Source organism: Pinus tabuliformis, chromosome 5_2 (assembly GCF_031772625.1).
Source record: "Pinus tabuliformis cultivar Carrire ecotype Pingquan chromosome 5_2, CPIR1, whole genome shotgun sequence".
Taxonomy (NCBI): domain Eukaryota; kingdom Viridiplantae; phylum Streptophyta; class Pinopsida; order Pinales; family Pinaceae; genus Pinus; species Pinus tabuliformis.
Genome location: NC_142306.1, coordinates 849,016,659 through 849,088,747, shown reverse-complemented (window position 1 = coordinate 849,088,747; position 72,089 = coordinate 849,016,659). Strand labels below are relative to the sequence as shown.

Here is a 72,089-nt window from a genome sequence, read left to right as displayed (position 1 = left end):
ATAACAACCGTTGGGTAGGATATTCTAGGTGGGACCCTGACTTAAGGTTTTAGGTTGCTCTTCTTAGCCCAGCACAATGGATAAAGGCATTTACGGAAAATTTTGGGGTAGAATTTTTAGGATGGACCCACTCCTATGTCTTGTCAAGGATACATAAGCCCAGCCTTAATCACCTGACCCTTTTTATATATACACAGCTAACACTTCTTAGAATCAAGCCTCTGGCCTGATTCTATCAAATAATTACATTCTCTGACATAATTCAATTTTTTTTAACCAAAAATGTCAAATAACGTACTTCCATTGGAACTCATAAACAACTAAGTATTGTGCCACCCCTCTATGCTCGACTCCTTTCTAGCTTTGTTCTATGACTTCCGGCTCTATGTGGCTCCACTATGTATTGCTTTAGTCCTCCATGCTTATGTTTCTCACTCTAATCCTTCTTCCGTTACGCCACTCTGGTATTTCATTGCAGCGGGATCATTGATCACTCTGTTGATCAATGATCTCTGCTTCCAACCAAATCTGGGAAAAACCAAGAGATTCTCGCCTTCTCACTTCTACAAAGAACCATCACTCCTCTTTAATATAAATATAGATCATGTTCATTATGACTATGAAATAAAGGCTCAACCCCGATTCAAAATTATTCTAACTCGCGTACATTGGTTTCGGCATATGTTCTCAAACACTCTCTCTCCTAAGCTTAACACAATAACTAAGCATAACAAGTTGACAATTAATAAATGAAGGCTCGCATTCTGGATCCACACACTCAAAAAAAAGTGTTCTCATATATTATATACAATAATTAAAAAAAGGCCCCCTTGGCTTGGCTTGGAATATATCATTCGGCCCTCTCTCGACCTTTTGACCCTACTTGGCCGTAAAACCTCTCGAATCTATTTTATGCACTTGGCAACTATTTTTTCATGAAATTGATTCCATTTATACAAAAATATCCAGAACTAAATTTTGGTTTAGATCTATTATTTTCTCACCTAAACTAGATCCTCTAGATCCATATTTCTCTCAAAAGATCTAACTAATCCCAAATCTCTCTAATTATCTCAATATTCTCAAGACTTTTCCCAAAGAATATATTTGATTACAATTGTATTTCTAAATACATATTTTTCTACAACTCTCTAAAAATATACGAAATACAATAATTGAATAATTACACTCAATGAGGGAACCAAATCCCTTGGTAAATGACAACCCCTAACTATAGTCAAAATACAATTTTGACTTGGAAGTGTGATGCTCCTACATTAGTTATGAAGGAATGTAGATAGATTGGTAGTTTGATGGCCTTTAAGCTTTGGGTTTCTCATTCCTATACTTTGTGTTATGTCATAATAATCATGGTTGTAGAGCGGGAATCAAATGCACAAATGGGAGATATTAATTTAAGACGGATTGAAAATCTTCACATTTTAGGAATAACTATTCTTTGACTAAGTGGCTTTTGTGATATCTATATAAGATAAATTATGAAGGAATGATGTGGGAAATGGATTTTCTTTTCAAAATTTTTATCAGAAAAGTCATTAATGGCATCATTAGGCTCTGGTTAGAGGAATTCAATGTGACCTATAGAGCTTTGGTTAGCAATATTGTTCAACTACTTTTTCCTTTCTAACCTTTCAATCCTAGGTATTAGTTCTGTTGGTTCTCTCTCACTCTTAGGTCAAAAATATCTCCCCCTATCCCCTATATTTTAGCTCTACTTCTCTCTTATTGGTTGTCCATTGGTTCAATTTGGAAGTTTTCATGGCCTTTGTCCATGCCCTCCTTTTCTATTTCCTCTCTACAAGTTTGTTCTTATTTGGTCATCATCCCTTTGTCCTAGTGGTTGTGGGATCGACTCTCTTTTGATATCTCCCAGTTGTTACTTCTAGAAATATCTTGGTGGGGAAATTGGGGTCAATCTTTGGAGTCTCCCATTTCTCTTTTGTCAATTAAGGCTCCCTCATCTCCCCCCTATAGATGACTCCCTTTATTATGTTTTCTCTCCTTTGGTTTTGTTGCTTTTAATGCCTTAAATTCACAAGTATTTGGGTTTCAAGGGAAACTGGTGGTCTTAGGCAACCTCTCCTCAATGTTCCCAATTTACAGTTTGATGTTATGTAGCCATGTATACTATTGTGATACCCCAAAAAATTGTAGAGCGATTAACCAAGCCAAGGATTAAGGTAGGGTAGACTGTAGGTTTATACATGATGTAGACATCTAGGAAAAACTCTAGAGTTAGATCCCAAAGACTAGTAATACACATACCCAATAAACCCAATATATGAAAAATATAAACATCTATTGGAAAATGATAACTATATTGGGTAAAATTCTTGTTGACAGGTATGAGGCTCAACAAGAATTTCTCTTTCGCATTGATGAAGTTCAAAGATAACTCAATAAGTTGGATGAAAAGGTTTCAATGTTGGCTATGAAATTAGCTGACTTTAAATTTTCAAATTCGGTTGTATATGTTGAAGCTCCTATCACCATCTAAGTGGACCCTTCACCTGCTTAATATGCTAAACTTTTTACTCTATGTTCTATGTTTTAGATGCAATTATATGTTGTTGTTAGTTGGCTAGATACGTACCAAGTCTTCTTGTTACAATTTAGACATTATCAAACTCTATATACATTTTGAATAACATATCTCATTTACTACTTTGATATGGACAAAGACATTATTTTTATGCTATTGGTTTGGTTTCCCAAGTAGTATGCCAATAGTAGTAGAAAAAACTCATATATTTATTCTTGATTTAGCAATAAAATCTATTTCCTAGCTTAATATATCTATATATCTATATATATATATATATACATACATACATACATACATACATACATACATACATACATACATACATACACACACACACCTTTTATGAATATATGAATAACAATAATTTAATAAGGTCATAGCTAAGCAATACGTCAAATTTGTGTGCAGTTATTTCATTGTTAAAGGATATGAAGGTGTACATACTCGACACTCTTTTGGATTTAAATGTGTGAATCTTTTAGGAGGAAATACATGTTCTTAACCGTTAAACCTATATAAAATGTTTTATATTATTAAAATTTTATATTTAAAAATATAAAAAAATTATTTATCCAAAAAATGGTGTATGGGAAAAAAATACTAAAATCAATTTATAGCTAAATATGAAGGATTTTTTTTTTAATGATAAGTTATTTGATTTTTTATTAATATAAAATTATTATTAAAATTAACCAGAACAACAATTCCTACAGAACCAGTAACTTCGAAAGATTCGTTGTTACTATATAACTATTTCATAAATGGCACAAACTAGCCAGTTACAACATGTCTGTGAAGACTTAAACCCACACGTTTGAGGAAACAAATTGTGCACAAAATCATTCTAACTATGATCCTTTGACTATTAATATAAAATTATTATTATCTTGCTGAGTGGCGTCTGATATGAAGGAGATGTTATTATTGTGATGAGAGTCACTCTATATGAGGGAGATGTTGTCATGTAATGTTACATTCAAAAATAATAAAATAATACTTACATTAACAAATTATAGAATAATAATAACAAAAAAAAATCAATCCCAACTCTAAATAAAATACTTCAATTTCCACATTAATTTTACATCAAACTTTATATACATAGATAAAGTAGAGAGATGTAGTAATTAAAAGTAAAAGTAGAGAGATCTCGATAGCCTCCACTGCCAAGCACAAGTGTTTTGTTATCTTTGTCGATGATTTCTCACGGAAGTGATGAATCTTCTTCATGCAGAAGAAAGATCATACATTCTCCAAGTTTGTTGAATTCAAGGCACTTGTTGAGAAAGAAACCGACAAGAAGGTGAAGGCTCTTAGGAGCAATAATGGAGGTGAGTATCTGTCAAATGAATTTAAAAAAAATTATGTAAAAGAAGGCATTCGACAGGAGTTAATGACACCCCACAACCCACAGTGGAATAGGGTGGATGAGAGAAAGAACCATAGAATTGTGGGACTTGCAAGGGATATGTTGCATGACCAAGGCCTACCACTGCACTTGTGGGCAGAGGCATGCAAAACAAAAGTCTATATGAAAAACTGGAGTCCTCATTGGATTGTGGTCATGATCACACCAAAGGAGGCTTTCTCAGGGATAAAGGCAGATGTGTCGCCCTTCAAGATTTTTGGAGCATTTGTTTACCACCATGTCTCCAAAGAGTCAAGGAAGAAGCTCGAGCCAACAACATAGTTGGGGGTATTTATAGGGTACATAGAATCTCCTTACAACTACTGTGTATACATTCAATTCCTTAGAGTGACAGTTGTATGAAGGGATGTGAAGTTTGATGAGGAGAAAGTGATGCAGTGTTGTCTTGAGAGGGAGCTTTAGATTCCACAAAAGTGAGGATATTTTAGCTCCAAAGGAGAAACCTTAGGAAGTTTTGGAGTAGCCACAAATTGAGGATGAGAGAGTGGAGACATCCACTCAAGCATAACTATCTAGAGAAGGTTGGAAGAGAACCAGGGAAGCTGAGAGATTATTGCATGATGTTAGAGATAATGTGGGAGCACCCACATCATAGCATAGGCAGAGAAGGTCACCTGATCAATACATTGGATACATGGATATAATGACTGAGCTTATAAAGACCGATCCATCATGTTTTGAGGAAGCAGTAGAGAAACATGTATGGGTTGATTCAATGGTGGACGAATATGATTCCATTGTAAAGAACAATGTTTGGAAAGTGGTCCCAAGACCAACAGATGAATCAGTGGTAGGTTCAAGATGGATCTTCAAGGTAAATCATGTAGCATACAAAAGTATAGAGAAACATACGGCCATATTTATGGCCAAAGGATTCTCTCAAGTTGAGGGAATTGACTATGAGGAGACATTTGCTCATGTAGAAATGTACTCATCGAGAAATGTATTTATTAAGGAGGAGGTGTACATCAAGCAACTGGAATGTTTTGATACATTTGATCTAGAGTCGCATGTGTGCAAACTCAAGTGAGCATTGTACATTCTCAAGCAGTCACCCCATGCATGGTGCACCAGGAATGACAGTTATATCACTGGGTTCGGCTTCACCATAAGTGAAGCAGATGCAAACCTTTATCATATCTTGGTTGAAGGTAAATTGTTTATTATTGTCTTATTTGTTGATGATTTTATTTAACCAGTCATGAGAAGTTGATCATATCTTTCAAGGAGGATATTGCAAGAGAATTTGAAATGAATGAAATGGGACTCAAGCACTACTTCATTGGATTGGAAGTATGGGAGGGATATGGGACTTTTTTGTCTCAAAAGGAAAATATGAAAATGAGATACTGAAGAAGTTTCACATGGGGAGTAGCAAACCCATGGAGACTCCTCTAACAACCATTTGGAGGAAAGAGGATTCCACTTCAGGCGAGGAAGTGGAGGCTACCATTTATTGGAATATTGTGGGTTCACTGATGTATCTTGTGAACACACAACCAGATATGTGATGTGAATCCAACTAGCTGAGTCAAGATATGGTTAGGCCAACCAAATTATTTTGGAAGGAAACTAAGCATGTTCTACGGAACCTTAGAGGAACCACTCAGTTTGGACTATGGTATAGACATACAGAGGGAGTGAAGTTATGTGGCTTCACAAATGCATATCGGGCGGCGAGTCCATCAAACTAGAAGAGTACATCCGGAGGAATTTTTAGTTTTGGGTCCCTAGTTGTTTCCTGGTACAATAGGAAGAAAATATATGCGACACTCAGCTCAGTAGAAGCATAATACATGGCTACAAGTTAAGTGGCATGTGAGGCGATCTGGATTAGAAATATTCTTGTGGAACTATTTGGTTAGATGATGGATCCTACTGTGATCTACTATGATAATGAGAGCTACATCAAACTCTCTAAAAATCCTATATTTCGTGATCTATCCAAGAATATCTATATTCAGTATCACCATCTACGGGATTTGGTGTAGAGGCAGATAATGTTGTTGGAATACATTCCTACAGAGGAACAAGATGCACATATTTTGACAAAGGATTTTTCAAGGGGGAAATTATAGTTCCATAGAGGCAGGATAAAGGTGGCTAATAATCCCTTTCTTGCTGAGAGGGATTTTTGAAAAAATGCAGCATGAAAATCTCAATTTGACTTTCCCTTGGTCAAACTAGGGAAAACTCGAATTCTATTTCAGCAAAAATCTTGGAGGTAGTTAATTGAGGTGGCATGGAACTTGTCACTCAATTAATTTAGTTAATTCAATTTGGAGAAGCTTGAGTTCATTTCACTATGATTGATTGCTAATTTGTTGCAATCTATTTCAGTTAAATTGAGTTAGTGTTAGTTAAATTAGTTCTAACTAATAGAGGAACTAGTGAAAGGTCAAGTTGTGTAGTGTGACTTCATTCACACTCAGTGATCATTCAGGTAATTGATCAATTAGCCCAACATAATTGATGCATGCAAATAAATCGAGTTCCCCAGTTGAGATAGAGATTCAAAGGTAGTGTACTATCAGTTGTAGACTATTCCAAGTTGTACAGGCGGTGCATGCAATTAGAGGATCAACCTAAAGGAATTATGTAATTCAATTGAGGGAATTTCCTAATTAATAGGGGCCTAATTCCCCAATGAACAATGCAAGTAAATAGGAGCTTGGAGGGCTTGAAAATTTTCTAGTGTTGGCTAGAGTCAGTCAGTTAGGTAAAGGGATAGACTATACACTTGTCAGTTGTGCTCATGCTTGAGCAAGCATACGTATTTGTCTTTATTCTTTGGTTAATACAATATAGATAGGTAGGGATTTTGAGCAATTTTTTTCCCCTACATAAATATTTATGTATGTGTGATGTATATTTTTGCATGTCTACGATTTGTGTTCTAGATCGTGAATTGAATTTCGCAAATGAGTAGAGTAGCTTTGAGTCTTATGATTTAGTAAATTTCATGAGTAGTTTCAAATCTACACATAATTTCTACTATATATATATATATATATATATATATATATATATATATATATATATATAAAGAGAGAGAGAGATAGTGATGATGGTGGTGGTGGTTAACATCCAAAAAGACCAATATGGTCTATCAGACCTTAAGAAGGTAAGTGATTAACGGGGGCTCTTTAATAGTTTATTTCTATGATCAAAAACAAGGGAGAGAAGTGTTCTGAGATCATTGTAGTTGTATTGACTTAACAGGTCAGGAAGGTTGGTAGTATGGAAAATGTTTTGAAAAGGAGAACAGATGCAAGGAAGGGTTGAGTAATCTAAGAGAAATTGATTTTCATCTTCAACTCTCTTAGTATCACAAAGGGGACATATTCTTTCATCGCAAGGCGTTTCGGGAATAAACCAACACCTAGTTTTTCTCCAAAGCTCATCAGAATTAGTTCTTATCTTTCCAATGTTCATTTTCTTCTAACATTGGTCAAGGAAGAAAGATAATTCTAGTTAGCAAGAGTGGGGTTGATCACCTCCTTATAATATCTTAGCTTCCTTTTTCCCTCTAACTCCTTATCATCCCACAACTTATCTTTAAATTTGGAAGTGATAGTGTTTTTAATATCATCCTTATTCTCCAATATGATCTCCTGTATTCCCTAATGGTCGAACTAGGACTAAGAATCCTTATGCCAACCTCACTTAAGCAATCCTTATCATCCCACAACTTATCCTTAAATTTGGAGTTGATAGTGTTTATAATATCATCCTTGTTATCCAAGATGATCTCCTGCTTTATTCCCAAATAGTTAAACCAAGACTGGTGATCCTTATGCCAACCTAGCTTGAGCCTCGCATCCTTATGCATGTATATTTACACTAAATTTATAATTTTACAAAAATCATTTATCATGAATATAGATTCATTTTAACTTCAAATCTACCAAGCATTGAGAGGGATCAGTTATTTCAAGATGAAAACATTGTTTTGAGTGCAAAAATTAAGGAAATGTTTTCACCTAGAGAGATTTGTTAAATATAGATACATAAATTCACAAATATATATATATATACACGTAAATTTTCATAGATGTTTATTTATTTATTTTGGTCCTTTCTCTTACTATTTATTTTAAATTAAATTCATTATTTTTATTTTTATTATATATGATCCTTCTAATAATATTTCCTATGTAAAATCTTTAATTTTTATTATATAATTTAATAATTAGTAGATTCTTAGATGTTACATTTGAATAATAAAAGATTTTAATTCAAACGGAAATATCATTAAATGATCTATTTTATTTCCATTAGGATTTAACTTTTGTAATTATTTTTCCTTCTTTGCATCTCTATATTATTAAATTGCATTCTTAGATTAGAGTCTCCATCTTAGTCTTACTAATAAACCACATTGGGTGATTTTACCGAAAGAATTGTCTAAACAGTGTGAATCACAAAATCTTGAATTCATACATTTTACTTTTATTAAGTAAAATACTTTGTATGTATAAAATCTACCCATTTCATGAATTTATTAATAAAAATGTCCAATATTATTAAAACTTTAAAATGTCATTTATTTAAATTTGTACACATTTGTATTTGAAAATATATTATATTAAAACTAATTTATATGAATATATTAGTAAAATGTTGCCTTACTAAAGTTTTAAAATTTTATTTACTTAAAATTTTATATTTAAAAGTATGAAATATTTTTAAGAAAAAATATGATATTAAAATCAAGTTATAGTTTTTTTTGTCTAAAGGTTTATCTTTCATTATGCCATCAATAATTTATAACACATTTGTCCTTGCATTATTGATCTGCCCGATGGGAAACCAAACTAATAACACAAGTTTAGAGTCTTGAGATAACTGAGGTTTTTCTTTACAAGAGAATTTGACATGGCAAATATTGTGTTATAGGTGTGCAGAGGATAGGCACACATACATTCATTCATGATGAACTTCTTGTTATCTTGGAAACTGCTATCAAAATTGAAGTTGTTGTCACCTTGAAGGTTGTTGTTTCCTTGGAAATTGTGTTTTCTTTGGAGGTTCTTGTTTCCATGGAAACTGTTGTTACCTTGGAAGCTATTGTTACCTAGGAAATTGTGGTTACCATGGAAGTCATTGTTTCCTTGGAAATTGTTGTTCCCTTGGAATCTATTGTTACTTGGGAAAATTTTGTTACATTAGAGGTTGTTGTTTCCAAGGAAACTTTAGCTACCACGGAGATTGTTGTTTCCTTGGAATTTATTGTTGCTTTGGAGACTATTGTTACCTTGGAAATTGATGTTACCATGGAAACTATGATTCCCTATCACCATATTCTCAGCTGACCAAAACAGATAGCTCAACTCCCTAAGAATAAGGTGATCTATATTATTCTCGCCTGCGCCAACCATTATGTCCCTAAACCTGTTATAAATTTTGACCCCTCTTATTATGTTGGCCCTTCATCATTGTATCAAAGTCACTCTGCTCTTCATCTGCATTAAATGGGATGCAAGGAAAGATCATTTTAATTTGTGGCAATACACCTGTCGTGTGCAACAATCCTCGACAGTCATTTCAATAGGATTAGCTCTGTTCAGTGCCCTCCATGGGGGAAAATTCCTGCCTAGAAATATCCTCACAGGTCACTTTCAGTGACATCGAGATTAGCTAGGACCAATTTAGCTCCAAATAAGTGGTGAGTATTCAGAGCATGGTTTTCCATATGATTAGCTAATTTATTGTTGACCCTTCGAACATGAGAGAGAATGGGATCATTGATCCTTATGAGAAGATCAAATACCCTTTGGAGATGGGATTCCAAGCACTAGCTCAATGAGGCCTTAGATAGTGGTGTGTCATTCTGTTCTTTTTTCATAATGGAGATGAGCAGGAGTGAATCTCCCTCTACAATCAGCTGGTGTTGATTCATTTTCAGAGTAGTAGACAGACCAAATTCTAAACCCCACAGTTCTTCTTCATTATTGGTAAGGACACCCAGCATGTCAGCATAGACCAAAATAATACCTCCCGCACTGTTGCAAAGAACACCACCATATGTAGCAGGACCAAGATTTACACTTGAGGCCCCTTCAAATTTTAGTTTGAGTAAGTCTTCTCACAAAGGAGACCAAAATAATGGACTTGAGACCAGAAGTCTGGAGAGTGTGCTGGCAGGGGGTGGAGAGCACTGATGGATATTTAATTAATGAAGAATGGCTTTCTTATTAGGGGGCAAGTCTCAATCTTAATAGTTACACTAGTGGGCTGCAATGGTTTCATCTAGATGAATAGTAATGGCCTACCAAGCTCTATCAAGGGATCCGGTCTGATTCTTGAAAAGTTGAGCATTTCTTTCTTTCCAAATGATCCAAAGAGTAAATCTAGGTGTGAGTTGTCATATCCTATTAAGGATGGGGCTCTTGTAGGATATGGTGTTCCAACATTCCATGTTAAAATGAATTGAAGAATGGCATTGATCAAGTCCTCGAAAGGCCCTGGTCAGACGCTCCCATATATTGGCCTTGAAAATGTAGTCCAAAAAGAGGTGTTGAAGAGATTCCTCATGTGATCTACATAGAGGACATGTTGAAGGACCAATGAAGCCTAACTTCGTTAGATTCTCCCAGATTAATGTTTTCTTGTTATTGATAAGCCAAAGAAAAAGGGTTACTTTTGGCCAATGCTTCAATTTCCATAAATGTCTCCAATCTAGTGTTAGAAAATTATATATTACAGAGCAACGGAACACATAAAATATATTGCAGAAATACAAACATAGAAAAGACATAAAACAAGTGAGAAAAAGATATACGTGGTTCACCCAGTTTGGGCTACGTCCACGGAGAAACAACCAATCCTTCCTTTTATATTATCTAGTAAACTGAAGAGATACAACCTACAACAAATATGTTGGAATTCCCTCTTCGCTCTCAATCTCCTCTCTCTTCCTCATTCAAAATACAGATCTGCATAGATGCAATACAATTCCCTCATATATAGCAAGGGGTTGCCTTCTAGGGAAAAAAATCCTAAATTAAACATAACTTCTACCATTAGATCTCTGCCTATTTAACGACTCATATTGACTATGAAATTACAACATTTTACAAGGCAATTTTACATCTATTTTTAGCTTCGGGGGTGCTGCCCTCAATCCCCCGCCAGGGGGGAGCTCCCAAATGTCGCAGCCACCCCCCCTAGACCCCCCTGCAGCGTAAATATTACGGGCGGCGTTGCCGCCACATTATGAACTGGGGTTCAATGCGGTGATACCTCTGAATAAAGAAGATAATCAGGCTCCACACCCAACAATCTCCCACTTGGATACTGATTATAACAACTTCACCTCTTCTTCATTTTTTGGACAATGCCTCCACTTTGGACCTGACTTATTCTCATCTTCTTCATCATACTTGAAGACCAATTGAAATTGAGAAAAATCTCAGTTTCTCCCTGGTTACAACTTTTGTTAACATATCTGCAGGATTCTGGCTAGTGTGTATCTTGTCCAGCTTCAATTGTCCATCTTCCAATGCTGATCGTATGAAATGATACTTGAGATGTATATGTTTTGTCTTGGAATGAAATGTAGAGTTCTTTTCAAGATGTATGGCACTCTGGCTGTCACTGTATAACCTACCCAACTCCTCCTTCTTACCCAATTCATCCAGAAACCTTTGTACCCAAATCATTTATCTACTAGCCTCTGTAGCAACAACATACTCTGCTTCCATTGTTGAGAGTGCAACAACACTTTGCAGTTTTGAAACCCAACTGACAGTTGTTCCACCTATAGTAAACACATACCCTGTTGTGCTCCTCCTGTTATCTCTATCACCCACCATATCTGCATCAACATATCCCTGCAGAGCAATGTTTGAGCCACCAAAGCATAATGCTTGATTTTTGGTACCTCTCAAATACCTGAGAATCCACTTCACCGCCATCCAATGTTCTTTCCCTGGATTTTTCAGGTACCTACTTACAACTCCCATTGCATGTGCAATATCAGGCCTTGTGTAGACCATTGCATAAATTAGGCTTCCAACTGTTGATGCATATGGAACTTTAGACATGTCAGCCATTTCTTCCTAAGTCTTGGGACACACCTCCTTACTTAGTTTGAAATGGCTAGCCAAAGGTATACTAACTAGTTTTTCATTCTGCATATTAAATCTTTTCATCACCTTTTCTATGTACTCACTATGAGACAATGTTAATTTTCAATTCTTCGTGTCTATAGTTATTCTCATACCAAGGATTTGTTTTTTAGCACCCAAATCCTTCATTGCAAATGAGTTCACCAATTTTGTTTTGAGCACACTTATTTCTTGCATGTTAGAACCTGCAACAAGCATGTCATCTACATACAATAACAATATAATATAGTTGCCATCATTTTTCTTTTTGAGATAAACATAATGATCAGAGTGACATCTAGTATAACCTTGTTCAGACATAAACCTGTCAAATTTTAGATACCACTTCCTTAGAGCCTGTTTTAAGCCATACAATCTCTTCTTCAATATGCACACTAGTTTCTCCTTACCTTTTACCTCATATCCTTATGGCTGCTGCATATATATCTCTTCCTCCATATCCCCATGGAGAAAGGTTTTCTTTACATCTAACTATTCAAGATGTAAACCTTCAGCTGCTACTAGACTTAAAATAGGTTTGATTGACGTCATTTTAACAATAGGAGAAAATATCTCATCAAAGTCTATACCCTTTTTCTGTGCAAACCCCTTCACCACAAGTCTAGCTTTATACCTTTTTCTACCTACATCTTCTTCCTTCATCCTGTAAACCCATTTATTCTGCAATGTTGTTTTACCCGCAGGCAACTTGACTAAGTCCCAAGTCTGGTTATGTGCTAAGGATTCCATCTCTTCTTTCATGGCTTGCTCCCACTTCTTCCTAGTTTCTACCTACACTGCTTCTTCATAACATTCTGGTTCACCAGAATCAATCAACAATACATAATATAATGAAGGAGAGTATCGTTCAGGGGGTCTACATATCCTGATAGATCTTCTAACACCACTTCCAGGTGTTTGAGGTGTTTGTTGTTGTTGTGGTAGTTGTTGATGTTCTGGCTATTGATCATTATGATTTTCATGCACCATCACTTTTTCTGTGATCTCTTCAACCACTGTGTATTATTTGTTTTCTTTTTCCTGTTTCTTTTCCTGCAGCTGATCCTTATACAAAACCTTTTCAGTGAATATGAAATCTCTGCTCCTAATGATTTTTTGTTTTTCATAATCATAAAAGTGATAACCAAATCATTAACACCATATCCAATAAAGGTACAAATTTTTTATTTTGCCTCAAGCTTTGTCCTATTTTCTTTATTAATGTGGACAAAGGCTTCACAACCAAAAGTCTTTAAAAAATAGTAGTTTACCTTTTTACCTATCCATGCGTCCTGTGGAATACCACCATCCAAGGAATTTGAAGGCCCTTTGTTTATTAGATAAACAACAGTATCTACAACATCTGCCCAAAATTGTAAAGGCAATCTTGCATGCAATATCATGCACCTTGCACGCTCCATGATTCTCCCATTCATCCTTTATAACACACCATTTTTTTGCGATGTTCCTGGAACTGTCTTCTCTCTGCGAATTCCATTTTCTGAACACTACCTATCAAACTCTTTGCTGCAATATTCACCTCCATTATCTGATATGAGACACTTCAATCTTTTTCCTGTCTCATTTTCAACCAAAACTTTCCATTTCTTGAAAGTATCAAATACATCAGATTTATTTCGAATACAATAAATCCATGTCTTTCTGGTTGCATCATCAATAAAAGTAACATAATAACAAGAGCCACAAAGAGATGATACCTGAGCAGGTCCCCATACATTTGTATGCACAAGCTCTAATTTTGTGCTCTTCTTTTCTTTCCCAACTCTGAGGAATATGACTCTATTCTGTTTTCCATAAACACAATTCTCACAGAATTTTTAATCAACATGCTTCAAACCTGGCAAGAAATTTCTTGAGTGAAGAATCTACATCCCCTTCTCACTCATGTGCCCAAGCCTATGATGCCACAATGGCGTATGTGCTCCTGTAGAGGTTAAAGCATTAACAGAATTAGAAATACCATTGCATAAATACAATGTACCATCCTTTTATCCTTTTGCTATTACTAGGGCTCCTTTAGTGACCTTCTAGGTTTTATCTGTGAAAGTGGTTACGCAACCTTCACCTCCCAACTACCCTATTGAAATAAGATTTTTCTTCAAATCTAGAACATGCCTTACCTCCTTCAGTAGCCATTGATTTCCATTCTGTTGTTTTATGAAAACTATATCCATTCTAATGATTTTACAGGGTTTATCATCACCCAATCAAACCTGTCCAAAATCTCCTTGAACATAATCATGAAAATTTTTCCTATCAGGTGTGGCATGGAATGAGGCCCCTGAATCTACCACCCAAGCATCAATAATATTTTCTAATGAAAGAATCAAAGCATCTTGCAACACATCACCTATTACATTCGCTTCATGATTATTTTCTTGTTGCGCGTCTCCTTCTTTTCCCTTCTGAGACTTGCAGTCTTTCTTCAGGTGTCCTTTCTTCCCGCATTTCCAGCACACTATCCCCGATCTAGACTTGGATCTGCCTTTTCTTGACTTACTGTGATATCCAGGGCTCTTTCCTCTTTCCATTTTTCTTCCCCTAGTCTTTGTAGTCAAAGCATTACCTGATGTCTCACCAGAGTTTTTATGTCACATTACCTCACTAAGGATTACACCGACAACATCATCAAACTTTAAAGTACTAGATCCAGAGACATAGTTACTATGGTCATAACTAAACCATTCGAACTTTCTGGCAATGAGCACAAAAATAACAAAGCCCTAACTTCATCATCAAAAGTTACCCTACAGAACTTAACTGACTGGTAACTGTATTAAATTCATTTAAATGATCAGCAACAAATCCACCTTCTGACATATTCATATTAAATAAACGCTTCACAAGAAATACCTTATTCGAGGCTGAGGGTTTTTCATGTATTTTGGCCAATGTCGACATTAAACCCTCTGTTGTCGTTTCCTTTGAAATATTAAATGCTACCAATGCCACTAGGCACACCTGTATTGTTCCAAGTGCTTTTCTGTCGAGAATATACCACTCTGTTTCTGTCATACTCGTCAGCTTCTTTTCCTGCCCTCTCAATGGTTGGTACAGATCTCTCTGGTACAAATAATCTTCTATCTGCATCTTCCACAACTAGTAGTTTTGGCCATTAAATTTTTCGACCCTAAACCTACCATCTTCTGCCATTGCTCCCACTCGAACCAGGAACCCTTTTCTCCTATGATTTTATCAGCCAAATAGACCTTTGGCTCTGATACCAGTTGTTAAAAAATTATATATTACAGAGCAAAAGAACACATAAAATATATTGCAGAAATAGAAACACATAAAACACATAAAACAAGAGAGACACAGATATACGTGGTTCACCCAGTTTGGGCTACGTCCACGGACAAACATCCAGTCGTTCCTTTTATATTATCCAGCAAACTAAAGAGATACAACCTACATCAGGTCCGTTGTAATTCCCTCTTCGCTCTCAATATCCTCTCTCTTCCTCACTCAGAATATAAATTTGCATATACGCAATACAATTCCCTCATATGTAACGAGGGGTTGCCTTTTAGGGAAAAAACCTTAAATTAAACATAACTTTTACCGTCATATCTCTGCCTAATGAACGTATTAGATTGACTAAGAAATTACAACATTTTACAAGGCAATTTTACATATATTTTTAGCTTTGGGGGCACTGCCCCCGATCCCCTACCATGGGGGGCTCCCAAAAGGTCGTAGCCCTCCCCCTGGACCCCCCCTACAGCGTAAATATTACGGGCGAGGTTGCCGCCACATTATGAACTGGGGTCCAATGCGGTGATACCTCTAAATAAAGAAGATAATTAGGCTCCACACCCAACATCTAGGTCAGCTTGCATACAATGATTTGAACTTAGGATTTTATAGGATTCCTTTATGTTGTAGTTCCTTGTCATGCCATATCCCCATCTAACTGTGTGAGGATTTTCATTGACATCAATATTCCTGGTTTCTATAATATACTCTAGAATTTGATACTCATCTTGATGATACTGTTGATGGTGCAGGGATAGAATTTTCCATGTGCACCATTTATCTTCTGAAGAACATTGATTCTCCTAGAAGTGGGCCAGAATTGATAGACCCTGTAGAGCATGATGAGTTCTAATATGAAGAGAATTGGACATAGAGGGGAGTCGAGGACACTAGTTCCGAGAATCTTCCCACAAAAGGTTGAATTACCATCCCTTATTTACTAGAAACAATGGCCTTGGATGAGATATTTATTACTACAAGGTTCTTTCCAAAGATGTGATCCTTAAGGATATGCATCCAATCTTATATGTTACATGTTTGGGACTCTTCGAGAGTATATGTTTGACCACATCTTGCTCCAAAGAGTTCATGTAAATTTAAACTATCTCCACCAACCTTTTACGCTTAATGCTTTGCTTAGAAGCGACAGATCTCTCATGTCTAAACCCCCTTGAGACCTGGGTAGGAAGAGAGTGTCCCAAGCAATCAGAGCCCACTTCATTTGAAGATAAGCCCCACCCCATTGGAAATAATGTTGGGTACTTTGGAGCTTATCTAGAATCGCTTTGGGTGCTACTAGAGCCAAGATAATATATACAGGTAAAGATTACAAAACTTACTTAAGAAGAGTGAAGTGACCTGCCAAGTTTAGAGAACGAAAAGTCCAGCTTGATAGCTTCACTTCAAATTTTAGCAGAAGATCTTCCCATACTAAACATCTAAGAGGATTGAGAGTGAGATGGGTGCCAAGGTATTTGTCGGTAGGGAGCTTCGTTGAAAACCTAGGAAGAGATAAATATTGATCTGCACTGCCAAAGGAGTGTTGAAAAAAAATATATGGGATTTCCCTTTATTGATTTCAATTCCTGAGGTAGAAGAGAAGGTTTCAAGATGTCCTTGAAGGTCCTGGATTCATTGATGGTTTGGGAACCCATTAGCAGTGTGTCATCTACAAATTGTTGATGTGCATACCTTTCATTTTGAGAGCCCAAGTCAAGGCCTTTGATTTTATGCATGGAAAGAGCTTGAGAGATGGCACGCCCAAGGTCTTTAACAGCCAAAAGGAAAATATAGGGAGAGAGAGGGTCTCCTTGCCTTATACCTCTGGATGGAGTGAAAGTAGTCGATGGGGATCCATTGACCAGGATTGAAAAGAAATATTTTGTGATGAGGGACATGACCCAAGAAATCCACATCCCATGAAAACCAAAAGCAGAAAGAGTGTGAAAGATGTATTTCCAACTGATTTTGTCAAAGGATTTTGACATGTCCAGCTTGAGGATCATACCTAGCTTTTTGGTAGTACGAAGAGAATGCAACTACTCTTGGATTGGGATAATAATTTCCATGATTTGTCTCCCTTCCACGTATCTCGTTTTCTCTGGAGAAATCAATTGTGGAAGAATGGGTTTAAGTCTGTTAGCTACAATTTTTTATATAATCTTGTATATCACATTGCATAAAGAAATTGGCCAGAAGTCTGATGGGGCAACTACTTGACTGGACTTGGGCATTAGGAAAATAAAAGTGGCATCAAAGGCTAAGAGTAGAGAGGTCGAGAATCTTCAATCTTCTATGACCTGTGATATATCGTGACCAAGAATAGGCTAATAGGCTTGATAGAATTTGACCGTATATCCATTTGGGTCAGGAGCTTTGTTCCTTGGAAGTCCCATGACTACTACTTCTACTTCCTGCAAGGAGATGGATTTTAAGAGTATCACATTTTTTTCTTCAGTAATCAACCTGGGGATGTGCTACGTAATTCTTCTGATTGCAAAGGCTCTATCTCTTGTGGGATTCGTTAAGAGATGGCTAAAGTGACCTGATAGAAGATTTTTCATGTCTAAGTGATCCTCTACCCATTGATTGTTGGGTCCTCAAAGCCTATGGATTTTGTTTTGATGTCTATAGTTGATCAAAGATCTATGTAATTAGTATTGCATTCACCTTCTTTCATCCACTTAGCTCTTTACTTATGCTTTTAGAGTATTTCTTCTTAGGCCAATCTCTCTTACAACTGTTGTTGGAGGGTGCCCTCTTTTTCTTTTAATTGAGCTATGCTACCCACCAAAATTATGCTTTGTTGAATCTTCTCCATTTGGCTTTCAAGGGCTCTTTTGTACTTGAATATATCTCCAAATTATTGCTTGTTCCATTCCTTAATATTGTGCTTAATATATTTCATCCTTTGTTAAAATATATACATGACCCTTCCTTGAATGAAGGTTGATTCTGATCACCATTTTTGCATGTTGGGGAGGAAATTAGGGTGCTTGAACAAAAAGCTTTGAAGCGAAATGGCTTATTTCTTAGGGATGATGACCAGTCCAACTGTAGAGCAATGGGCCAATGGTCAGAGCCATAACTTGGGAGAATTGAAGCATCGAGCTTAAGGCATAACATTAAGAGCTCCTCAAAATTTAGGAAGTGATTGAGTCTTGGGGCGACCTAGTGATTGCCTCCTCTTTTGTTGTTCCAGGTATGAGTACCATTTGATGTTATTACATAAATTAATTTGCAAGAATCTATGAAAGAGTTGAAGGATTTTGTTGCTTCCTCTAATTTCCTTATTCCACCCTTCTTTTCCTAAAGGGTTGTTATTAGATTGAAATTACCAGCAACAATCTAGGGGTTTTTCCTAACTAGCCCATGCATAGAATGAAGGTTTAAAATGAAGGGTTTCTTGTCATAAGGGAGGGTCGGCCCATAAATTTTTGAGAGGAAGCTAAACTGGGAAGAACCTACCAATTGGAAAAGCAATGTGAGAATCCTAGGAAGGGAGAACGATTCATAAATAGAAACTGTGGAAGGATTCCATAGAAAGGGTTAAACCTCTCGAAAATCTTATTAAACATCGTGACAGGAATTCACAGTTTCTCCATATTGAGGGAATGCTCAGCGAAAGGGAATGTTGAGAGAATTTGGTTTCTTGAAGAAAAAGAATGTTAGGATGATTCATGAAAAATACATTTTTGAGGATGCAGTGTTTATATTTCATGTTTAATCCCCTTACATTCCACGATAACATCTTGATCATTGCGAAGAAGGTTGGGAGGGAAAGAGTGTTGTCAAATTTGTCACCCTTCCCGAGTTAACTAGAAATTCTCCCAGATCTTGTAGCAGTTGACTGTTGGATTTTTGTCCTTTTTTCTTTGGTTCTTTCATGTTCGGTGGGAGTTCCTGTGTGGAATTCCTCTTTATCCCTTGCAGTGAGAAGGATGTTGAAGGGGAAGAGATAATACCTGGCTTATTGGCTTGTTGCAGGATCACATCTTGGTGCCGAAGATAAGCATGAGCTACTAGCTAGATTTGGTCCTCAGGAATCATAGCAGGGTCTTTTTGTTGCCACTCCTCAACTATCTGTTGCAAGTCCATTTCTTGTAGCTCTGGATCTTGTAGGTCCTCTTCCTTCATCAAGGACAGATACTCCCCTACGAGATCGATAGAATTTTAAGGCAAGTTTGAAGTCTCCATGGTTTCCTTTTTCTTTTCTGGCTAAACTTATTCTATGTTGCTTATAACTTGAGCCGCCTTTGGTTCCTCTTTTTCATCCAATTGCAGAACTAAGAATTTATTTTTGTTCTGCACATTTGAAGGGTTCAAAGAATCACCCTTTCTCTTAGTAGTCTGCTTCTGCCCAAATAATATTTTGAATCCCTCCCCTCCTGGCTTTGAATTCACGTTGGCTTGATTCGCCTCCTAGGTCGTTGGTTTCTTAGGGAAATCTTTGAGGAGATGGTCGTGATCATGGCAGTGCATGCATCTGAATGGAATTTTCTTGTAGTTTATCGATTGTTCCCAGATATCATCTTCACAGCTGAGTTGAATGTTGGCAGGGAGGGGTTTCGTGAGATCCATATAGATGCACAATCTTGCATAGGAAGTATATCTTCCTACCTTCATTATGTCTAAGAGCATAACAAACTCTCCCAACTTGTTTCCAATGTGGGCTAAGATTTTTGGGTCCTAGTATTCCTGAGGTAGGGAATATAATCTAATCCATACTAGAAGATTGGAGAAGTCTTCCTTCTCCAGATTGAATTTTGGAACCCATGGTTTGATGAAGAGACCGACAAAGTTCATGAAATAGGGTCCTCCCTGTAGAATATTGTCCCTATCTTCAATGTTGTTAAATATTACTGTGAAAAAACCCCGTGAGCCTAATTTCAGTTTTGCATCTCCCTTAATGGTCCAATTTCTCCTTAGCTAGTTGAGCAGAGTTTTTTTTGTTGGCCAGGGGCTGATGAATTTGCAGATCAACGCTCTTTCCTTCATCCTTTCAATGGTGGATCCTAATTTTTCCACTAGGATCTCAAGAAGAGGGACTTCCTGAGCTTGCGGCCGATAGGGACCCGAATTTTGGCTTGATTTGGCAGGTGAATCCTGCATTGGAGCGACTGTTGGTTTGTGGCTAGAGCTTGACGATGATGTTGGCTTGGCTTGCTGAGAATGCATGCGAGTGTCAATTCACAGTGGTTGTTGGCTAGAGTGATTGGCAGTCACTGAATTGTAAGAGGGGTCGTCATTGCCCCAAAGGGGTGTCATATGAGCTGACACAAAGGTTGCAGAAGCTTCATATCAGTGCAAGTTGAAGAAACCCTAATAGAAAAATCAAGTTATAGTTAAATGCAAATATGAAATTTAAATAAGTTATAGTTAAGTATGATATTAAAATCAAGTTATAACTGAATACAAAGATGGAAAATATATTACAAATATTTGATTAGTTATTAATATAAAATTGTTATTATAATAAAGAATATTTGTAATATTTTAAAATGTATGAAAATATTAATAAAAAAAATTTGGTATAGAAATTTTAGAATATTATTTATTTATAGATTATTTTTTTAAAATTTTCCATATCAATTCATTTATTATTTTAGATTTTTGTAAAACAACCATTATGATATATGTTATAGTTTTTTAAATTTGATGTAATAGATTTTATGTCACACTTTTCCTTAAGTTTGGTTCCATACACCTTAGTCTTTGAAATACTTTGTGATGAGCACCTAGCACGAGTTCAATTGTGTTGTGGTCTTTATAAACTTGGGAACAATGTGCTCCATATTTCACTTCAAAAATGCCTGGATGTGATACCTCACTCTAAATATTTTAGGTGTTATATGTCACAAAATTCACCCATTAAGTTAGTAATCTCTACACATTTCTACCTAATTCTAAACAATAATTTGAAAAATATACCCATAAAACTTCCCAAACATAAAATAATTAAACTACACCACGATTTCTCCTAAACACACCTAAACCCCACCATTTCTCCCATACACATATACCCATCTAATTTCTCCTAAACACACCTAAACCCCCACCATTTCTCCCATACACATATACCCATCTAATCTTGTAGTTGAAAAAAATTCAATGTACACAACTTTGAACATTTTCAAATGTGAACATTCAATGAATACAAACGATTTTGACCGTTGGAGAACGTTTAACATAGGATTTTCACATGTGGATTTTCGCAAGCCATGCGACAATCAATCCATCTTCGAGTAATGAAAATCATTATCAACCACAACCATTCCTCGTAGATGATAACTTTTAAATTTATGTTGACTTTTATTTGGCTCTGCAATTTCTCGTTCATGCATGAGTAAGTTATCATTTCATAATTTCTAATCTTAGGTTTAGTTGTTATTTAAATTATGGTGTTTAAATTAATTTAATATTTTTATTATTTTAAATTTTAAAAATATATAATTTTAATTAATTATAATATTTGATTTAATAAAATAAAATAAATAATTATTTTATATATATAATTTATTTATTTATTTTTTTTGAAAAGGAAAATTTCAATTCGGAGCATGTTTAGATAACGTTTATTTTCAATTAATAAAAATTATTATTAATTATTTTTATAAATATTAATTTTTAATATTTTATTTTCTTTAGGGGTGCTTTGTACATTTGAGTATTGGTAAAAAGAAAAATTGTAAAAGTGTTACAATCAGCTATGTCTGGTTGAAAGATTGCCACAAGAATAGGAAAGGGGCTTGCTGGTGGGGGATTCGTCATATTTTTCATGGCTGATACTAGAAAAATGTTTCTCCACATTTTTTTTAATGAATTTTTCTCCTGTTTTTCTAAAAAAGATTTTTGGACATCAACAAATTTTTCTGAAGTTGATTTTTCGACTTCACGTGTAAAAGAGTTGTTCAAAAATACTTAAAAATAAATGTTTCTTGAGGAAAAATAAAAAACAAATAAAAAAAACTTTTGAAGTATTTTTCAAAAAGAAAATTTCTTGGTAAAACAAAAAACCATACATAAAAAAATATATTATTTTTATTTTCATTTTTATTTAGTTTTTTTCCTTTTTTAGAGAAAGATTCTTTGGCGAAAATCACATGGAATCTCATTTGTCGACGCGTTTCGAACCAACTAGTGTGGTTCATCGTCAGGACAAGTTGAAGAAATAGATCTAGCTCATCATGCTTAAATAGTCTGAGCGTAGCCTCCAACAGCTATCTTCCCTAAAGGCTAGTTTTTTCTTTTCATCCCGTTAATAAATAGTTTTAATTTTTAAAATAAAATTTTGACGTACTATTCTTTATTGTTTTTGAGTAATTTCACTTAAAAATTTAAAACTTATTGGTTTATTTAGTAATTTCACTTAAAAGTTTAAAACTTATTGGTTTATTAGTTTAAAACTTATTGGTTTATTGTTTTTGAATAATTTCACTTAAAGATTTAAAACTTATAAGTTTAATATTAATTAAATTTTAAAATAATCAATTTAAATTAATAAATTAATATTCTAAGATTTTATTTTATTTCTATATATATATATATATAAACTTAAAGTTAAAATTTTTTTATTTTATTTATAAATTTAAATTATATATATATATAGATTTCACTTTTATATTTTAAAATTACAGATCTCTACTATATGCATTAGGTCAGGTTCCCTTAAAATTTGATCTACTCCATGACGTCGGATTCCATTAAAAATTGACCAACTCCCATGTGCAAAGTGCCCAATCTCATAATCCCACATGAATAACTCGTCTACAGAGTCGACAATTTCGCTCAGATATTATTTCTGGTCATTTTCTTTTCTTATAAAAATCTAATTGTGGTACTGTTTGAAAAAAAATTAAAGATAAAAATGGATTAGCCTTATTAAAAAACTCATGAGACTCAAAATCTTGAACTTTGAAAACTGTAATTCTTTAAAAATTTCACTACGTTTTATCGAAATCATGTCACAATTTTACGTTTTATCGAAATCATGTCACAATTTTTCATTTTTTAAGTAAGGATAGAACGTTTGGACTCTGCAAGAGTCTAACCTTTTTAAAATCGTGTGTATGTACCCTGAGGACCTTTAATGCTTTGCTGGTTGGTCATCGGTTCAACACTTTCTATGGGAAAAATTGGCGAGAGACTTAACTTGTCAGTAACAACATTAATTTTCGTTACAGTCGACAAAATTCTTCACCTGCCCTTGCCTTTCATTTTCTCTCTCTTTAACTAGGCCTACGTGGTTACTGTCATTATCAACATTACTTTTCGTTACCGTCACCTGCCCTTCCATTTCATTTCTTCTCCCCTCTCTTCAACCAGGCATATAAAGCGTACACTTGTTTTGAGTTTCCATGATGCATTGAGCCACATATCTGTGAAGTTGCTCATCTCGGAGTTGCAGGCTGCAACTTTTGGCCCAAAGCATGATATCAGATCAAACTGTAAAATATAGCTACTAACAGCCCAAAGATCATCAATACCGAATATTTCACAAACAGAACTTAATATGATCGTTTAAGATGACATACTTTGATTAACAGCGGAAGATGTAATGGCTGCCATCTTCTGTCTTCTTCTCAGAATTCGGTTTCTCTCCTCTTGCCCTCACTTCCTTTATGTGTTTCTTGATGAAGAAGAATACAACTCTTGTGTGGGAGAGAGAGGACCCAATTCTTTATATATTATTTAACTCTAATCTGGTACGTCCATCATATACCAATTCAACGCTTAAGATCTAATGCTTTAGATTAGAAACTACTTTAAGATAAGATCTAAATGCTTTAAGATTAGATCGGGTCACATTAAGATTAGAAACTGCTTTAACTTTAAAAGCATTTGCTGTTTCCAATAGCAGATTTCTAACATTCTCCCACTTGACCCGACTATTCATAATATTAAGTGTTGAACATCATACTATGATAAATTGCTGAGAGTTATGGCGGTTGTGCACTATTAATTCAATGCATTCCCTTCCATATACTACAATACCAGCAATCCATCAATTCATACTCATAATTTATATAAAACAGCATAATGGTCCACATAATGTCTTATATCATAATGATTAAACATAATATCTTTATAAGACTCTTTCTTGTTTAAAATTACATAAAATGCGTACTACTACATTAAAACAAGAGACACATAATTGTATATCAGAAACACATAAAAGAGCTCAGAATGTCACACATCAATTATTATTAATACAACCAAGACCCATTCTTTGAACATGTTCCTTAAATTGTTTTGGTTGTAACCCTTTCGTCAAAGGGTCTGCAATCATAAGTTCTGTCCTGATGTGCATGATTGACACTCTTTGTTTCTGAACCTCATCTTTCACAACAAGATACTTCAGATCTATGTGTTTGGCACCTTTAGAGTACTTGTCGTTCTTTGAGAAAAACACTGCTGCAGAGTTATCACAATAAATTTTCAACGGCTTGCTAATGGTGTCGACAACCGCAAGTCCTGAAATAAAGTTCCGCAACCATAATGCATGAATTGTGGCTTCAAAACATGCCACAAATTCTGCCTCCATAGTGGATGAAGCAACGATAGTCTGTTTCGCACTTTTCCATGATATGGCGCCTTGAGCAAACATAAACAGGTAACCAAAAGTCGATTTTCTAGTATCGATGCATCCAGCAAAATCTGAATCGCTATATCCAATCACCTCTGATTCATTGGATCTTCTATACATGAGCATGTAATCTTTCGTGCCTTGTAAGTACCTCAAAACTTTCTTTGCAGCTTGCCAATGTTCCCTTCCTGGATTACTTTGATACCTCCCTAACATACCGACCGCAAAGCTGATATCCGGTCTAGTACAGGTTTGAGCATACATTAGGCTACCAACAACAGATGCATATGGAATTGATTCAATTTCCTTTCGTTCAACATCATTCTTAGGACATTGCATGAGATTGAATTTATCACCTTTCTGTACAGGAACTATTCCAGGTGAACACTTACTCATTCCAAATCTCTCTAGAATCCTTTCGACATATCCTTTCTGAGACAATCCCAATATTCCTTGTGATCGATCACGGAATATTTCTATTCCAATCACATAGGATGCCTCTCCCATATCTTTCATTTCAAAGTTCGTTGAGAGAAATTCCTTAGTCTCATGCAATATACTTAAATTATTTGCAGCAAGCAAGATGTCATCAACATAAAGGACCAGAAAAATAAACTTGCTCCCACTGATATTTTGGTATATACAGTGATCAACCGTATTTTCCTTAAAACCAAAAGATGTAATAATGGTATTGAACTTAATATACCATTGCCGGGATGCTTGTTTAAGCCCATATATTGACTTCGTAAGTTTACACACCAATTGTTCTTTACCTTCTACAGAAAAACCCTCAGGTTGATCCATATAAACATCCTCATCAGGATCTCCATTCAGAAAGGCTTTTTTCACATCCATTTGATGTAACTCCAAATCATAATGAGCTACTAATGCCATTATTATTCTTAGTGAGTCCTTTTTCGAAACAGGAGAAAATGTCTCTTTGTAATCAACACCATCTTTCTGAGTGTAACCCTTAGCAACAGTCTAGCTTTATACCGTTCGATATTACCACTAGAGTCGTGTTTGGTTTTAAAAACCCATTTGCATCCGACTCTTTTACAGCCATGTGGTAACTCAACGAGATCCCAAACTTCATTATGTTGCATGGATTTCATTTCTTCTTTCATGGCATTAATCCATTCCTTTGACTCTTTACTTTCTACAGCATGTGAAAACGAAACTGGATCCTTATTGATTCCAATATCATAATCTGATTCTTGCATATAAACCACATAATCATCAGAAATAGCTGACCTACGATTTCTTTGAGGTCTTCTTAATGCTACTTGTTGTGGTTCATGCATATCAGTATTATGTAAGTCATTTCCTTCAGGAAGTACTTCTTCATTTATATGTTGTTCATTATCATCATGCTGTTCTACAACAGCTGGAACAACATTTGGAGTAATAGTAGATGGAGGAACTATTCTAGGCAATGTAACATTTACCCTTGTTTCCTTTATTTCTACTATTTCTCTTCTAGTACTCTCACTGACTTCACCATTCTCAATGAATCTTGCATTACCAGTTTCTATAATTCTTGGACTATGATTAGGACAGTAAAACACATACCCTTTAGATTTCTCAGGGTATCCTAAAAAATACCCACTGATCGTCCGAGAATCTAATTTCTTTTCATGTGGATTATAAATTCTCGCTTCCGCTGGACAACCCCAAACATGCAGGTGTCTTAAGCTAGGTTTCCTGTTAGTCCATAACTCAAAAGGAGTCTTTTGAACAGCTTTACTAGGAACCCTATTCAATAAATAGTTAGCGGTTTTGAGAGCATACGACCACAAATTCTTAGGTAGTGTAGAATCTGACATCATACTCCTAATCATATCCATTAACGTCCTATTGCGCCTTTCTGCTACACCATTTTGTTGTGGTGTACCTGGCATTGTGTATTGCGCACATATGCCATGACTTTCGAGGAATTTTGCAAATGGACCTGGACACTGGCCTGACTCATTATATTTACCATAATATTCACCACCTCTATCAGACCTTATGATTTTCACCTTTTTATCTAATTGCCTCTCAACCTCCTTTACAAACGTCTCAAGGACATTCACAGATTGAGATTTTTCATGAAGCAAATAGACATAACCATAACGGGAAAAATCGTCAATGAAAGTGATGAAATACTTTTCTCCATTAAAGGCTGGAGTGTCCATCGGTCTGCAAATATCAGTGTGTATTATTTCAAGAAGCTGGCTGCTTCTAGTGGCTCCTTTCTTATTATGTTTGGTTTGTTTACCTTTAATACAATCCACACATAATTCTAGATCACTAAAGTCCAAATTTGACAAAATTTCATTACTTACTAATCTCATCATTCTTTCTTTGGATATATGACCTAGTCGTTTATGCCACAAGAAAGCAGAATTTTCATTCAACCTGCTACGTTTACATCCAACATTATTTACTACATTCAACAAGGAATTCGCATAAGTGTCATTCAGTTTCAATTTATATAAACCATCAATTAGAATACCAGAACCAACATTATCAGTATTCTTATATAAATCAAAACAGCCAGATCCAATCATACATCTAAAACCAGAAATATCCAATTTACTTGCGGAAATAAGGTTTCTAGATAATGAAGGTACATAAAGGGTACTGTATAAGTCTAATACATATTCACTTTCTAGAATTAGACGATAAGTCCCAATGCCTTCAATTGAAGATTTCATTCCGTTTCCCATAAAGAGAAAACGACCTTCATTTGGATTTATGGTTCGGATCGTAAGAAATCCCTGCATATTGTTGGAAACATGAGTTGTAGCACAAGTATCAAGCCACCATGTATTAATAGGAACTTCAACTAAATTTGATTCAAAACATACGAAAGATAGATAACCTGCAAATCAAAAATGAAATAACTATAAGCTCATAACTAACGCGATTCAGATGTAAACATAATAGTATAATATAGCACTCCTTTGGGTAGATACTATCTTGTACTTAACATAATTAAATACCAAAACATAAGTAGGTAATAAATATATTCAATTAAATAGAACTGACATCTTTGGATGATCAATATTTATTTAATCAAAATATCTATCAAACCTCATCATGTCAACTAGTTATAGAACAAGACTTTCCTTTGGGTAAGTTCTCAGGTTCTATCATTAGTGACGCCAGTTTTTAATTGGTATTATTATAACTGGTAATTTCTATCAATAATCATTATGTCACTTATGCACTAAATGATTATTCTGATTTTGACCACTTTGGTGATTAACAAAATCATAAATCTCATGTGCATAAATAATTTATAACACATACCTTATGCAAAACAACATTCTGATTTTGACCACTTTGGTGATTAACAAAATCATAAATCTCATGTGCATAAATAATTTATAACACATACCTTATGCAAAACAATCAGTCATAGAGCAATTACTTTTATGCCCAAATTTCAAACGTCAATCGAAACTGTAACTTTCCTACAGGAGTTCTACTCAACTTTTGCAAGCGAGGAAATTTTAGTAATGAACAGGCCACGCTTCCCAGTCATACGGCGTACACAGTTGCCCTGTGATCCCCTTTCTCAAAATGTTTCTGACCAATCCCATATCTCAGGTCTAATCCCATATTGGAAAGCTTCAAAAAACGCGCAAGCGAGTGTCAATTTTGAAGCTTTACCGTATAGGCATCGTATACGATTCGGACGTTTCGTATTTGGGATTTTCGCCCTTTGTCCACGCAAAGATTCAGCGTTTCAATTTCAATTGGGCGTTACATTTTAAAATTGGAATCGACACGGTTTGTTTCAAAGCCATCACAATAATATTAATCATAAACCAAGAATAGCATCCATGACATGCGTGAAGAGTAGCATGTAAAGAAACCCAAAATTATTTTATTTAGGAGGGAAGATCCTAGAAGCTTATGACATAACTTTCGAAACAAGCATATACTGATCAGTCATTGTGGCTTTCGAGCATTCACCAAACAATAATGAAGGAAATGGAGTATGGGGTTTTATGTGCATGCATCTTTAATGGAACCGGACAGGCTATATAGCGAAGTGAACCACAGAAACGGTTAGCCATCGGGATTCATAATTTTGTGGGATTTGGAGTCGTATTTTAATACGCGCCCCTATTGTTCTTATAATAATTATAGCGATGACCTTGATTTGTATAAGTGCCAGTCGTAAGTCTCTTGGTCAAAAGAAAATTTCAACACGTTACAGCCACTAAATAGCGGCCTAATATCTTCGAGAAGTGAAATGGGTTCATTCGAAAACCTAGAGGTAAGCTCTTAACCCCTTTTGTGAAGCATGCACAGGACTTGGTTAACAACGAAAGGATGCATACAGGGGTCAATAGGCGCATAGTCAAAGGACTCATGAATGCGTGATCATTTCATGAAACCCCCACAGTTTCCCGAAGGCTCAATCACATGAGTAAATTACAGAACAGATCAATTGCAATCATAGGAAATATTCAGTTATTGATTGGTGGCTCTCATACCAAATGTAAAATATAGCTACTAACAGCCCAAAGATCATCAATACCGAATATTTCACAAACAGAACTTAATATGATCGTTTAAGATGACATACCTTGATTAACAGCGGAAGATGTAATGGCTGCCATCTTCTGTCTTCTGTCTTCTGTCTTCTTCTCAGAATTCGGTTTCTCTCCTCTTGCCCTCACTTCCTTTATGTGTTTCTTGATGAAGAAGAATACAACTCTTGTGTGGGAGAGAGAGGACCCAATTCTTTATATATTATTTAACTCTAATCTGGTACGTCCATCATATACCAATTCAACGCTTAAGATCTAATGCTTTAGATTAGAAACTGCTTTAAGATAAGATCTAAATGCTTTAAGATTAGATCGGGTCACATTAAGATTAGAAACTGCTTTAACGTTAAAAGCATTTGTTGTTTCCAATAGCAGATTTCTAACACAAACGACGAAGAGTAAGCAAACGGATCAAACAGTTTGCGTTACTGGAGCAGCGGGTTTCATTGCCTCATGGCTTGTCAAGATGCTCCTCATCAGAGGTTACACTGTCAGAGCAGCAGTTCGGACCAACCCAGCTGGTATATCCACTGATTACTAGCATTCTTGCCACATGATTTATTTTAATTATTTGGTTTAACATTAGACTGGACCTATGTAGGTGGAACTAGGGTTTCTAAGGGGATTTGGGGATTGCAGATGATAGTATGAGCATCTGAGAGAGTTGGAAGGAGCAAAAGAGAGGCTTCATCTTGTGAAAGCTGATATTCTCCATTACCAGAGCTTACTCACAGTCATCAGAGGTTGCCACGGTGTCTCACATGGCTTCAGTTCTCAATGATGACCCTGTAATTACTTCATTAATTCATCACTTCTTTCAACTCTATTTGTATTTCCAATTCCATGCATCTATTTGGAGCTTAAAATCACATTAATAAACCATGGACCATTCTGATAATTTTAGATCTTGGTAAGCATTGCTTTTTTAATGTTGAATGTAGGAGCAAGTGATAGAACCAGCGGTGGAAGGGACGAGGAATGTGATGGAGGTGTGCGCAGAAACTGGGGTGAAGCGCATTGTTTTTACTTCTTCCATCGGCGCAGTTTACATGAATCCTCACAGAGACCCGCTCGCGATTGTCCATGATGACTGCTGGAGCGATCTGGCCTACTGCGTACAAACCAAGGTTTTATTTAACGACCAAATATTAAGATAGAGGTAATGCAAATCATAGACTAATAATTGTTTGGCCTGACTCATGCATTATAGAATTGGTATTGCTATGCAAAAACCTTGGCAGAGAAATCTGCATGGGATATTGCTACGAGAAGGAATTTAGAGCTTGCAGTGATAAATCCAGGCCTGGCCTTAGGTCCTTTGTTGCAGCCCGCCATGAACCCCAGCACTGCACATGTTATGAAATACTTGACAGGTGGATAATGTTTACATATGTGTTATAGTTGATTCGTTGGAAATATAGTTGATGGATTAATGATTTAATTCATAGTTATGAATCTTATCAGGGTCAGCGAAGACGTACGCCAACTTAACACAGGTATACGTGGACGTGAGGGACGTGGCAGAGGCTCACATTTTAGTTTACGAAACACCCTCTGCCACTGGGCAAAGATATCTGTGCGCAGAATGCAGCCTCCATAGGGGAGACCTGGTCCAAATGTTGGCCAACCTGTGTCCTCGTTATCCCCTCCCTACGAAGTAAGCGCTCACTAAACCCTCGCATTATAAATATATTCATGTCGATGTAGATATATGATAAATCGAGTTAACTGCGTGCACGCAGGTGTTCAGATGAGATAAATCTGAGGGCCCAGTCGTTCAAGTTTTCGAATCAGAAGCTGAAGGATTTGGGTCTCTCATTTAGGCCTATAAACCAGTGTATGACTGAAACCGTGGCCAGCTTACACGACAAGGGTTTCCTTCAACACCTCCCTCCAGCTTGGGCTGACAGGGGTGGCAGCCAATCCATATTGGCGAGGATGTGACAAGGGTGGCAGCCAATCAATACTATCTCTGTGATAGCTACTGTATCTCTACTCTCTTTTCTGAGAATGTCTTTACCACGATGTCATTACCAGTGTACTATTTCTGTGATACCTACTATATGTAAAATCATTTTTTATTAATGATAATGCTGTTTTTATTATTTTATATTATTTCAATTAATCGAATTTTTCATATTTTTCATATTTTATTAAGTATTTATGGTATGGGTGATTGTCAGGTTTAGTAAAAAAGTGGAATTAATAATAGTTAAATAAAAAGTATAGTATTTATCTTTTACTTCTAAGTCTTGGTTTTTGGCCAAAGTTAGCCAAAGTTTCTTAATGTCATCTATCCCAAGATTAAGTTTGGGAATGTCATCCATCTCAAGATTAAATCTTTTTAGGCCAAAAGAGTTTTGGGATGAGTGATTTTATGGGAAACTTTGGTTATAGCTAGGATGTAAGTTTCGGAAAAAGTGATGATTGATGCTACACTATTTATTTGGCTAATATCAATGCCACATTTTCAATGTTTGAACATCACTAGATACAACTAGTCCTATATAGACTTTTCAAAATTATGGAAAATTATATTTGTGACTTTTAATTTTAGTAAAAATATCTATAAAAACTATATATATATATATATATATATATATATAATTTCAAATCTCATTATTGCTTTAAATAAATTTGTGAAAACTTATTTTCTTATTCACAATAAGAATTTAGTTTTTTTAGAAACTATTATTCATAATTGAAAAGATTCCCCTCAAAATGATATGTATCTATGTGATAGTGCCATTTATTTTTTAATTTTTAAATATCCCAACTAAACCCTAAAAAAAATTAATATATGTATTATATGTATTATAAATGTAAAATAAATATTTAAAAAAAAAAAAAAATTTATTCCTTGACTAAAAAAATCATAACCCAAAAAATGAAAAAAATATACTCGAAAGCTCTAAGAGCATGTGAGAGCATATTTTGTTCTCTTCGATTATTTCCCATATAATTCTTCTCCACAATAGCATTCTCTACCAAAATAAATCCATGTTTTTTTAGTTATTAATTTTTTAATACACCAAAAATTTATGATGAAATATAATATTTCTATGATTGGATGGCGTAGCTAGTTTCATAGAGTTCTTCGTGATAAGTTGAATAACTCTTGATGATGTTAGTGAAGGTTTTCCACTCGTGATGCACATCCGGTTTTGATTACTTATGCACACTGGAAGGGCCTGATTTCAAACGAATAATGTGAATTAGATAGGCACAATATTGGTGTTGGTGTTGTGAAAAGTCCGTGCCTCAATTATTCCATCGCTTCATGATTTGCTTTTGAACACCATGCAAATGGCTAACTATTGTTGTTGGGTAGGTGATATGACATTGTAACTTCTTTGGAGAGAAGCTTTAGTGCACACTTTTTTATGATCAAAATGAAACAACTAACAAATGCATATGTCTCCAATTTGGAATTAAATAAACATCGTTAAAAAAATGAAAAGTCTATAAACGCGCTAGATGAGCATGGTACAAATAAACCTCGCATAAAATACGTGGCATTCACAAAGTATGGTTAACTTCATATAATAAAACCCTGAAATATATATATATATATATATATATATATATATATATATATATATATATATATATATTATAAGAAAGTTGAATGTATACGACAGAAAAAGTATATTTTAATTTCATCCCATGAGTGTAGTATGGTAGAAGAACAAAAAAATCATACATGGTGAGAAAGTTGAATGTGTGATAAAAAGACACATTAAAGAAAATTAAATGAAATAATAATGGTTGAATAATAATAATAAATTTGAAGAATCATGGATTTACTTTGTTTGTTTCTTTTTTTTTTTGTAAGGTTTGGTATCTAATTACTAATAAAAATAAGTATAAATAAATCTATTTGGTATTAAGGGTCGCCCGAAACTAACTTAACCTCTAGTTTAAATTTTGAGGTTACTTATGCTAGATTTAACTATGTCTTTCAAAACCACATGCAAGAGTGATAATGATTTACAAAATGATACATGATATCCAAAAATTTAGCTTAGAGCCACAAAACTAATAGTTAAGACACTTTGCATGACTAGACTATCTTATGCAAGAGGATTGGAAGCCACATAAGAGATGACCAACTAGTTGACTGAGATGAGATGACTTGAGAGCATGGGTAAACTGTGGAGAGCCATGAACCATAGGCAGAGTCCTTGACCACACACAATAGAAACATCCACGACATTCCTGAAGCATGAATGTCGACATTGCCCCAACTGCAACCGATGAACAACCACCAAGGAATACATAGATTGTCAATGGGTCTCCAACGAGCGACCATGCTTTTACCAGTCCCATTAGCCAGTAGACGCTTTGCCATCCTTTGTTGAGACCGACCGGGCCTTGACCAATCTCCAAGCAACACATATTTTCTCTCCTTTAGCAACACTCACGAACAATGAGCTAGTGTGTCAAGATAACCAATTAGCGTTCTAGAATGGTGAGCTATCTCTTCGGGACTACACGTCATGCACTAGAATAAGCCTTGACAAAGAGAATTACTCGAAGGAGCAGCAATGAACTAGTGCCCTCCATCACTGAGCACAAAGATAATGATCAAATTCCATGAATCCCCCCCACTTCCCCCCACCCACACCCCCCCCCCCCCCCCAATGTAATTACTCCATTGAGTGGCTTGATGCCCCGAGTCTGAAAGGCAAGGCTTAGTGTCGAATTGGATCCCTTGAGCATCTATAAAAATTTTCTAGGTCGTGAATTACCCCATGTCCAGTGGATGGCCAACCCCAACCTCCATGCAAATGAAAAGAGTCAAATTCCAAATGAAGGTGCCATCCCCCACTACCACAGAACTGCAAATATGAGCGGCATTGCACTAACCATAGACCATATCTCGATCCGTAACCCAAAACACAATGTGATTCTCCATAAAATCATATGAATTTATAATTTCATCGCATGTGAGAGCATTAAACCCACACAATTTTCCCTGAGGTTGATTGACCTTATAATTATGATACTCCATTATTAACCAAACTTGGAGGTATTGTCTCACATCTATGGTGGAGGCCCCAGACAAGATGGAATTTAAGGGAGCGTACAATTGAGCCATAGTTGACATATGACTCTCAAGGTGGAGAGCCCTTTCGCCTCCTATGGTCTTGTTAGTTTGATAACACAACTTTCATACCCGCGGTGGGGGTGAATGATGTATGAAGTTAAAAAGGTAAAACTAGATATAAAATGTGGGAAAAATATGAAGATTATAGACAAATTGGATTATCATTTGAGATAGGAAAAATAAAGGTTTAGAGTTGTAGAGAGTCGCCTAAAAAGGTGTAGAGAACTAGAGTGTCATTGTAATTTTGTATATGTATTTTAATGTATGTATAAGAATAATAATTGTACTTATTCCATATATATGAATTTGTTTTTAAGTTTTTTATTTGAGTTAATGATCATTTAATGTTTAATTTTTGTGAATTGCCTACTATATTAAATGAAATCTAGGTTATTGAAAATCATAATTTGGATCAGAATGGTGTAATTTGATACCAAAGCAATGTTATCTAGTTTTAGGAAGGATTATGCAAGGATAAGGGTTAGAGAGATGATGTAAAGGAAATTAGTGGAAGAATGAGTAGGAATGGAAAGAAGAGTTGGAACACTTCATGCCTGGTAGAAATTTAAAAATTGTGGCATGTTTTATGGAGTTATAATTCAAAGTAGTGAATCTAACATCATCAAAAGATGTTATATGCAATATTATTCAATCATTTAAATACATAAACTTTAAGAGCTTTGTTTTATAATTTTTGTTTTTATTTTTAAAGAGAATAACAAACACACTAATAATTCTTTTACATTTTCCAAATGATAATTTTTAAAATTTAAATAATGTTTCTTAAGATGAGTTTACTTAAGAAATTAGTATCACCATACTTTGTTTTTAGGTTCAAACATTTATACATAATTGTACCTTCTCTTTGGTCTAATTTGATCAATTGTAAGGTAATCCAACTAGTACTGGGAAGATGTCTCCAAAACCTTTTTTCTCCACTTTCCTAGAGCGGAACGCAATTATCCTCCCAACAAACAAGGAACTTAGGTGGCTTCAAGAAACCTTTTGATCACTTGGCCGTCCAAGAACAACAATGCACATATCCTATATAAAGATTTTCACATGAAAATATTTCTTCTAGAAGTTAGATTTCACCAATTTATTAAGAAAAACAAACATCTCAACCCCTCTTGTCCACCTCCCCTCATCTCCACTTCCTCATCTCTATTTGTCAAGTTTCCATAAAAATTCCTCCAATCTCCTCAACCACACCCATTAATAGTCATCCACTCATCCTAATTATTTGGAAAATAATTAATTAAAATAAAGTACTAAATGAATCAAGTAAAATAACAATAAAATAGAATGCAACATTTATTTTCATATTAACTTACAATTTTCCCACAATGTATGGGCGCTCACCATACCCATTTAATTCATCTTGTCAAACACTAGTCAAAGTGAAAGATGGTATTTAATGTTACTAGGTGTTTATGTGTACATTATAACTTAAACGCACTCATTAATAGCCATCAACATCTCCTCGTAAATGTTTGAAAAAAAAATAATTAAAATAACATAATAAAAGGATTTATTATGAGGAAACTTTCAATCTAATTAATATTTCATCTTATAGAGGAAGAAATAAGATGAGATATTTATGACTACCAAATCCAATAAACTAATAAGATTCCCTTGCTAAGAGAGAGTGCTAATGTTTGTTGATCGAGCAAGTACTTCAACTTTGTTAATTTTTCAAGTTTCTGTTTAAGGTTTAATGCCCCTTATAATTATTTTACCCTCATACATTATTTTACCTAGTAAATGAATTACATAAAATTACATTAAGTAAAATAGTTTATAATTATATTGTATACATCAAGTACATAAAATTAGATTAAGTAAAACAGTTTATAATTTTATTGTATACATCAAGTATATTGTTGATTGGGAACATTAGTAGTGTTGATTAGGAATATTAATGTTAGATTATGGATTATATTTTATCGATATTTTAGTAAGTGACAATTTAAAAAATTAATTAAAATTAAATACGAAATGAGTTACATAAAATAATAGTAAAATAGAATCCATAATATTTATTTTCAGGTTAACTTATAAACACAATTCTTAGAGTTTTTCCATAATTTATGGTAATCCACAATAACCGTTCAATTCATCATGCTAATTGCTAGTCACAATGAATGAGAGTATTTAATGCTATTAGATATTTATGTATACAAAATAATTTAAACTAATCATCAACCATTAATTCAATAGTTAATAATCTAGTTTAGCGCACAAGGCATAGAATAGACAGTGAAGTGTATTTTATTAAGACACTTTGTGGTGTAAAGTTCACCTGTTCAAAAATTTGTGCCAAAGATCCAACCATGCTAAGGATTGGTGTGGCCCAAGCAAGGTGTGATCCCTAGGTGATTTTTATGGCTTAGATGCCCTTGAGTCGTGGCTACTCAAGCCATAGCTTCATCGTGTAGTCATCTTAAGACTCACATAAACTAGTAAACAAAAAGATAGTTAAGAAGAGTATTTTCGGTGGAAATCACATTGGAGAAAATTTGTGGTGTCGTCATGGGTTCCCCCCTCTCCCTTCTGGTGGCTAATCTATTCATGGAGGATTTTGAATCAAAGACCTTGGCCTCTTCTCTTCTTCTTCCTAAGATGTGGAAGAGGTTTGTGGATGACAGTTGTGTCATATGGTCCCATGGCAAGGAAGAGTTGGACCTTTTTTCCTTCATCTTAATAATCAGTCTAATTCCATAAAGTTCACCATGGAATTTAAAAGTAATAATGATCTTCCCTTCCTTGACATCCTCCTCTCAAGGAATGATGATGGATCTTTTTCTCATTGATTCTTTCGGAAGAAAACTCACACGGACCAATATATTCATGTTAATTCCCATCATTTCTTGGCCAAAAATATTGGTGTTATCAATACTTTAGCGACTAGAGTTTTAAGGGTTTTTTATGGCAACCATCTTAATGAGGAGAAAACACACCTCCTGAGTGTTTTCTTTAATAATGGGTATAGTAGACACCAATGTACTAAGGCTTTCCTCAAACCCAAAAAAGTTCCTAAGGCTAAGAAAGAAATCAGGGATCATTTTTTTGGTGTTCGTCTCCCTTTTATCCAAGGTATCACTGAAATGATTGCGAGGATCCTAAAGAAGCATAAGGTTCCTTTAACCTTTAGGCCTCTAAATACCATCTGAAACTCCCTAAGATCCATTAAAGACCTTGTGGACCCCAAAAATATGAAATGTGTTTACGTTATCCCTTGCTTATGTGGGACTACCTACATTGGTGAGATTGGTCACTCGATTAATCAAAGGATTCATGAGCATGCAACTGACATCAAGCATGTCAAGACTCGCTCCTCTACTCTAGCAGAACGTGAAAAAAAATCTAAGCATCACATCTGCTTTAAGGAGGCCCATGTCATTGCCAAGGTTAGTCATTTCCATCTTCGTAAATTTAGGGAGGCCCTAGAAATCGAAAAAAGGCCCAATAATTTAAATAGAGACGATGGGTGGAATATTAGCGGAAGCTAGGTCCTTGTCCTGTCCTCCTAGTTTGTAATATTTTAAGTTTCTATTTGTGAATTATTTTGTTTTTTAGGGTTTGAAGTTTCTATTTATGAATTGTTTTGTTTTTATTTTTGTATTGGTATTTGTATTTAATGTTAATATTCTTTGGATCAGTTTTCTAATCTTTAAAAAAAAAATTATGATGATATTCCTTGGGTTTTTGGTAATTTTATCATTTGAGTCGCTTTGAGTATTTATGTTAGACGTTATTGGTTTTTTCTTGGCTCCTTATATTAATTGTAGGACCTTAGACCCTTATTTTTTGGTTGACCCTAATTTATTTATCCCTCCCTCTTTGATTGCTTTGGTTTGATTTTAGTTTCCATTAATTATTACTTTTGTTATAGGATCTTGACTCATTAATACGGTCTTGATTCCTCTTTATATTTTTCGATTCTCTTCCTTGTGTATGGTTTGACTTTGATTGTTTGTTTCTTATTAATATTTATATTTTTTGATCTTTTCTGATTTAAATTTATTTATTATTATTATTTATTTATTATTATTATTATTATTTTATTTTATTTTTATCTTAATAATTATTATAAATTATAATGATATTATTCATAAACTAACTGTTATAGGAATATTATTTGATCTTAATAATTATTTTAAATTAAAATAATATTATTCATAAACTAGTCGTTATATGATATTTTGGTATCTACATCGCCCTCTAATTAAGCCTATGCCATGGTCTACATCTTCATCTGGTCTTGATGATGAACCACATTAGCTGGTTTGAAATGCGTCGACAACATTTTCTCGTATGTGATTTCCACCGAAAGGACTCTTCTTAATGTATTATGGATTAGAGAAACCAAAATTCAGAAAAAAAATTCAGAAAAAAAAAAAAAAAAAAAAAAAAAGAAGAAGAAGAAGAAGAAGAAAGAAAGAAAGAAAGAAAGAAAAGAAGAAGAAGAAGAAGAAGAAGAAAGAAAAAAAAAAGAAAAGAAAAAAGAAAAAAGAAAAAAGAAAAAAGAAAAAGAAGAAGAGAGGAAAATGGTTGATAACATAGTTTATTAATTAATAAATAAGGTAATTATATTATTTTACACAACTTGTGTATGTATTAGTGATAAATCATCATTTCCTCTAGTACACAATTCACCAATCATTATTCTTTATCACACTTAAAAATGTCAAAATGGAATCAAAATGAGTACTTTAAGCATGGTAGGAACCAAGAGAGGAAACAAGAGTGGCACATATAATTCCCAAGCATCATTCTTAACTAACCTTGAATCACTTTTTCATCCTAATCTACTTCCACCTCCACATCCTATCCTTTCCTCTATTGAACTATTCTAGAGCATCAACTACATTGACCTGACTCTAGATAGAACTCCTAGGTGGAAGTCTCAACTCTCAACCAAGCTTCTCTAGTAGGAAACTTGTAATCACTATCATATATAGGGGAGCATGATTTAATATAATCCTCCCGCAACTCTAAGTTTTAGAGAATAAATGGTGGGAAATACCTTCACATCTCTTGATGAAAGTTTGGTCAATAAGATACTTGGTGGGTACTATCTCCACCTTCATGATAAAGCTATGATGAACACCCTATATTGAATCATATTTTGTAACTAATATTCTTACAACCACATCATTGAACAACCACTTTGGGCATGTTGTGCCTGTTGTCAAAACCACACTTACTACAAATTATAGCAATTGAAATCATAAATTAAATCATACGTATCACTTATAGCGTACACAACCTTCTTGTTGTTTAAGACATCTAAGTTACCTCGATAATATAGTCATCTAGCTATTACATAACTCATTAACCTATAAGTTAGCTCACCAATAACTCATATTGATACAAATACATCACAAATTACATATAAAAACATTTATATTAATATGTAATTAAGAAATGTATATTCACTTAAACCATGCCACATATTTATTATATATTCCCATCCTAATTTTGAACTAGTAGAAATTCCATATTATAATTTGAATGTTTAAACTAGTCGCATTACTATCACCATCATAAACCTATACCATAAAAATAATATCATGAAACACATATAAAGATGTATACATATTAAATGTCTATATTAGTCTAAGTAAACAAAAATAGATGTTAAGAAATGGGTTACTAAGGTGAGTAAAATAAATAAAAAAATTTAATGGCTAAGGCCCAAAAAGATAGAGCATTATATACACACCTTTCAAGAAACCCTATGACAAAGTCATATCAAAATATCACACAACTTCTTCATGTCTTCCTCGATAGAAAACCCTCTATTATATTCGTCTTACTCGATTTTTAGATTTTCATTTTATCTAAATATATTGAAGCCTTCACTCTCTATTGAACAAATATCACCATAAAAATTCTTAAATGTTTTCATCCTTACACATAATATGTGAGAATTATGCTAAATTGTCACTAATTTATACTCCTAATATAAATAAAATTAAACCAACTAAAAAATTGCCAACTTCATCATGAAATTAATCCTGGTAATTCACAGGCCATAATTTCCTTCTCTAAAACAATGGTACATTGGGTACATATTTAGGTAATGGTACATTGGGTACATATTTAGGTAATTCTCCTAGTAAACCTATATATTTTTATGTACTCTCATTAAATAATAATAATAATAACGAATATTTTAAATTTAATTTTTTTTATGTACTCTCATTAAATAATAATAATAATAACGAATATTTTAAATTTAATTTTTATTTATATTAAAAAAAAATTTGTCTAAATTTTTTATGGATTTTTTTTTATAATCATATAATATTCTATTTTTTTTATAGCCTTTTGGACATAAAATAAATGGTGAGAGGATGCTTTGTTAAGACTTTCCGTAATGAAAAGGTTACTAGCTCGAAACTCTATGGGAAAAAATACAATCATGTTAAGGGTTGGTGTGACCCAAGATGGGTGTGTTCCCTAGGTGATTTTGATGACTTAGATACCCTAGGTTCACGGTTACTCAAGCCATAGGTTTGGCATGTCAATCATCTCTAGACTCACATTACCTAGCAAACAAACAAAGAAATATTCTACCGTGTGTGACATATGTTTTGTTAAGACATTCTGTAGTGAAAAGGTTACTAGTTCGAAATTCTATGGGAAAAAATTCAATCATGTTAAGGGTTGGTGTGGCCTAGGATGAGTGTGATCCCTGGGTGATTTTGATGACTTAGGTACCCCGGGGTCACGATTACTCAAGCCATAGGTTTGGCATGCCGGTCATCTCTGGACTCACATTAACTAGCAAACAAACAAAGAAATATTCTACCCCGTGCGACATAGTTTATCTCTTTGGATCAATGATTTTAATATTATAAACCATTTCTTTTAAATCTTTTTTATTTAACTCAGTTTTATGTATAAATACTTTATATCATTCACACACATAGACACACATATATTGGATCAAAAGAATTGAGTTTGTGGGTTTCACTTCATTGACATAAGATTGTCATAGGGTGGATTTCAATCGCTATCACTATAACTTGAAGGTGCTTACCTATACCCCTTCCACAGACATGGGTAACTCCAAAAATTTGAATCTCAAATCTCTTAGTACATAACACCATTTTCTTGGCACTTGCCAATTGACAACCCCGGAAAGCTATAATTTCTCTTTTTATATACACTAATAATTATTTATAAAAAAATCGCTCCGCTTCCTTTTAAGAAAAAATATTTACTGTTTTAAATATTATTAAAACGATTTATTATATTCAAAATTACATAAAACAATTTATTATATTAAAAATTAAGAGTGGTAAGTGTGAAGTAGTCTTTCTGCACCCATAAATAATTGAAAGATAATAAACATAGCAATTAAAAATTCTTTACAACAATTTAGCAAATACATGTGCTTACAACAATTTAGCAAATACATATGCTTTTTTCAGAGCATGATTCTAACTAGTACATTCTATTCATGACATATTCTTATTCTAGAAACACACTTATCATCCTAAAACACTTGCAATTTACAGTAAATGTTTTTTTTTTTTCAGAGAAAAAAAAACCAACATAGTTTTATATTAAGAGAATATAAAGATCATCAATACATAATTCGAGATACTGATAAGACATAGAAATGCCCAGTCGCCCTTTCATAAAAAGCATACAGATAATCCATATTATCAATAAATGTTATAGATGTCATATTAGAAACTATTAACAAAATTAGAATTTTGGTAAAAATGAGATGCGAGATTAAATGGCTCCACTTCGATATAACAACAAATTGGTTTACTCTGAGCCAATTTGTTTACGTGATTAGGAAAATAATGATATTTTTAATCAATAGGTAAAATTGTCAACCAACAAATTCTAGTATTTGGTAAACTTATTTATAAATAGATAATTTTAGTGGTTTTGACCTTGTAAATTATGAATATCAAATTAATACAACCTAAAACTATAGAAATTCTCTAGTTAAATAGATAGGTCTCTAGTTAAATAGATAGGTGTTAAAGCTTTTAGACATCTTCACACCTACAAAAATATATTAATTCTAACCCCACTATTCATATTTAGGGAAAAAAAATTTTATTAATTTATTTTAATTAATTATTTCAACGATAACACATATTCACTTCATAATGGTTGTTATTAATCATTGTAAAAAATATAAGATCAAAGAATGTAAAATCAAATAGTAAACTGAAAAAATTAATATAGTTTACTTATTTACAAAAATATATAATCAATTAATTTAAACTTATATATTTATTAAAATAAATCGGTTGTGTACGTACGCAGGCGAGCTTTAATATTGGTTGCTTTAATATTGGCAGAAGACTTAACTTGCATTTATATGTGCACATGGTTACGTCATTATCAACATTAATTTCGTTACAATCGACAAAATTCTTCACCTGCCCTTGGCTTTCATTTTTCTCTCTCCTCTCTCTCTCTTTGAGAGAGGCATATAAAAGGCACACTTCCTTTGCATTTCATCGAAACTTGTATGAGAAACATATCTGTCAAAGTTACTCATTTGGGAGTTGCAGGATGCAGCTTTTGGCCCAAAGCATGATATCAGATCAAATGACTGGAGCAGCGGGGTTTGTGCCTCATGGCTGGTCAAGATGCTCCTCATCAGAGGTTACACTGTCAGAGCAGCTGTTCGCACCGACCCAGCTTATATATCCATGGATTCTTAACATTCTTGCTACATTATTTATTTTAATTATTTGGTTTAACACTAAACTGGTATTTAGATACATATGGGATTCTTACTTCATGGATGGATTTTAGACAATATAAAACAATAAAGTCAGAAAATATCTTACTATTGAAATAAACGGACATAAAAAGTATATTTAATAATAAACTACAATAACATTGATTAATTCATCATAGGGCATAGTGGAATCAACCACCAACCTCCTGCTTATAAGGTAGGTGCTCTTCCATTAAGCTAGCACTTTTTAAAGATTTATGTGAAGAGTTATGGCTTCCAGAAATCACTTACGTGCATACCATTCTACCACTAGAACTCAAGTTTCGTTTTGGGAAAAAAAAACTAGAATTAAATCATATTAACCAATCAGAAGGCTCTCAAATCCTAAGTTCAAAAAAGAAAAAAAGAAAAAAAAAAAAAACTTTGAACAACATACCAATAAGAAGGTTCATGCATCAAGGATCATAGTAGCTAGATTTATGTTTGACATTACTTTTTCCTAGTTTGTGAGACTAGGTATTTGCATTTAATCTATCTTATGAAAATATTGATCTATCCTAGACATCCCTAGACTGTTCACTATTATTCTTGGAATTCCCAAACATGTCCTCATCATCTTCAATATTGTTATCTCCAGAATTAGAAGAATGACCAGGAATTTCTCCATCATCCAAGTTAGAATTGCTTCTATCAACATTTTCTACCTTAGTAATACTGGAAATTGGCTCTGAGTTGATAAAGTTATGAGAAGTGGCTTTGAGGTCATTTTTTGTCATTTGGTCACCTTCTTCCATAACATCCACAAAATGTTTAATATCATCATCATTGTCCTCAGGCTCAAGCATTGCATTCCTGCAACAATCCATGTTAAACCAACATTTAATTGTTAATAAAATAAAATAAGTAATCTATGATCACATCTTTCAGACCCACCAATTCAAAAATAAGGAAATATTACACATTCGGTGATTTAAATGCAGAATATAATGACTAAACATGATTCCTCACCAAAGAAGAGGTCTTGCTTTTAGCACTTCAGACAATAGCAAAAGACAAGCACAAGCAAATTAATGGGGTTGTTGAAGAGAAACTTGCATAATAAGATATAAACCTGTAAAATCTCTAACCCATATTTCTAAATTGCTAAATTTCTTCTAGCCAAAGAGTAAGATCTTAGAGTTGTCATACTTATTAAGAGTAGAGAACGTAGATTTGGTGAAAGTTATGCACCTTGGTATGAAATTAAAATAAGAATTCAATTGCTACTAAAAGCATCAATTTTTTTTTATATTTCGAAAAAAAAATTGTAAGTCCTATATATCCTTATAATATATGTCTTAACATCACCACAACCGAACTGCACACTTGCAACAATTGTTTTGAAAATGCAACAACATGCTTTGAGTATATTAGACTTCAACGCCTTGAACATAATCCATAGAAACATCTATGTCTGAGCAAATGAAAGATCAAAATATTATCAACATATGATGAAAACTAAAAATGTTGCTCACTTTGATTGCACTTTAGCAATAGGTAGCCAATATAGTTTTGGTCAAGGATATTCAAGAGTCAAGACCATGATCCTCATTATTAAAACCTCAAGGTACATGATAAGGTTCTAATTTTAAATTTAAAATGTTGAAACAAAAGCTAGGTGCCATGTAAAGAAAGTGAAAAGATAATAAATTGGATCAAAAAAATCATCCTTGCCTATTTCACAATTCTAACAATTGCTGCATTAAATGAGTATTTTGCATACAATTAACAATCAAGAAAAAACTACAATCATTTCATGAGATACATCATATCATATTATGAAAAAATTGAACAAAAAGGATACCTAGTTATGAAAGGCAACCATCAAGTTATTCATCATGAAATCATAATATCAATATAGACAAATGAAGAGCAGACAATATTATTAACTCTTAAGTACTTACAGTACTCTTATTTAAATAAAGTAAATTATTGATTACTAATAAGTGACATTAATGAAAATTAGATTGACATCCTCTCTGGATGGTCAATCTGAAAAATACACTAAGCTTATCTATAGATTTGAAAAGCTTATTTGGTTAGAGTGAATTGGTGGAGTTGTTTGCATTCTTCTCGTCTCATAAGAGATTTGGAGTTCAACCTCTTCATCTTTTACAAGTTGCCATAATGACATGGCATTAGATAAGATAAGATAAGATAAGGCAATGTTATTGATGTCTGACAAATGACCATAAAAGTAAGGTTAATTGGATTGGAGGGTACAACCAGTGTGGATACAATGTGGTAGTGCTAGAACAACTCCAAGAAAATGCCATGTATGAAGAAAGAAACCTACACAAGTATAATATGAGAACATATGTATAAGACCATGACAGAGGTACAGTGATATGCAACATTGATTTTGTCCAAGACTAGAAGGTGGGAAGCACAACCTAAGAACCTATCAAGAGACAAGAGTGTGAGAGTCATATTACATAACGAAGAAGATGATGGTGTTAGGTCTGCTACATGTTGCTGTTTTTCTAGGAGGAGGAATAAGCTTGGTCCTAGGTTGCTGGCTCAGAGATAGTCTACAGTGGTTTTCCTCGCCTTTCCCTTGTTCCCCACTTACTTCCTTTCACCTTGCTATCTCTATTTCCTTTCCTAGACCCCTCCATTCTTCGCTTCCCTTTCATTCTCATTTCTATCCCTTAACCCGTCATTTCCTTTAAAATCCTTTATAAATCTCATATTTATCCTTTTTCCCTCGGGTCCCAGGCGCAAAGCTAAAACTATGAGTCTGTGGTTATATGACCACGCGCATATAAAAAGTGCTATCGGCGAGGCCCTTCCCTGTCACATCAAGCAATAAGCACGTGCTATTAGCCCCGCCATCCGATCCTCCGCCTTGTGATCCAATGGTATACGCTACTCCCGTAAACCGCACGAACGATAGCCCGCGGGGAAAGTGGTTTCCCTCCAGACCCACCAGCCATGCGTCACAAATATATTAGATCGCGCCTCCACTGTACGTTTACCACCATTTCCCACGAGCGGTGCGGGGAAACCGCTTACCGCCCTTCCCGCCTATCCCCGCTCACTATCTCCCACGCTTGTTAGCCACCTGTCAGTCGTTGGATCTGCCTGCCCGCGATCCAACGACCATCGTTCGTCTGCTCCCTATAACTCCCGATAGCCTTAGTAATCCGATCTCCACCGTCCATCTACCAGATCTGACGGCTTATGATCAATTGCGCCTCCATTTCTTCTCATCGCCTCCCACCATGAGATCTTAGCCGTCCATCCGTTTCATCCAGCAGCTGGCATTCATTCTCAGCCCTTAGTTCATTTTCCATGCAATTTTCGTGTTTTTGGCCTGTCCTGCGCTTCCAAGGGATGAAGGCGATCGTCCACCAGCACTCTACACTTATTATCTTCAACTACCTCATTCAAGAGACAGCACGGCCGAGGAAGGAAAGGACGGCCTCGAGCAGATCAAAGTGTTAATTAGTTATGGAACCCCTTCAATATAGCACTTCACCGGTTTGTGAAGTACATCAGAATATCTAAAAAGGCCAATTTTGTTCATTAAGACACACAGTTTGCAGCAGAGACCCATATCTAATTGTAAATGTGGTTGGTGGTCCATTATGACCCCTTTACGCATAGAACAACAGAGCAATTTTGTAAACAAACTCTATATATACCCAAAAAAAGATGTAGTGAGGGTTGATGAATGTTATTTTGATGTAAAATTCAACTTCTGGAGACTGTAACTACTTTGATACCTGCAGCGTCTGCTCTTCATTTTCAGCTAATGCAAGCTTCTTTTGCTGTTAATTGCTCACTTTCCACTTTTTCTTCTTTGTTCCAGGCTGTGCCTGTTATGCATTCTTCATGTGCTCTTGATGTTTAGCATTAGAGGGGCTGTCATCCCACCTCTGTGTTAAAATCTAGTATGTATCATTGAGTGTGTATGCAAGCTTTTGTTATTTTAATGCGAGAGAGCTGTCATCCTGTTTGTGCATTAGGAAATAGATTTGCAGACCTCTTTACTGGTTGCAGTTGGCCATCACAGGGTCCTGTGCATTTGCTGGTGTAATCAGTATTCTCCATTTCCACTTAATCCTCAAACTATGAGTAATTGGTGGTCTAAAGCCTTGTAGTCTGGGGGTGTTCACCCATGTCTAGGGTTAAGCATAGTAGAAGTGGTTATCTGGCTTGAATATGCATCATTCCTTCCATTCATCCACCATTTTCCAACATTTTGGTTGAGTTTGTAATGTTCCTGAGCATCTCTGATATACAACTTAGGAGAGTTTCTTGGGGTGATAACATTAATTGGCGCCGTTGCTGGGGAGAGAAGAAATTGAAGTTCAGCTTCCCTGGGAAAATGACACAGTTCCAGATTTTGATGATAGACAAGGTCTGGGCACATAATTTGGTTGTAATCATCTATCTGGAAACTCCACTGAAGGAAGACCAACATTTGGCGACTCCACATTGAATTTCTGGCTCAGTTTGTGATACATACTCGAAGAAATCCCCAGCTGAACCAGTGCCTGACCCTAAGAGGACTGTCAAATCGAAGAAAGCATCACAGAAAGGGGCATCAGGATCAGGTAAGCCTAAGAAATCTCATGCATCTCTGAAAGATAAAGTTATAGCTGAAGATATACAGTTTGAAGATTTAGAGCCCAACATCATTAATAAGGAAATTCCTTCAGAGATTAATACAACCCCTTGTGCAATTAGTTCCCCTTTGAATCTCAATCCAAAGAAAGCTTCCAATACAGTCCAAAACATCCCTTTGTCTCTGCCATCCATCACATTACTTCCTACCATTCAATCTGCCAATATTCTTCCACATATCCTAATCATGGTAGGCCAGCAAGCACCCACGAAGATAGAAAGAATTGTTGCTGCTAGATATGGACCCTTGGTCTTGCCTGTTCCTTTGAATCCTATGCCTATGGGAGAATATCAAAAATATATGCCCAAGTTCACTGGCACAGAGGAAGTGACACCAGAAGAACACATAGAAGATTTTTACAGTTATGCTAATAATTTAGATATAAGTGAAAATGATGTGTGGATGAGATTTTTTGTATAGAGCCTTAATGGAGAGGCCAGGAAGTGGTTCAGAGAATTGCCCCAGAGATCTATAACAAATATTGAAGCCTTATATTATGCATTTTTGAAGCACTGGGGAGATAAAAAGGACTTGCTATATTACCATACTGAGTTTGGTAACCTGAAGAAGGAAAATGGTGAATCATTTCCTGATTTTAATAAAAGATTCAACCGTATGTATAGTAAGATACCAGCTGAGGTAAAGCCTACTCCTACCTCTGCCAAACTCACTTATGCCAATGCTTTTGACTTTGATTTCTGCCTGTTGTTGAGAGAAAGGAGATGTGCTACTCTGGCAGACATGCAGGATGTAGCACTAGAGGTGGAATTTAATATCATGGCTGCAGAAAAGCTAAGAAGTCAAGCTGACAGAAGGAGGCGGAGAGGTCAGGCTTCTACTTCCTCTGCTTCATCTTCAAAGCCTAAATTAGACAAAATGACTAAGATGATAGAGTCATTGGTTGTTGAAATTTCTAAGCTAAAGGTTGAACAAAATTCAGGAAAAACAAGGCAACATAACACATTTGCTCCAAGAAACCCAAATCCTTTTAGAAGAGCTAATGAGCAGTTGCAAATTATTCAAAGGGGTGAAGAATCTAAAGAAGAACAGAAAGTTAAAGCTCCTTTCCAAAATTTATTCATGGAGGAGGAACAATTTGAAGATGAGGATGAAATTCACTGCATGGAAGATAAAGGCAGTGCTGCATTTTTTACTTTGGCTACTTATGAAGAATCATTGCTACAGGAACAAGACAATCAAGAATGGGATAGAGAATCTATCCTACAAACTGAAGAGCAGCGGAGATATAACCTGAGGTCAAATGAAAAAAATGTCAAGGAGAATGCTGCCCAAAGAGTTGTTGTCCAAACAGAGTCACAAAATATCAGACAGAGAAGGCCAGTAGCTGATCCAATCATCCTTAAAGCTCCAGTTCAGGAGGTAAAAGGTTCTGATAAGTTATCTTCTTCTTTCAGCTTTGATTCAGAAGTTCAAAAATTGAAAATATCTATGCCTCTGGTAGAGTTGGTAAAGAGTGAAGTATTTAGAAAGCCTATCATTGAAGCTCTTGAGCTAGAAACCACACAAACCTCCACTGACTTTGTCAATTTGCAAGATGATAAGCCTGCCATTGTGCTTAGCCCCATGATTGAACCTGCTGATAATAATTCTCCATCTTTTTATGTCTCCTTGACCATTCATGATAGAATCCTCCACAATTGCCTACTAGACACAGGGGCCAGCCAAAATTTAATGCCTAAAGCTGTCACGGAAGAGTTAGGCCTTGATATCACCAAACCCTATCATCATTTATTCTCTTTTGATTCAAGGAAAGTGAAATGTCTTGGATTGATTAAAGATCTGTCCATTACCCTAACTCAGCTTCCCATGAAGAGTATGATGATGGATATTGTGGTAGCAAATGTTCCTCTTAAGTTTGGCATGCTACTGTCCAGAGGGTGGATTAAGAGACTAGGTGGGACATTACAGAATGACCTATCTTATGCCACTGTCCCAGTTTTTGGAGGGGAAAGAAGGAGATTATACATAGAAGCACAGTTGGCATACATCATCAATGATGAGAAGAATCCTACCAATCATCCCATATATGCAGTGGACACTGATTTTGGAGCATGTATTCTCCAAATAGAAGAATCTCAGAAGGCCTCAATGCAGATCAGGAAACCAACAAATCATGCCGAAGAAGAGCAAGGAGGTCAAGTTTGGGAGATGTTCTTTGATGGAGCATGTTCCAAGGAGATTGCAGGAGCAGGGGTGGTGCTGATATCTCTAGAACAAGAAAGCATTCAACTTTCTTTTAAGCTAGTTTTTCAAGTCACTAATAACATAGAAGAGTATGAGGCTCTGATATTGGGCCTTAATGCAGCAAAAGAGAGAGGAATCAAGAATCTGAAGGTATTTGGAGATGCTGGTTTGATCATTCAGCAAGTAAATAAAACATTTCAAGCAAAGCACCCAAGGTTGAAAGCATACAGAGATGAGGTATGGAGAATCATACATCCTTTTGATTGTTTTTGTATTTCATATATCCCTAGAGCCAAAAATCAGCTTGCTGATTCCCTTGTTGTTTCTTCTAGTCTATTTATACCTCCCATGCCTCCCAGACTAGTTTATGAAGTCCAAATAAAATACAGACCATCCTTGCCTGATAATGTCCACCATTGGAAAGTTTTTGAAGATGATGATGAGTTAAATAGGTTTCTGCAAGTCATTGATGAGTTTTCCAAAATGCAAGTTGACCAAGAGAATGAAGCCTTGGAAGAAAACCCCCAGTCCCAGCTCAGGAATAAAATTGGCAAAAACAGCATTGTCCAGCTTCCCAACAATCATATTCCAAAGGGTCTAATTCCTCTTGAAACACTGTTTGACCAAAATGATGTGCCTTTCAAGGCTGCCCCAAAAGAAGATCAATCTGCAGTCTGTAAGCATGATATAGGAAGTCCAGGTTAGCCTAGATACATAAATTTGTCCACTCATCTGTCTGCTGATCAATGTTCTGAATACTGCAAATTAATGAAGCAATTTGCTTATGTGTTTTCCTGGGAGTACAGTGACCTGAAAACTTATGATAAAAAGATTATTCAGCATAAAATCCCTCTGGAGAAAGACACCATTCCTTTCAAACAGAAGCTGAGACCAATAAATCCTATGCTTCTCCGTCTAATTGAAAAAGAAATTAAAAAATTGCTGGCTGCCAAGATTATAGTTCCTCTTAGATATTCCAAATGGGTAGCCAATTTGGTGGTAGTGAGGAAGAAAAGTGGAGAAATCAGACTATGTGTCGATTTCATAAATTTAAACAAATGCTCCAAGAAAGACAACTATCCTCTACCCAAGATGGAGCATTTGCTGCAAAAAGTCTCAGGAGCCAAAGTAATGTCTTTCTTGGATGGATTTTCAGGGTTTAATCAGATTGTTGTGCATCTAGATGACCAAGAGAACACTGCATTTACCACTCCTTGGGGCACTTTTATGTATACTAAGATGCCTTTTGGATTGATGAATGCTGGAGCAACCTTTCAGAGAGCTATGGATATAGCATTTGTGGGAGAGAAGGATAAATTTGTCCTTATCTACCTTGATGACATAACAGTATACTCTAGCAGCCATCAAAATCATTTGCAACATTTGAAAAAAGTGTTTCTGAAGTGCAAAAGGTTTGGGATTTCAGTCAATCCTAAAAAATCACAATTTGCTTTAGAAGAAGGCAAGCTGTTAGGACATGTTGTTTCTACTACAGGTGTTCAAATTGACCCAGAAAGAGTAAGAGAAATACAGACTTTGTCTGTCCCAAGATCAAAGAAAGATATCCAGTCATTTCTGGGAAAAATTAATTTTGTGAGGAGGTTCATACCAAACTTTGTAGAACTGGTAAAACATGTTACCTCCATGTTGAAGAAAGGATCAGAGGTAAGATGGACTGATGCAGCAAGAAAATCATTTGAGTCTATTAAAAAAGCTATTATGGAGGCTCCCACATTAATAAGTCCAGATTACAGCAAGGAGTTCCATGTATTCTCATTTGCCTCTGAAGACACCATTGCAATAGTTCTATTGCAAGCAGATGAAGAAGGTTCAGAACATCCGGTGGCATTTTTCAGCAAAAATTTAAGGGATGCTGAACTAAGGTATGATATTATTGAGAAACATGCATATGCTCTTATCAAATCCTTGAAAGCTTTCAGAGTTTACATTCTGCATTCCAAGATAATTGCATATGTACCCTCTGCTGCAATAAAAGATGTCTTGACACAACCTGATGCTGATGGAAGAAGGGAAAAATGGATTGCAAAGATGATAGAATTTAATATAGAACTGAAGCCCACCAAGCTGGTCAGAGGTCAGGGTCTTGCCAAGTTATTGGTTGAAGAAAATTGCAGATCATTGGATATTGATTTCCTGTGCACAATTACAGAGAGTGGTCAGATAGATGAAGAAGAGGAAGCAGCTGAACCAGACAGAAAGCAGTCAGTGGCCGAGAATCTAGCTTCTTGTGATTGGTATTCTGCAATAATTAATTTCTTGCTGAAGCTAGAAATCCCTTCAGAATTTACTCAAAGTCAAGCCAAAACTATAAAGCTTAGGGCAGCTAAATATTGCATCAATGAAAATCTGCTCTACTGGAGGGATCCATTTAGAGTGCTTTTGAGGTGTCTGGACAAAGAACAGTCAAAAGAAGTTATGCAGCAATTTCATTCCAGCATGTGTGGAGGGCACCATTACTGGAAAACTACAGCCCATAAAATTCTCATAGTTGGGTACTATTGGCCCACCTTATTTTCTGATGTATTTTCATTTGTTAAATCTTGTGACAGGTGCTAAAGATTTGAAGGAAAGTAGCAGTTGAAGTCCCTGCCCTTAAACCAATACAGGAAAAAGGACCTTTTCAGCAGTGGGGCTTGGATTTCATTGGAGAGATCAATCCACATTCCAGTGGCCAGCACAAATGGATATTAGTAGCCACTAATTATTTTACTAAGTGGATTGAAGCAATCCCTACTAGGAAGGCTGATCATAATGTGGTCATAAAGTTTTTGATTAAAAATATCTTTATTAGGTTTGGTTGTCCACATAAATTAGTCACAGATAATGAAGCAGCCTTCAGGGCAAAAGAATTGGTGGAAATGTGTGATTCAATAGGTATTAAACTGGTTCATTCTACCTCCTACTATCCTCAAGGAAATGGTCTAGCAGAATCTTCAAATAAAAGCCTAATAAGGATAATTAAAAAGCTGCTGGAAGACAATAAAAAGAATTGGGATTCCAAGCTCAAGTACGCACTGTGGGCCGACAGAGTAACCATTAAGAAATCCACAGGGAATTCTCCTTTCAAGCTGGTATATGGCACTGAGGTTGTATTCCAAATTCAACTAATTCTCCCTATGGCAAAATTCCTTCAAGAAGAGCAGAATGAGGAAGAAGAAATGGCAAAGAGGATCACTGATTTAGCAGAGGTACATCAGATTAGAGAACATCTAGTTGAAAAGGCTGTAGCACATCAGAAAAATATCAAAGATGCTTTTGACAGGAAGACAAAGACAGATAATTTTCAAATTGGAGACTTGGTTTTGAAATGGGATGCACTAAAGGAAAAGAAAGGCAGCCATGGGAAATTTGATGCTTTCTGGACAGGGCCTTTCATTATTTCTCAGATTCAAGGGAACAACACCTTCATACTGAAAAGTATGGGAGGAGAAGCAGTTTTTGATGGCCTAGTTAATGGGTGTTTTCTGAAAATTTATGTGATTTAAGGTCTTTTGGCCTTAATGGTTGTAAATATTTGGTTTTATCAGTTTTAATCAAACTCCATGCCCAATGGAACACTAGGAATTTTGCTAATTTGTTTTCATAAGGAAGGCATTGATCTGCAGGTTCTTGAGACCTCACAGGGAGGATCTCATCCCCAGAAGGAGCCAGTGTTAGCTCTGCTACATGTTGCTATTTTTCTAGGAGGAGGAATAAGCTTGGTCCTGGGTTGCTGGCTCAGAGATAGTCTACAGTGGTTTTCCTCGCCTTTCCCTTGTTCCCCACTTACTTCCTTTCGCCTTGCTATCTCTATTTCCCTTCCTAAACCCCTCCATTCCTCGCTTCCCTTTCATTCTCATTTCTCTCCCTTAACCCGTCATTTCCTTTAAAATCCTTTATAAATCTCATATTTATCCTTTTTCCCTCGGGCCCTGGGCGCAAAGCTAAACCTATGAGTCTGTGGATTATATGACCGCGTGCATATAAAAAGTGCTATCGGCAAGGCCCTTCCCTATCACATCAAGCAATAAGCACGTGATATTAGCCCCGCTGTCCTATCCTCCGCCTTGCGATCCAATGGTATATGCTACTCCTGTTCCCGTAAACCACACGAACGATAGCCCACGGGGAAAGTGGTTTCCCACCAGACCCACCAGCCACGTGTCACAAATGTATTGGATCGCGCCCCCACTGTACATTTACCACCATTTCCCACGAGTGGTGCGGGGAAACCGCTTACCGCCCTTCCCGCCTGTCCCCGCTCACTATCTCCTGTGGTTGTTAGCCACCCGTTAGCCGTTGGATCTGCCCGCCCGCGATCCAACGACCATCGTTCATCCGCTCCCGATAACTCTCGATAGCCCTGGTAATCCGATTTCCGTCGTCCATCTGCCAAATCTGACGGCTTATGATCAATTGCGTCTCCGTTTCTTCCCATTGCCTCTCATGAGATCTCAGCCGTCCATCCGTTTCATCCAGCGGCTAGCATTCATTCTCAGCCCTTCGTTCATTTTCCATGCAATTTTCGTGTTTTTAGCCTGTCTTGCACTTCCAAGGGATGAAGGCGATCATCCACCAGCACTCTGCACTTATTATCTTCAACTACCTCATTCAAGAGACATCACGGCCGAGGAAGGAAAGGACGGCCTCGAGCAGATCAAAGCGTTAATTAGTTATGGAACCCCTTCAATATAGCACTTCACCGATTCGTGAAGTACATCAGAATATCTAAAAAGGCCGATTTTGTTCATTAAAACACACAGTTTGCAGCAGAGACCCATATCTAATTGTAAATGTGGTTGGTGGTCCATTATGACCCCTCCACGCATAGAACAACAGAGCAATTTTGTAAACAAACTCTATATATACCCAAAAACAAGATGTAGTGAGGGTTGATGAATGTTATTTTGATGTAAAGTTCAACTTTTGGAGGCTGTAACTACTGTGATACCTACAGCTTCTGGTCTTCATTTTCAGCTAATGCAAGCTTCTTTTACTATTAATTGCTTACTTTACACTTCTTCTTTGTTCCAGGTTGTGCCTGTTATGCATTTTTCATGTGCTCTTGATGTTTAACATTAGAGGGGCTGTCATCCCACCTCTGTGTTAAAATCTAGTATGTATCATTGAGTGTGTATGCAGGCTTCTGTTATTTTAATGCCAGAGAGCTATCATATTGTCTGTGCATTAGGAAATAGATTTGCAGACCTCTTTACTGGTTGAAGCTGGCCATCACAGGGTCCTGTGCATCTGCTGGTGTAATCAGTATTCTCCATTTCCACTTAATCCTCAAACTGTGAGTAATTGGTGGTCTAAAGCCTTGTAGTCTGGAGGTGTTCACCCATGTCTGGGGTTAAGCATAGTAGAAGTGGTTATTTGGCTTGAATATGAATCATTCCTTCCATTCATCCACCATTTTCCAACATTTTTGTTGAGTTTGTAATGTTCCCGAGCATCTCTAATATACAACCTAGGAGAGTTTCTTGGGGTGATAATAGATGGCACTGTACATCATTGTGTTTTGTGCTCCCATAAAATGATGGATTCTTTCCTAATTTTAGAAAAAATTGATTGTCATAAAAAATACCTATTGAATTAGTTTGCTTAAGCATCAAACCTCCAAGTATTCTTCTAATTCAAACTTCCTCACATGTTCCCACTCTAGCAGCACCCTTTTGTCTTTCCACAACACTTTTTCAACCTGCTTCGACTCCCATCGACCCTACTCCAACAAAAATCAACACCAACTAGACACATATTTACTCCAAGAACATCAAGTTCACTCTAATAAGGCGGACAAATATTTATAAACTAATTTATGTGCCTTGTGGATTATTAAGAGGCCTGATTTGCACCCACACTCATGCCCTCACCCCATGTTGTTAGGAATTCCACCCAGCCCCTGCTAGGCTTAACCCATATCATTATTGCTAGAGGAATAATGGTTTCATTGATATATCATATGAATAAATTGTCTTTAATATTAATAATGGATCTTGATATAACATATGAAGAAATTGTCATGAACCCCAATTAACACCTAGAAGGAAAATTTACATACCAACAAATGCTCTGTTTGGGCTCCAGATACATTAAACAATTGATTCTTTCAAAAGAGTTTCTTAAACAAATATAAATGAAAATGTTTCATCCAAAATTTCTCTATTACTAAGAATCACCTTGTATTGGAAAACACTTGTGTTGCTGACAAATAAATCACAAAATTTGTCCCTTCACCCAATTAGCTTAAAACTAAAACTAACTACAATATTTGTACCTTCACTCCATTATGAAATTTAAGTAATCCCAAGCTATGAATGACCTATGATTTAACTTTTTAGATGATCCCACTTCCAAAATTATGATGTCCCCACCATCTGTTATAACCGAAGATATTCATCCACTCAAATATGTTTATAAATAAACCCAACTTTAGATGAAGAAAATGATTTGAAAAGCTCAATAAAGTAAAAACTTCTCATGATTGAAATTGGAGATTACCTAGTAGAATTGTTTGTTGTCGAGGATGAAAATTCAAGCTTACTACATTTGAACCTTGGTTGAGGCTTCTCACAATTGTTTTAGGAGGATCAATTTCCAAGTAAATGTTAGAAAAGTGAGTTGGTCCTATACTTTTGACTTGCATATAGAAAAAAAATTGAATTGAATAAAATGGTTAAGAACCCAAGGAATAAAGATTAAAAAAATCTCCCCAAACAATCATGAACATAAAGGTTAATAGTAACTATGTTATCCACCTCATCATGGTGACCAGCTTGGAAATGCTTCATGGGATGCTTTGAATCAACAAACTAGTACTTTATTTTGCTACTGCTTGGTTGGGATGGTGGCATAGAGCCTTTCAATAAAGCAACAAGCATATCATAGAATCCTCATAGATCACTTTTTTCATACCATATTGCTTTTTTTGAAAAGAAGAATATGGTAAAGGATATATACCTACAATAGCAAGAAGGTCACCCACTTCACAGTGCAGACAGAGAAGGTCACCTGATTGGTACACTGGATACATGGATCTAATGACTGAGCTTGTAGAGACTGATCCATCATCCTTCGAGGAAGTAGTAGAGAAACCTGTATTGGTTGATGCAATAGTGGAGGAATATGAATCCATTGTTAATAATAATGTTTGGGAAGTGGTCCCAAGAAAATCAGATAAAGTAGTTGTGGGTTTAAGATGGATCTTCAAGGTAAAGCATGTAGTAGATGTAACAACCTCCTCACACATCTACCCACTAACCATCCAACCGGGATAAGCATGTGATGAGAGGCTACTATGATTGGATTCGACCTCCTATCTGGCCTTAAGGAAGTGGAATTGACGGAACACATCAACCAACCTATCCACATCAGCAACGGAACCCTAAGGAGACATGTCAACCACTCAGACATCCTGTCCCTGGGTCCCATTGATGTTATGGACATCTTAAGCCTTAGTCTCTCTCATTCTATAGGCATGATCACATCCAGAAACCAAAAATCACTCTCACAGGCTTGTTTGTCAATGTCCAGAGACCAAATTTGCCAGTTTTGTGCTAGCGTCCCTAGGATTTGAGCCACTTTTTCAGGCCCATATCCTAGGTCACTGCCCAGAATGGAATGATAACTTAGGAGCAGAAAAAGAATATGGAAAAAATGATGCAAAAACAATAAGTTAAAGAGGACCTTAATCAGATCCCTACTATCCATGACATGCATTTCGTCAAACATGTCGCAAGCATGTAATCTACGGGTGTAACCAACAGAATTAAACATGGATATCTTATACTTATCTCAGAATCGTTAAGAACCATTTTTCCCTCGTGTCATTTTCTGCATTACCATCTATTAGACCATAGATACATTATCCATTCATTACAAGTAAAAACATGATGAGATCCATACATAGCTGCTATCATGAAACACACATATAACCAACATAATAACAATAAAAATACTCATGAAAATATTGCCATATAAACCACATATTATCCATCAAAATACTCATAGAAATACAAATAGAAACAACCTTTCATTAATAATGCAAAAACTAAACCCAGGATGGGACTTCCACGTTCCACCCAACCATAGAATGGCTGAGCCAAATCTCTCTTCAGTGATTCACCCCCATGCCATATTCCAAGCATGAATGTGGGACTCAAACCAAAACAACCAACCAGGGCATACTGAGGTTAAACCACCTCACTCTCATCAACAGAAACCAGTTTTTACCGTAATTCATCTTGGATCACTAGGCCAACACAATAAACATTTCATAACAGGCTTTACCGTGATCTCCACCTGACCACTAGGCCAAACAAGCATGCATGCCATCAGATTTCCCCACCTACACTGTGAGGAATTTTCCTACCTCCTAGTCTCTCAAGATTTACCGGAATCCAAACGTGGATCACTAGGCCCTAAACTGAGACCCACTCTCCAGGCTTTACCACATATCCAAAATCTGGGATTACTAGGCCCAACGGAGGGAAAATCACCTCTTGGATTTACCGTATATCCTTCCATTCACCGGAAAGGATTCCTAGGCCATTCGAGGAAACACAAAATATGGCTTTACTGCAACCCATAGTTTGGTTCAGGGGTTACTAGGCCATGTGTTCTATTATTTCAGAGTTCTACCTCACTCAGCTTTGAATCCATCCGGCAATCCAACTCAATCAAAACATGAGAACCCCATCACACCATGGATATCCAAAAACGGAAAGGGTAGTTTGAAAACACTGTTACACCTGGAATAATCCTTGCCACAACAACAAAATAACCATATGCAATACCATCCATGCCAAATATAGAAAGGAAAATACACATGCAAATCAACACCTGCAAAGAAGCCTGTTGTATTTGCTTGATCCTGCCATTCCTTGCTTGATCTTTTCTTCCTCTTGCCTTCTTTTCCTTTCTTGATCCAATGCAAAAATGCTCCAAGAAGAGTCTAAGTGTCCAAGAGTGAGAGAGAGAGAGAGAATAGTGAGAGAGCTCCAAAACTGAACTAACAAAAGGTTACCAATTGATCCTCAGAAGAATTTTTATTAATGAGGCCTCTATTTTCTTCATTTTCCATTATTTTCCTTCAATTTCCTCCTCACATGCAGCATGTGACCTTTCACCTCCCTTTTCTCCTAATTTCCATTATTTTCATAAATAAATGGGCCAAAAATGCCATTTTGCCTTTCCAAACCCTTAGCCATTGCCTTTGCCAATTTCCTTAGCCATAAACAACCAAATGAACAACCCCTAGGATGTCTTGCCAATCATTCAGCTTGGAATAAGTGTCCCATCAACCGAGGTTATTGTTTTTCCTTTATTAACTTTTATTACATGGAATTTTCACTAGGGTTGTTACAGAACCCCCCCCCTTAGGGAACACTGTCATAGGTGTTAAAACACACCAATACCTCAGCAAAACCACTTAAAAGAAAACATATTTCCCATGGAGCTTTATATCATAGCTATATGTAGTATTTACAATCATCACCCTACTGAAAAACAAACCAACATCATAACAACATGATAAAATAATGACATGACACCCATACCTCTTATTGGAGCTTTATAACATAGTTCATGGCGGTATTTACATCCATATACATATTTTCATAGAGCAAACATCATCAAAACATATACCAAAGCATATACCACATCATATACCTAAAACTACACAAAAACACCAAGCCAAAACTGCTTTGCCTTAATCCGAAAATAAGGAAAGATACATAGCCCACATCTGATTTGCCATCTCCCATGTAGCTTCATCGGGCCCAATGATCGAGGTGGATATTGGTGGGCACCCACCTATTCCACCTAGACCCCCCAGTCAGTTTCATCTATTTCCTTAATTGCAGCACAGTTTAGTATTTTTGGCAGTTTTTTGGGTCCTGAATGTCTGGAGCCATTTTTAGGCCCTAAACGACGTTTTTTGGGGAAAACAACAATTTCCAAACCAATTATTTTGACAGTGTATTCCTCGGAGAGATCTTTCCAATGAGGTATTGTATGCGTCAAACGGAGATAATATGACCAAGTTACGACCCCGAGAAGTTGGCTGCCCAACTAACCCCAACGGGGCCCATAAACTCTTGGTGTTACATCTCCTTGGGTTAGGGTTTTGGTTGTTTAGAGTTTTCTCTTATCGTTCAATAATAAAAAGGCCCTTGAGCCTCATTGTAACTCAGTTCACAGGCATGTAGCCACCACATCTCTTCTCAAAGATAAGCTACCATCCCCCGAGATAATCTTATTTCCATTCTGTTTCTAAGCATACTTCAATATTTTTCTATTAATGAAATGAAGTTTTATTTTTGCTGCATCTCTGTATTTATGGTTATATATGTAACTTGTTGTGTTCATGTTTAAGTTCAGATCACCCAAAGTTCTTCCATTACACTTTAACTTGCTCAATTACTCGGTTCCAGAGCATGAACACCTTTTTCTGTAATATACATTAAGGCTCCAGCTGGAATTATCCATCTGGTTCCACTTGAAATACACACCAGACAATCACATGATCAACATCCTTAACATAGATCTTAATCAATGATACATGGAAAACATGATGGACTTTCACTGTCGGAGGTAGTGCTAGTCGATAGGCTACTGGCCCAAGCCTCTCAATGACACTGAAGGGTCCATAAAATTACGGTGCCAGCTTGGCACATGATCCAATTCATAAGGAGCTCTTCTTCGGTTTGATGCGCAATTACGCATGTTTCCCAACTTGGAACTCCTTGAACAACCTATTTCGATCCGCATAGCTCTTCTTCCTATCTTGTGATGCCTTTATATTTTTGTTGATCACCTTCATTTCCTGTTCCATGCCTGTCAACATATCTGGTCAAATAGGCACCCTGTTAACCAGATAAATCCAACTAATGGGAGTATTTAAACCCCGCCCATACAATGCCTCAAAAGGACTCATCCTCAATGACTCTTGATAACCATTGTTGTATGCGAAATATACCAAGGGTAGATACTCTTCCCAGTTTCGTTGTTGATGCATCACATACATCCTCAACATGTCCTCCAATATCCTATTGAGCCTCTTTGTCTATCCATTTGTCTGTGGATGATAAACCATGTTGAAGGCCAACTATATGCCCAAACCGGCAAATAACTCCTCCAAAAACTTGGAATTGGCCTTTCAATCCCTATCTGACACAATCTTCTTTGGAACAGTGTGTAATCTGACCACATCTCGGATGAATACGTGTGCTACATCATTAGCTGAGAATGTAGATTTCACTAGAATGAAGTGTGCAACCTTTGTCAACCTTTCCACAATAACCATGAAGGAACCATGTTGTCTCACTGTCTTAGGCAACCTGTGATGAAGTCCATGGAAATGACTTCCTATTCCACTCCGAAATCATGATCGTCTATATTAAACCACCTAGATGCTTACATTTCGCCCTTACCTGTTGACAATCTAAACATCTAGCCATGAACTTTGCCACTTCCTTCTTCAGATTCGGCCAATAGTAGAACTTATTCACCGTTGTTAACGTCTTCTAATAACATGGGTGACCTGAACAGGGTATTGCATGAAACTGTCTCAATATAACCTTCTTGAGCTTGCTGTTATCTAGCACATGTATCCTATCTCTGAATCTAACCAATCCATCCGTTGTAAGAAAATAATTTATACCCTGTGAACTTGCAAATGTACCTATACTTGTACCTATGCATGTACCTGTACTACCACTTGTACATGTACCATTATTTATACCTATACCTACACCTATACCTGTACTTGTAATATCACCTATACATGTACCAGCACCTTGTTGTAACCTATGCACAATATCCATATACCTAACATCCTGTTGACCTGCCTGCAAGATCCTATCCTATAAGTCCATCCTATAGAAGCTCATAGTTGCAAACGGATTTATCTATACCCGCCTGCTAAGAGCATCTTCCACTCTGTTCTCTTTACCTTTGATGTACCTAATCTTGAAATCAAATTCAGTGATCATGGCCAACCAGCCTATCGGGCACTCAAATTCGACTGGTTAAACAAATACCTAAATCCAATATGATCGCTCATCAATCCAAACCTTATGCCAAGAAGATAGTTCCTCCACATCTTCAATGCATGCATAATCATTTCTAACTCAAGATCATGTGTCAGGTAGTTCTACTCATGGTCGTTTAATTTCTGTGACTCATAACATACCACTTGTCCATCCTGCATAAGGACTCCACCAAGTCCTGTCTTGCAAGCATATGTGCATACTACAAACTATTTGTTTGGATCTACAATGTGTATCACTAGTGCATGTGTCAAAAACTGCTTAAGCTACTCAAAACTAGCCTCACACTCCTCTGTCCATTCAAACTTGTTACCTTTCCACTGAAATTATGTGATAGGATAATAAATCTGCGAAAAGTTCCTTATGAACCTCCTATAATAGTCTACCAAAGCCATGAAATATCTCACCTCATCCACACTCTTAGGATTTACCCACTCAATGATGTCTCTTATCTTCTTTGGATCTACTGTAATGCCCTCCCTGGAGACCACATGCCCCAAGTAGTGTAGCTCAATTTGAAAGAAACTACACTTGTTGATATTAGCATACAACTGATGCTCTCTCAACAACCTCAACACTTCTGCTAGATGCTCAACATTCTCTTCCTAATTTTTAGAATATACCAGTATATCACCAATGAATACAATAACAAACTTATCCAAGTACGGATGCAACACACTATTTATCAAACACATAAATGTAGTTGGAGTAGTAGTTAAGCCAGATGGAACTACAAAAAACTTATAATGTCCATACCTGGTCCTAAACGCAATCTTGTAAATGTCCTCCTCTTTGATGCGTACTTGATGGTATCCAGATCTCAGATGAATCTTCAAGAACGCTGCTACTCCCTTCAGCTAATCGAACAAATCATCAATCCTTGGTAAAGGGTACCTGTTCTTGATAGTCACTTTGTTCAAATACATGTAGTCAATGCATAATTTGGGAGTTCTGTTATAGACATTTTTGTGCCTTACAGCATGAAGCATGAAATGTCCATAATCTAAGGGATCCAAAGTCCCTAAACATGTTGTTCCTACCCCTAGAGAAACAAGGTCAGCAAACCACAGCACTGAATATCAGTTCTCCACCTGAAAACACTAAAAAACAAGCTAATTCTGGATCATGTCAACTGCTCCACTGAGCATCTGCGCTGAATGTCAACTGCTCCACTGTGTACCTGCGCTGAATGTCAACTGCAAAGAAGGCTACATGCGCTGGGCGAGTTTGGCCAAGTGGGACAGTCATTCCTCAAGGTGTTAATGCCCAGGAAGCTTCCAAAATGACACTTGGATCAGGGAATTCGACCGGTGATGAGTAAGAGGGTCTAGATCTCCAAGTGGAAGCAAGAACCTCCAAGTGGACTCAAGAACTGAAGAATAACTAAAGTGGGAGAGGACACTAGTCAGCTTCATGCCAGCCTCAAGCTGACTCATCCTTTCTCCAAAACTCCTATATATAGAGCTCTCTCATGAGGTCTAGGGAGGCTGGAATCTTGTGAATGTAAGGAATTGCTGTTGGTTTGAGTATAGAACTATTGGGTGATTTTCTTTGAAGGAGGTGAAGAGGAGATTTCTTTCTGCTGGGAGGTGATGCTGGATTGGGCCTTTTATGGTTGTATCACTTCCTGAACTTTACTTCTTCCATTAATAAAACATTTGAGGTTCTTATATATGCATGTGTCTCAATGGTGTATTGTTATACTTGTGTATTTGATTTATTCTAATCCTTGAATCAATTATGAATGTATGCTTCTTGTAGTTTCCCTCTCTTGCCATTTTGCAGGATCTTGGTGTAGCTGGGCCAGTGAAAGAGCAAGGAGCTGGGAGCAAGCAGCAAAGAGAGAAGATTGGATCAATCATTAGCGGAAGACATCGGTTAGTGGATCTCTTTCTCCCCCTCCCTTACATCTCATAAAGAAGTAATCTCGAATAGCTTTGCTTTGATTGTTGCTGAGGTACTATCACCCTTAGAGTGGGATAAGGTCATTCCGTATTAGATACTTTTCCCAACAACAAATTGGTGACTCCGCTGGGGATCATATCTTGTTGGTTGTTTGTGTTTTTGCTATTCATTTCATAAACACAGGGAGTACCGAATCGAACTGCATTTGGATCTTTCAAATGCAAAGTAGAGGGCAGCTACTCTGGCTCAATTGCTGGGCATGTTTATGATTTGAAGAGCTGATCCACAAGGACTCTGAACAGCTCTTAGTGATAGCTTTTCATCCTCCTTTTCATCCCTTAGTGTGTACTTGATTGATAGCTTCTGATTTGGCCAAAAACTGTTGATTTTTGAGCAATCTGTGACCCGGAAATTGAGAAAAACGAAAGTTTATCTCTTCAGTGCAGGCACTGTGAAGGCAGTCTGCATTTCAGCGCAGATCCTGAAGGGGCTACCTGCGCTGAATGTCAAACTGACAGTGTACCACTTGCGCTGAACCAGTTTTTCCTTGTGCTACTGGGGTTCCCTGATGTTTATTGCCCTGTTTTCATCCTTGTTTTGCAGCCTGTTATCAGTCAATGTACCTATCTGAAACCAACTTTCCTTGCCACTATTCCGCCTCGGTTGTATAAAGAAACTATATTTGTTCTTTGTGTATTTCTTACATCATTTGCAGTTTCCCATAACGAAAGTGAACTAGTCTTGCTGTGGCCTCTTAGATCTAGACCTGTGGTTAAGTGTCGTTTTGATCTTAAGAGTTAGCTTGTTTGCTGTTCATAGCTGATTGAGCTTTTGCTTTCGTCATATGGTTTGAATTTATATATTTCTAGTGTCGAAACAAGTAAATCTTAAGGTGTCTTTTGATTTTGGACAAGCTTGTTTACTTTCACTTGAAATTGAATTCAAAGTTATACAACAGCTTTCTTTTTTTATTACACCAACATTAAGAAAGAGAAAAGAAATACCTGCATTGTGCATGTGCATTTTGACAGTTTGCATGTTGATTTAGGAAAAAGTGCATTAGTGTGTGCTCTATGATCTGTGTGAAAAGATGATGTCTTTCTTTTCCCTCATTAGTTAAGATTTTCAAAGTTGAAAGATTGAAAAGCTTGCTTATCATCTTAGACTGCATTTAGGAGTTGTACCATACATCTCGTGGTGATCCATAAAGGCAAACTGCTAAACAAGATAAACCTTAAAATAAATTGAATTTACATAACGACGCATTGAAACATAATGCAAACATAGAGGTCTAAACTAGAGACGTGTTCCGGCGTCGTTAAACGTGATATCTTAGCGTTGAGTGGTTGGGTGATTCCTCCACGGTGAAGCGATAAGTATCAATACGGACTTGTGCTCCCACGTACCATCGCGTATATATTGGGAGACCCCTATAGGAACAAAGCCTTTATCCATAGGAAACCGTGTCGGCCGCCCTACTGATCGCAATGCAGTGAACACAACATTCACGAAGATCGACCACTCGTACCGTAAAACGTATTCAGTGGTTTTGAGAAAAGTTTGGCACACCCTCTGCCTAGATCTCCAGAGTATTTTCTTTTGGCCTTTTTCAAACTCTATAACTGAAAAAGTCCACCCGAGCATTTGTCACTTCGGGCTTGTTAAAACATCGAAGGAGACTAGAGTCATCTTTAGCTTTTTATCGACTCTTAAAAAGTGAAAAAGCAAGTTGTGTCTAAAGCGTCGTTATAAAATTTATTTTAAACGAAACATAATCACCTCCTATTCCTGCGTTGATCTGTAGGTTGAGAACATGGAACGCCCCAACCAAGGAATTCCACATGATGGAAATCCTAGTCCTTTCTCCTCTTGGGAGAAGTTGGTGCGCCCCACATGGCCACATTGTCGCTTCCAGGACTGACAATTGGCCTGCCTATTTGGCTGTTCTCAACCAATGTAGTTCAGAACACCATGGTTCCTGAACAGTCGAGTCAACAGTTAGATCAGTCTAGAGCTGCCCACCAGCCTTCCACTTCCTATAACTCTTCCTCCAATCCTTCATCTTCGCAAGGTAGAGCCGGCAAAAGCCAAGCTCCCATGGAGAAGAAGGAGAAGAAGAAGAGAGAGAAGAAGAAGAAGGAACCTAAGGCGACTGGGGGCAAGCAAAAGACATCTGACAAAAATCCACACACAGCACAGACCGGGCCTAAATCGCCATGTGTCATATGTAGAGGAGACCACTTCCATAGAGATTGTCCCTGTATTCCCCGGATACTAAGGGATTGGTCCCCTCGTTTGCACAATTCGGGAGCATCAACCTCTGATAGCCATGTTGAATGCTTACCGTCAACCAGCGAAAGTGAAGGTTCAAGACAAAGAGGGGGAGCAAGATCCCCCTGCAGACTGTGTGAAGGCGATCACGCCATCCACCGTTGTCCCTTCTTAGACGAAGCAAAGAGAGTTTTGGAAGATCGTCCGGTTTCACCGTTGAGACTTCCTCCTGGATACAAAAAACTCGTGCCAAGTCCTTCGTTGGTTGAGAATACAGCTGGCCCGCTCAAGTGGTCGGCTGAAGCGTCAGTCATTGAAAATGAACCTACTGAATCCAGACCAGACGAAGTCTAAAGGTTGAAACGGCAGTTGACCCGGTTCCGCCTTCAGAGGTTTCATCTTCAAATGACACCGTCACCGAAGATTCATCTTCAAATGACACCCTCACTGAAGAGAATAAGGATGACACCGTCCAAATTATTTTCATCAACACCGACTCTGATGAGCATCAGGGCAATGCACCCATTCCTTTATCGCAGGAAGGAACATCGTCAGGGTCATATCCGTCCGTGTATTCGGTCCCACCACCAAGCAACCTGGTTGTGTCCTTTGATTGGAACCAAATAGGCAGACCCCGGTTGCCAGCCAGTATAGCATTCAGAATCATAGTCCAAATTTATAGAATGGTAATGGCTGGCACTATCATTGATGAAGGGGCATATGTGAGTATCCTTTCCTCTATTGCTTGGAAAGCACTGGGTTCCCCGGCGCTTTTACCTGAGATAAGAAATCTCTCGGGTTTTGATAAAGGAACCAGTCGACCATTAGGGATCCTCCCCAATGTACCTGTTACATTGAAAGGGAAGACCGTTCAAATGAACGTGATGGTCGTTCAAGGACCCTTGGATTATAACCTACTCCTTGGACGAGACTATATATATTGCATGGGAGCAATAGTCTCCTCACTCTTTAGAGTAATGTGTTTTCCACACGAAGGAAGAATGGTCAAGCTCGTAGACCAACTTTCATTTCCGGGATCACACATCACAAATAGTCACATACCAACCCTCAATGGTCTATTCAATCAAGAAATGTCTCCACCCCCAGTCCTCCTTCCCGATGAGTGCGAGTGATTCAGAAAGATGGGACTGGAACCCAGGGGGCATGCATCCTGGTCTGCTTCGGGCAGAAAGAACCCTGGGTATAAGGTAGAATTTCCGCGAGAGAATATGACTAGTCCGTACCCCGTCCGTGGATGGAAGAGGGGTTGTTCTGGAATAAGATTCTTTTGTCAAGGTCACGTGTTTGACAAAGGTCATTCACCATTGTCTACTTCGGTAGACAGTGCCGAGGAAATGTTTTCGTTTGAAGAAGTTAACAAGACAATCTTTGGGTAACCAGAAAGAGGCAAGCCTCCCTCAATAACACATATGTTTTGTCTTTGAGTAGTGTTCTTCTCTTGTCGCAAGTAGCTGCTCTCTTGTCGCAAGTAGCTGTTCTCTTGCGATCTTGCAAAAGATCTGTTAAAAGTTGGGCTGACGGGAAGACAAGTACCGCATAAGACCCGTTAAAAATAACGAGAAGACAAGTATCGTTAACATTAGACTAGCAAGACGACAAGTAGCTGTGAACACCCATAGAAAAATAGAGGTGGGGGAGAAGAGGGGCAGCCTTGAAATTGTATTTTATACCTGGGGGCATGCAAACCTTTTGGAGTGCAAGCTAAGAGCGGTTATTTATCTGTTTTTGGGATTAGCCGTTTCCAAACTTGCATAAAGAAAGGATGAGAGGGAGCATAGCTTTGGTAAGGCGCCAGCTCTATAAAAAATGGGATCTTACAGGGGACATTTCTTATCTTATGACTGGTATAATCGAGCAGTTTTACCGCGGAATTTATGCTCGTTAAAAAATAGAAAAGCGAGATTCGAGTAGTTTTAGCATATAGTTCATGCTCGTTAAAAAATAAACATAAGATTGAGCATTCAAGCTCATTAAAAAATGAACATACCCCGGTAAATAACCACTGTGATCGTAAATTTATCAGCCATAAAAAGCCATTGGTCGTGTTTTGCACCTGCCACCTCCATTCCAATTGGCCGATCGTTCACCTCCATATGATTGTTTACCCATTTTGAGGAGCAGCTGCGAAGAGTGATTTCACCTAGCCATCCTTGTGACACTGCCATGATTGGAAAATTCCAACCTGTACCTGGAATCTGCTGCTATCCCTGTTTATCACTCGTTCCTCAAAAGACGAGTCTTCTTTGAGCTCTTTTCAATTGACTTGTAAAATATGAAAAGTTTGCCGAGTTTTGTCCTTCCAGCTCGTTAAAATGACCGGAAGAGCTATCCCTCCTCTAGATTTTAATCTTTTTGGACCTGAGGGATTATTGCACAAAAAGGTCGAGCGCTTGTTTTATTCGGCTCGTTAAATTTATCGAAAACTCATCCCTTCTGTATTTTTTTATACTTTTTCGGACTTAAGGGATTAGATGACGAAAAAGGAATTTTGGAGTTAACTTTCTGTACCTTTTCAGACTCTCTAAAAATGAAAAGGACCGAGTTTTCCTTGTCGTTAGACTCGTTAAAATGATTAAATAGCGACAAACTTGTCTTTAGACGAGAACGATTTTCCCTATCGCTAGGCTCGTTAAAACATAGCGATGGGCTTGCCCGAAGGGCAGGTTATAGAACAAGCATATGTTATCCTCCTCAAGCTTGACAAAAATAAAGAGGTACTGGTCAGAAACGACTGGGGAAAAGTTGGGAGAACCTCAAAGCTTTAATGGTAGCAAGTCACTCTTGGACATGACACTTTTCCTCCGTATCACATCGGGTTGGGTTGTTTCATTCACCGGTCTCATCACCATGGTCTCTCCAAACCATCCACATTTGGGGTAATGCTACCAATCCATCGCATCAGTGTCGTTATATGTTCAAGAGATGTTGTTCAGAAAGAGTCAACCGTGTCCCATCCACTGCCATACATTATCGTTCATCCACCCATGATCGCCACCCTCAATCATATGTCACAGATTGTTTTCACCTCCACTAAAATCATTAGCTCCGTTCCGTGTCACTGATGTGGGATTCATTAAGGCCCTCCTTTGACGGATCGCTTCTTGTCGACTTCAGCTCATTATCCAAGAAGTTGATCTAGGAACACCCCCCTCAGTACTTTGAAGCTTGCATGCCTCAATGGCAAGTTTCTCACTTCCGGTGACAGGTATACATCAATGAACTTCGACCAGAAGATTTTGCGTGGTGTTCGACGCCGAGTCCTATATTCACACCACGTGAATTGTACTGCAGTACCTTGAGGGTCATTATCATTATTGGTGATTCCTCTCGTGCTTGTTAACGGTTTACATCATTGACCGTAATCATGCGATGTCTTTCCATGTTCGACCTCAGCGCAATTCTCACATGGATCGACTTGTACTTAGAGTGAAGATCGAACGAGTTTGAAGACCCCGGATCTAGTTTCATCCATCTGGGCTGCGGGATAGATTCAGGAAATATAAAGACATTTGACATGTACATCATTGCAGCAGATGATCATCCTATTCAGAGGATGATAATTTCAGCAGAGAATTATCTGTCTACCATCAGACGATCGTCTGTTCTATGTACCAAAATGAATTTATAAAGCTGAGCATGGGAATGCCCGCCTCAGCTAGATCATGAAAGCAGAATGAAAAATAATGTATTTTATTATAGGTCACCTCTCAGCGATTGAATGAACTTCGGATCCTCCTGATAAAGCATTTCAACTGATAAACGACCTCATACTTTAGGGGGAAACTGTTATAGACATTTTTGTGCCTTACAGCATGAAGCATGAAATGTCCATAATCTAAGGGATCCAAAGTCCCTAAACATGTTGTTCCTACCCCTAGAGGAACAAGGTCAGCAAACCACAACACTGAATATCAGTTCTCCACCTGAAAACACTCAAAAACAAGCTAATTCTGGATCATGTCAACTGCTCCACTGAGCATCTGCGCTGAATGTCAACTGCTCCACTGTGTACCTACGCTGAATGTCAACTGAAAAGAAGGCTACCTGCACTGGGCGAGTTTGGCCAAGTGGCACAGTCATTCCTCAAGGTGTCAATGCCCAGGAAGCTTCCAAAATGACACTTGGATCAGGGAATTCGACTGGTGATGAGTAAGAGGGTCTAGATCTCCAAGTGGAAGCAAGAACCTCCAAGTGGACTCAAGAACTGAAGAATAACTGAAGTGGGAGAGGACACTAGTCAGCTTCATGCCAGCCTCAAGCTGACTCATCCTTTCTCCAAAAATCCTATATATAGAGCTCTCTCATGAGGTCTAGGGAGGCTGGAATCTTGTGAATGTAAGGAAGTGTTGTTGGTTTGAGTATAGAACTATTGGGTGATTTGCTTTGAAGGAGGTGAAGAGGAGATTTCTTTCTGCTGGGAGGTGATGCTGGATTGGGCCTTTTATGGTTGTATCACTTCCTGAACTTTACTTCTTCCATTAATAAAGCATTTGAGGTTCTTCTATATGCATGTGTCTCAATGGTGTATTGTTATACTTGTGTATTTGATTTATTCTAATCCTTGAATCAATTATGAATGTATGCTTCTTGTAGTTTCCCTCTCTTGCCATTTTGCAGGATCTTGGTGTAGCTGGGCCAGTGAAAGAGCAAGGAGCTGGGAGCAAGCAGCAAAGAGAGAAGATTGGATCAATCATTAGCGAAAGACATCGGTTAGTGGATCTCTTTCTCCCCCTCTCTTACATCTCATAAAGAAGTAATCTCGAATAGCTTTGCTTTGATTGTTGCTGAGGTACTATCACCCTTAGAGTGGGATAGGGTCATTCCGTATTGGATACTTTTCCCAACAACAAGTTCCATCTTTCTTCTTCACAAATAGTACCGGTGCGCCCCACGGTGATACACTTGGCCTGATGTATCCCTTGTCCAATATTTCCTTCAACTGTAGATTTTACTTAACCAACTCAGGTATGATCATCCTATAAGGTGCTTTTGATGTTGGAGTTGCCCCTGGCACTAATTCAATAGAAAAGTCTACCTCCCTGTGTGATGGAAACTCTATAATGTCCTCAGGAAATAAATCCTAAAACTGCTGCAAAATTGGGTACCTTCTCAACACATCTGCATCCTCAACTTCCTTACCTTTGTCACTAGAAATGTGTACTACAAATAACATACACCCTTTCCTGCGACTATGCTTTGCTTGCATAGTTGTTACCATCCTAACTGATGTGGCTTTCTTCTTACCCTGCAAGACCCTTGGTTCCCCATTATCATCAACACACTCAATAGCTTTGTCATAATAGTCTACCTTGGTTCTATGAAGATACAACCAATCCATGCCCAAAAACATACTGTATGATATCAATGGTAATACATTCAAATGTTTTGTTGTAGGTATACCATTCAAATCAAATTCACAAGCTCTTACCCAATGATGAACTCGCTTCTTTGTAACTGCATCCAAATTCACTAACCAAGACTCTGCATGTGATTCCTTACTCAAACCACACTTATCCACCAAGTCAGCTAACTTAACTATAATTAGATCCAAGGTCAATCAAAATAGAAATAACTTGATCACAAATCTTACCATCCATATCAATGTT

General features: G+C 36.6%; 1 pseudogene across 1 annotated transcript; it reads left to right on the top strand.

Moving 5' to 3' along the window:
- The first annotated feature begins 28,477 nt into the window (after positions 1–28,477).
- On the top strand, positions 28,478–31,626 carry LOC149161962 (cinnamoyl-CoA reductase 1-like; annotated as a pseudogene). Its single transcript, XR_016261452.1, has 7 exons — positions 28,478–28,704; positions 29,897–30,051; positions 30,169–30,309; positions 30,463–30,648; positions 30,732–30,894; positions 30,986–31,178; positions 31,264–31,626. The product of XR_016261452.1 is annotated as a cinnamoyl-CoA reductase 1-like (transcript).
- The last annotated feature ends 40,463 nt before the right edge of the window (positions 31,627–72,089 follow it).